The 62,837-nt window shown below is 39.1% G+C and overlaps 1 long non-coding RNA gene across 1 annotated transcript; it reads right to left on the bottom strand.

The window, feature by feature from the left end:
- Positions 1-31,849: 31,849 nt before the first annotated feature.
- Positions 31,850-32,310, bottom strand: LOC121655009. The gene is made up of 3 exons (XR_006013062.1): positions 32,240-32,310; positions 32,033-32,129; positions 31,850-31,926 (listed from the first exon to the last, which is right to left on the bottom strand). It is a non-coding gene; the product is annotated as an uncharacterized LOC121655009 (long non-coding RNA).
- Positions 32,311-62,837: the final 30,527 nt, after the last annotated feature.

Below are 62,837 nucleotides of genomic sequence, written 5' to 3'. Positions count from 1 at the left end.
CCAAGGAACTATAATCCATTACCTCACATGAAATGGCGCTACATGAGAGAAAAATCCTGGTTAAACTTGAGTATTTTCTGTCAGATGTAAGATTTAGAATTCAGAGAAAGGATGTTGGAACACGAACAATTAGCAACAGCTGAACGGCTGCTAGCATATCACATGCTTATTGTGCATATGCTTTTTGCTTTACTAATATCAAGTTAACTGAACACATTCAACAAGAATTTCAAAGAAAAGCTAAATATTTTTAAAATGTAAGGGTTTTCATTTCAATTAATGTTTAAGAGTTTAAGAAAAAGGTGCTACATTAAGCTAGCTAATAGAGCATAACACCTAGCAACAGCTTAACAGCTTCGAGCATGATAAATGCTTGTTTTATATATTATCTTCCCATTATTGTTTATGTAGTAATGTCAGAATAACCAAACACCTTTAATCCATTACCTCACATGAAATGGCACTACCAGAGAGAAAAATCCTGGTTAAACTTGAATGTTTTCTGTCAGATGTAAGCTTTAGAATTCAGAGAAAGGATGTTGGAAGACAAACAGTTAGCAACAGCTGAACGGCTGCTAGCATAACACATGCTTATTATATTCATGCTTTTTGCTTTACTAATATCAAGTTAACGGAACACATTTAATAAGAACTTGTAAGAAACGCCAAATATTTTTAAAATGTAAGGGTTTTAATTGCAATTTATCTTTGAAAGTTCCGAGACAAAGAGCTACATTAAGCTAGCCAATTGAGCATAGCACCTAGCAACAGCTTAACAGCTTCGAGCATGATAAATGCTTGTTTTATATATTACCTTCCCACACTTGTTCATGGTAATGTCAGAATAACCCAACACCTTTAATCTATTAACTCTCATGATATGGCACTATGGAAACAATGAAATCCTCCATAAACCTAAGTGTTTTCTTTCAAATGTGGGCTTTAGAATTCAGAACACGAATATTGGAACACAAACAGTTAGCAACAGCTGAACGGCTGCTAGCATAACACATGCTTATTGTGCATATGCTTTTTGCTTTACTAATATCAAGTTAACTGAACACATTTAACAAGAATTTCAAAGAAAAGCCAAATATTTTTAAAATGTAAGGGTTTTCATTTCAATTAATGTTTAAGAGTTTAAGAAAAAGGTGCTACATTAAGCTAGCTTAACTGAGCATGAAAGCTAGCTACAGCTTAACAGGTGCTAGCATTATATATATTTGTTTTATATATTATCTTTCCACATTTGTATTTGTAGTAATGTCAGAAAAACCAAATACATTTAACCCATTACCTCACATGAAATGGCACTACCCGAGAGAAAAATCCTGGTTAAACTTGAGGATTTTCTGTCAGATGTAAGCTTTAGAATTCAGAGAAAGGATGTTGGGACACGAACAATTAGCAACTGCTGAACGGCTGCTAGCATGACACATGCTTATTATATTCATGCTTTTTGCTTTACTAATATCAAGTTAACTGAACACATTTAATAAGAATTTCAAAGAAAAGCCAAATATTTTTAAAATGTAAGGGTTTTCATTTCAATTAATGTTAAAGAGTTTAAGAAAAAGGTGCTAAATTAAGCTAGCTTAACTGAGCATGAAAGCTAGCTACAGCGCATGCTTGTTTTACATATTATCTTTCCACACTTGTTTATGTAATAATATCAGAATAACCAAGGAACTATAATCCATTACCTCACATGAAATGGCGCTACATGAGAGAAAAATCCTGGTTAAACTTGAGTATTTTCTGTCAGATGTAAGATTTAGAATTCAGAGAAAGGATGTTGGGACACGAACAATTAGCAACTGCTGAACGGCTGCTAGCATATCACATGCTTATTGTGCATATGCTTTTTGCTTTACTAATATCAAGTTAACTGAACACATTCAACAAGAATTTCAAAGAAAAGCTAAATATTTTTAAAATGTAAGGGTTTTCATTTCAATTAATGTTTAAGAGTTTAAGAAAAAGGTGCTACATTAAGCTAGCTAATAGAGCATAACACCTAGCAACAGCTTAACAGCTTCGAGCATGATAAATGCTTGTTTTATATATTATCTTCCCATTATTGTTTATGTAGTAATGTCAGAATAACCAAACACCTTTAATCCATTACCTCACATGAAATGGCACTACCAAAGAGAAAAATCCTGGTTAAACTTGAATGTTTTCTGTCAGATGTAAGCTTTAGAATTCAGAGAAAGGATGTTGGAAGACAAACAGTTAGCAACAGCCGAACGGCTGCTAGCATAACACATGCTTATTATATTCATGCTTTTTACTTTACTAATATCAAGTTAACGGAACACATTTAATAAGAACTTGTAAGAAACCCCAAATATTTTTAACATGTAAGGGTTTTCATTGCAATTTATCTTTGAAAGTTCCGAGACAAAGAGCTACATTAAGCTAGCCAATTGAGCATAGCACCTAGCAACAGCTTAACAGCTTCGAGCATGATAAATGCTTGTTTTATATATTACCTTCCCACACTTGTTCATGGTAATGTCAGAATAACCCAACACCTTTAATCTATTAACTCTCATGATATGGCACTATGGAAACAATGAAATCCTCCATAAACCTAAGTGTTTTCTTTCAAATGTGGGCTTTAGAATTCAGAACACGAATATTGGAACACAAACAGTTAGCAACAGCTGAACGGCTGCTAGCATAACACATGCTTATTGTGCATATGCTTTTTTCTTTACTAATATCAAGTTAACTGAACACATTTAACAAGAATTTCAAAGAAAAGCCAAATATTTTTTAAAATGTAAGGGTTTTCATTTCAATTAATGTTTAAGAGTTTAAGAAAAAGGTGCTACATTAAGCTAGCTTAACTGAGCATGAAAGCTAGCTACAGCTTAACAGGTGCTAGCATTATATATATTTGTTTTATATATTATCTTTCCACATTTGTATTTGTAGTAATGTCAGAAAAACCAAATACATTTAACCCATTACCTCACATGAAATGGCACTACCCGAGAGAAAAATCCTGGTTAAACTTGAGGATTTTCTGTCAGATGTAAGCTTTAGAATTCAGAGAAAGGATGTTGGGACACGAACAATTAGCAACTGCTGAACGGCTGCTAGCATGACACATGCTTATTATATTCATGCTTTTTGCTTTACTAATATCAAGTTAACTGAACACATTTAATAAGAATTTCAAAGAAAAGCCAAATATTTTTAAAATGTAAGGGTTTTCATTTCAATTAATGTTAAAGAGTTTAAGAAAAAGGTGCTAAATTAAGCTAGCTTAACTGAGCATGAAAGCTAGCTACAGCGCATGCTTGTTTTATATTCTACAGAATTCTACAGTCATTTAGCAGACGCTTTTATCCAAAGCGACTTACATTTGAGAGGAAGAACAACACAAGCATGAATTCAAACAAGATGGGACGTCATAATTAAGTGATAGTCAGACCGCTTTTGAGTCCAGTTGGACCCAGGTGCTGTCATGTAGCGCTAGTGCAGTGCATATAATTGTTTTTTTGTTTTTTTTTCTTCTTTTTTTCTTTTTTAATACAGGATCACGATTTCATCACACAATATCAACTAGGTCATAAGTGCATGATTTCATCACATAATATCAACTTGGGCATAAGTGCATGATTTCATCACACAATATCATCTTGGGCATAAGTGCACACAGCTTCTTCAGTACTTGGTTGAGCCAAAAAGCTGGACAAATCTTTCTGACTCATTTAGTTAAGCTAAATGTGGAAATGCTCCTTAAACAACTGAGTCTTTAGCTTGGTCTTAAAAGTGGATACGGACTCTGCGGATCGGACGGAGTTTGGTAGATCGTTCCACCACCGGGGAACAACAGAGGAGAAGAGTCTAGCTACTGATTTTGCGCCACGTTGTGGTGGGAGCACTAGGCGTCTTTCGCTGGTAGAGCGTAAGTTTCGAGAGGGAGTGTAGCTCTGGATTAAGGAGTGAAGGTAGCCCAGAGCCGTTTGGGTTATTGTTTTGTAAGCCAGAAGCAGAGCTTTGAATTTGATGCGTGCTGCAACTGGAAGCCAGTGAAGAGCAATTAGCAGTGGAGTGACATGAGCTCTTTTGGGCTGGTTGAAGACCAGACGTGCTGCTGCGTTCTGAATCATCTGCAGAGGTTTAACTGAGCATGCAGGCAGGCCAGCCAGTAAGGAGTTGCAGTAGTCAATGCGTGAAATGACCAGAGCCTGGACCAGGAGCTGGGTCGTGTGTTCAGTCAGGTAGGGTCTGATCCTTCTGATGTTGTAGAGAGCAAATCGGCAAGACCGGGAAACCGAGGCAACATGATCCATAAAGGTCAGCTGGTTGTCTACCATGACACCAAGATTCCTGGTAGAAGATGTAGGGACTAGTGTGATTGAGTCTAGCTGCACACTTATCTGTGGTGGTAAAGAAGGACTGGCTGGGAAGACAATAAGCTCAGTCTTGGACAGATTTAGCTGAAGGTGGCGGTCCTTCATCCATGCAGAGATATCAGCAAGGCATGCTGATATTCGCATTGAGACGGTTGTGTCATCAGGTGGGAAAGAAAGGAAAAGCTGAGTGTCATCTGCATAGCAGTGGTAGGAGAAACCATGAGAGCTAATGACTGCACCGAGTGAGGAGGTGTATAGGGAAAAGAGAAGAGGGCCGAGCACCGAGCCCTGAGGCACCCCTGTTGTGAGCCCATGTGATCTGGACACGCCCCCTCGCCAAGATACTTTGAATGATCTCCCTGTGAGGTAGGATGTAAACCACGAGAGGACAGATCCTGAGATGCCAAGCTCTAAGAGTTTGGAGAACAGTATATGATGGTTGACAGTGTCAAAGGCAGCCGACAGGTCCAGCAGTATAAGGACTGAGGATTGACCAGTGGATCTGGCAAGCCGTAGGGAATCAGTAACTGACAGGAGAGCAGTTTCAGTAGAGTGACCTTGCCTATATCCAGATTGATATGGATCTAACAGGTTGTTGTCTTGGAGGAACTGTGAGACCTGACTGAAGACGGCACGCTCTAGTAATTTAGACATGAATGGAAGCAGTGAGACCGGCCGGTAGTTTTCAACCTGGGCTGGGTTGAGTGTGGGTTTCTTCAGCAGTGGGGTAACCCGAGCTTGCTTGAAGGCAGAAGGAAAGACACCGGATTTAAGAGAGGAGTTGATAATATGAGTTACTGCAGATTTGACTGTAGGTAAAATGCTCTGCAGGATGTCAGAGGGAACAGGATCAAGAGGACAGGTTGTGGGTTTTGAGCTGACTAGAAGTTTAGAGACTTCGTCCTCATTTAGAGAGCGGAAGGAGCATAGTGAGGCACCAGTAGCTGGTTTGGTAAGGCTGAGTTGGTCAGGCTCAGTGAATTGGTTACTGATGGTGGCAACCTTTTCAGTGAAGTAGGAAGCAAACATTTCTGCAGTCAGCACAGTGGGAGGCTGAGCAGGTGGTGGAGATAGAAGAGAGTTAAACGCCATGAACAGTTGTCGTGAGTTGGGAGCATTGCGGATCTTGTTCTGATAAAAGGCTATCTTGGCCGCCTTTAGGCTGGATGTGAAAGTTACGAGTTTTTGCTGGTACTCAGACAAGTCAGTGTGCTCTTTTGATTTGCGCCACTTTCTTTCAGCCGCCCTGAGTCCGGCTCTGTGATCCCTTAGAGCCTCTGTGAGCCATGGACTGGGAGGGTTTTGTCTGGCTGGTTTTGACACCAGAGGACAGAGTTTGTCCAGAGAGGAGGCGAGAGAGGAGCAGAGTGTTTCTGTAGCCTCATTCACAGACAGTAAGGAGAAGTCTGAGTGGGAAGGGAGGGTAGAGTAAACCTCATCAGACAGCTGTGTAGGTCTGAGGGATCTCAAGTTTCTGCGGTAGGACCCATTTTTGGAGCCGCTTGATTGACATGAGGAAGGAAGACAGAGAATTTAACCAGGAAGTGGTCAGAGAGGTGCAGCGGGGTGACAGACAGGTCGGCTGTGGAGCAGTTTCTGGTCAGCACCAAGTCAAGAGTATTGCCCGCTTTGTGTGTTGGAGGAGTCTGTACCAGTTTGAGATTGAAAGAGTAGATAAGAGCCAGAAAGTATATATATCTTTCCACATATATATTATCTTTCCACACTTGTTTATGTAATAATATCAGAATAACCAAGGAACTATAATCCATTACCTCACATGAAATGGCGCTACATGAGAGAAAAATCCTGGTTAAACTTGAGTATTTTCTGTCAGATGTAAGATTTAGAATTCAGAGAAAGGATGTTGGAACACGAACAATTAGCAACAGCTGAACGGCTGCTAGCATATCACATGCTTATTGTGCATATGCTTTTTGCTTTACTAATATCAAGTTAACTGAACACATTCAACAAGAATTTCAAAGAAAAGCTAAATATTTTTAAAATGTAAGGGTTTTCATTTCAATTAATGTTTAAGAGTTTAAGACAAAGGTGCTACATTAAGCTAGCTAATAGAGCATAACACCTAGCAACAGCTTAACAGCTTCGAGCATGATAAATGCTTGTTTTATATATTATCTTCCCATTATTGTTTATGTAGTAATGTCAGAATAACCAAACACCTTTAATCCATTACCTCACATGAAATGGCACTACCAGAGAGAAAAATCCTGGTTAAACTTGAATGTTTTCTGTCAGATGTAAGCTTTAGAATTCAGAGAAAGGATGTTGGAAGACAAGGAGTGTGTCTCAAACCGCGCACTTACGTGAGTGCACTGGAAGGTAGTGCGTAGTGCGCACTAAGCACTACCTTCTGTAGTGCACACTATCGTGGGTAAGTGCCGACCCAAATGGAGCACTTAAGTTTTGCACTTACCGGTAGTGATGTACCAGAATTTGAGCGCGATTCTTTTGCCTGCCGACAGATCTGCCTGCTTTAATTCAACTTAAAGAATGCATTTTCTACTCGTGATTTTACTGTCTTTTGTTTACCCCTTACTTCCCCCCACCTTTAAACTACGTCGCAGTCAACGGCGACGCAGGATCCTCTTTCTGTTAGCTGAACGTGAGCTGGTACGTATCCTTATTTATTTTTTTATTTACATGACCCTGATGGCAGCGCCGCTTAATTGGCTTAGCTTTGCAGTAAAAGTCCGCCCGACTAAGTTCTTTGCAAGAAGTTGTATAAATAAATCCAAAATAATGACTTATGACCTACACTGTATTAGTGTACCTAAGTTAATAGAAAGCACCATCAGCACACATTCATGTGTGTTCACATGTCTTCCCCATTTCTATTAGCATAAAGTGCAATTCAAAACATTAGTAAAACAGCTTTTAAATATATAAAGAAATCTTCACTGAATTAATGTACTTTACATCATATACATGTTTTCATTGGTGTGTACACTGATACAGTGCACATTTGGCAAAAGGAACTCAGTTATACTTAGATATCATAGTTTTAAAAAAAAAATGCAATGTAGTATGGAAGATGATAAAACAAGGATGCAGCAAATTTGTTATTGAAACATTTTGTTTAAATATTTCTCTCTTGCCTCTCCATCTTCTCCACAGCAGCGTCCTAGCCCCAGGCAGTACTGCGACATAAATGCCTCAGTGCCACTGCTGGCTCGTTACTTTGATGGCCACAGTGACCTACGAGTCGACTTCCGCCTGTCACGACAGTCCTTTAAAGCCCTAATGGCTGTGCTGGGTACTGAATGTGACCATGGTTGGGGGCCAGAAATTGACACCTTGGTGTTTCTGTTCTGGCTGGCCAGCGCCACCTCTTACTGTGTGGTTGCCAGGGCGTTTGACATGCCTCGGGCAACTATTCATCGGGCAGTGCACAGGGTGAGTGCGAAGATTGCTGGCCTCCTCTACCAAGTGGTCCGCCATCCCACTGCAGAGGATCTCCCTCGCTTGGGTGCCTGTTTCGCCCGTCTAGCTGGATCTGCAGCCTTCAACCGAGTGGTGGGAGCCATAGATGGTTGCCATGTCCAGGTGAAGCCCCCTGCAGAGGACTCCGCCTGTTATTTCAACAGAAAGCTGTTCCATTCAGTCCAGCTGCAGGCCATCTGTGACGACACTGGAAAGTTTCTGGATGTCTTTGTGGGATACTGTGGGTCAGTACATGACGCCCGAGTTCTGCAGAACAGCCCCATCTACTACAAGCAGTCCTACCCCCGACCAGGTTACAGCATCAATGGAGATGGTAGCTACCCCTGCTTGTCGCAGCCCATCTGCCTCATGACGCCCTTCAGACAGCCTGTCCGCAACCACCTCCAAGCTCGCTTCAACTGCTACCTGTCAAAGGCGAGGTGTGTTGTAGAGAGGTCCTTTGGGATCCTAAAGACCAGATGGAGGTCCATCTTCTTAAAGGCTCTGGAGGTGGAGGTCAAGTACGTGCCAGAGGTCATTGTCTGCTGCACTGTCCTCCACAACATCTGCATGAGCAACGGGGACCTGCTGGAGCCAGATGCTGATGCTGATGTCAGGAGGGCAGCTGGAGAACAACCAGCAGCAGGACCAGCACCAGCGCCCCCAGGAACCGTCTGTGGGGCTAATGAGAGACAGAGGATGGCAACAACCTGTTACACCCCAGATCACGACTACATTTAAATGTGATCTTGAACTTAAATGCAAACAATAAATAATTTGGCCAATTGGAAAAGAAATTGTGTGCGTGTCTGTATAATAAACAAGTACAATGTAAATTTATTTAATTTTTTTAATATAGTTTCAAATTTATAGAAAAATATTTTTAGCAATGAACATAGCTGAACATATAACATAATGAACATCAAGAATAAACATTAGACACAAACATTTCATTATTTACAAAGCCTCTCTAAAACTGCCATGAGGCGCTCCTCCCTTCTAGCCACCTCCCTGTCCCTCCTCTCTTCCCTCTCCCTCAAATCCCTGTAAAATCTTTCCTCCCTCTCCATCATCTCCCTGTGCCTCCTTTCTTCTCTCTCCATCAGTTCCTGGTGCCTCCTCTCCTCCCGTTCTGCAGCCTCTCTCGCCTCTCTTTCCCTGGCCTCGTCTCTCCGCTGCTGCACTCTCTCCATCTCCTCAAGTGCCTCCATATTTTGTCTGTCGCTGTCTTTTAAGGCAGCCAGTATGTCCTCCACCCTGTCTACCTGCCGTCTTTTTGGGGTCGACAGGGTGGAGGTGGTGCCCGTCTCCACAGGATGGGGTGTGGTCACTGCCACCTCCGGGCTGGATGAGGCAAAGAGGACAGGTGGTGTCACAGACGGCCTGCTCCCTATTGCCTCATCCATGAAGCTGTACCATTTCCAAGAAGCGGAAGTGACCCCACCCCCCTCTGTGCTCACCCCGGTTCGGGGACGCTTAAGGTCCTGTAGGAATAAGACAGCCAAAGAAAACATGCGCTACACAGATGTCTACACACCACTGTGATTTTAGTTTATTTATTTACTTAGACCATTTTACTGTACATGGGCCAAGACAGCATCTAACCTTGTATTTGGAGACCAGGTTCTCCCATCTTTTCTTCAGGGCCTTGGGCTCCACCTTACCCTCAAGGCCTCTTTCTTTTAAGAAGACACTGGTGAACACACATTGGCAGTTCATATAAAACAGAACATTTAAGTTTATATGTACTTTACTTTGCAGACTCTTTTATCTAAAGTACTGTAAAATCTAAATATAACATTAGTTCCATTTGCCAAGAACAGAAAAACAGAGCAAATTACACTATTTTGTGATTGTGTTTTGCCTGTAGTTAATAACTACCTATAAATTATGATCTGCCCACATTTATTTGTAATTATTCAGCACCTAATTTACACAATTATGCAAACATATATACTTACTTGTAAGCTTCAATACTGGCATGCCTCCTCCCTGTGAACAAGGAGGGATTGGCTGCCCGCCAGTGAATGAGCGCCCTGGTGTCCTCATCTGTCCCTGCAACATCCAAAATACCTCAACATTAATAATAATAATAATTAAAAAAAAATCTGGTGGAGCCAAGTAGAAGAAAATTACACACCTCAAACCTTTACACATCAAAAGCAATTATACTACTGCAATTTCCTACAGTTACAGTTAGCTCGTTATCTTGCAGACCTTTGCTGCTACTGCTTAGTCAACGGTACCATCGAAACGGGCCGGTTCTCTGACTGGCGTTGTTTCCAAATTGGTTTTTAGATCAAGGATCATTTTGTTTACGCCACAAACACCACAGTGCTTAATCTGGAGGTGTACACAACGATGAATGAACATACAGAACCCATAACGTTCATCAGTCATAACACGAAACCGGTAAAAAAACAAAAAAAACAAAAAAAAACTGCTAACATTTACGTGTGCTAGCTGTACTGGGTCGGTATAACCACAGCCTCCAACAAATGATCAGATCCATAACTGTGGTCAGAGTTAGAAGAGATAGGAAGCATGCTGCAGTTTAAATTAGAATTTTGATAGAATAACTTCTTACTTACATCTGTACAAAATAGCTTCTGCTTGCTCCGATACCGCTGAGTCGGTGGCAGCCATTATTCAGCTCTGAAAAATTGGTCGAAAGTCCCTCCCCTTCCGCTACATCAGCAAGATGGCGTCCATTTAGTGCGTGTAGTGTCCATCGTTTCGCACTAGATTTTTGGCCGAGTTTAGGGCAGCATCCGGGTACTTTCAGTGCACTGAGTTTTTACTGAAATTTCTGTGTCAGCGCACTAAGCACTTAAATGTAGTGTCCGAAGTATAGAAGTGCGCGATTTGGGACACACCCAAACAGTTAGCAACAGCTGAACGGCTGCTAGCATAACACATGCTTATTATATTCATGCTTTTTGCTTTACTAATATCAAGTTAACGGAACACATTTAATAAGAACTTGTAAGAAACGCCAAATATTTTTAAAATGTAAGGGTTTTCATTGCAATTTATCTTTGAAAGTTCCGAGACAAAGAGCTACATTAAGCTAGCCAATTGAGCATAGCACCTAGCAACAGCTTAACAGCTTCGAGCATGATAAATGCTTGTTTTATATATTACCTTCCCACACTTGTTCATGGTAATGTCAGAATAACCCAACACCTTTAATCTATTAACTCTCATGATATGGCACTATGGAAACAATGAAATCCTCCATAAACCTAAGTGTTTTCTTTCAAATGTGGGCTTTAGAATTCAGAACACGAATATTGGAACACAAACAGTTAGCAACAGCTGAACGGCTGCTAGCATAACACATGCTTATTGTGCATATGCTTTTTGCTTTACTAATATCAAGTTAACTGAACACATTTAACAAGAATTTCAAAGAAAAGCCAAATATTTTTAAAATTTAAGGGTTTTCATTTCAATTAATGTTTAAGAGTTTAAGAAAAAGGTGCTACATTAAGCTAGCTTAACTGAGCATGAAAGCTAGCTACAGCTTAACAGGTGCTAGCATTATATATATTTGTTTTATATATTATCTTTCCACATTTGTATTTGTAGTAATGTCAGAAAAACCAAATACATTTAACCCATTACCTCACATGAAATGGCACTACCCGAGAGAAAAATCCTGGTTAAACTTGAGGATTTTCTGTCAGATGTAAGCTTTAGAATTCAGAGAAAGGATGTTGGGACACGAACAATTAGCAACTGCTGAACGGCTGCTAGCATGACACATGCTTATTATATTCATGCTTTTTGCTTTACTAATATCAAGTTAACTGAACACATTTAATAAGAATTTCAAAGAAAAGCCAAATATTTATAAAATGTAAGGGTTTTCATTTCAATTAATGTTAAAGAGTTTAAGAAAAATGTGCTACATTAAGCTAGCTTAACTGAGCATGAAAGCTAGCTACAGCGCATGCTTGTTTCATATATTATCTTTCCACACTTGTTTATGTAATAATATCAGAATAACCAAGGAACTATAATCCATTACCTCACATGAAATGGCGCTACATGAGAGAAAAATCCTGGTTAAACTTGAGTATTTTCTGTCAGATGTAAGATTTAGAATTCAGAGAAAGGATGTTGGAACACGAACAATTAGCAACAGCTGAACGGCTGCTAGCATATCACATGCTTATTGTGCATATGCTTTTTGCTTTACTAATATCAAGTTAACTGAACACATTCAACAAGAATTTCAAAGAAAAGCTAAATATTTTTAAAATGTAAGGGTTTTCATTTCAATTAATGTTTAAGAGTTTAAGAAAAAGGTGCTACATTAAGCTAGCTAATAGAGCATAACACCTAGCAACAGCTTAACAGCTTCGAGCATGATAAATGCTTGTTTTATATATTATCTTCCCATTATTGTTTATGTAGTGTTGCAAATATTTTATAAGCATTTTGATTCATTTACTCATTTATTATTCATTTACTCATTTAAGCATTCTTATTTATTTATTCATTTACATTTTATCCTTAGATTTTAGTAACACGCATTAGGCTCTGCTGTTAATTAATAGAGCTACATTATTATATTGTGGTTGTTATTCCTTCACAGCTCACAGATAATGCATTCACAAACAGGACACAAACTCATATAGGGTTACTGAGTTCAATACTGAGAAAAGAGCTAAGAACTAGCGGCCTTGACAATGTTCTGGATGGCCAGTAGGGAGTAAATCGTAAATATTGTTACATCTCTTTGCTTATCTATTCACTCCTAGCAGAACGGAATTTCCCAGTAACTCAGAAATCATTAAAAAGTACAGCCTTTGTGTAAAACTGTGGGAACAGGTAGAAGGAGGTCAGCACAGAAAGGCAGACAGATAACAGGGCAGAGCGATGCATCTTCTTTCCTTTCAGCTCTGACGTACCCCAAAAGGAGGACCTGGAGGAATCAAATTCCCGGAAGAAGGAAGGACCACCTTGCAAAATACACATTTACATGAATGCGCACCACATGCACGCACATAGCCACAATGCTTTGTATCACTATAAATGAGGAGGATAATTTAGTTAGGCGGGTCTTTTGGCTGAACCGAAGGGTCCTGACACTTTGTGTATTAGTTGATCAGAAGCTCAGCTGACAAGCCTCCTTCTCGAGAAGATATGTATTGTTTTCTTAGTACTGGCTTAACAAAGAATTGTCAATTCTACTCAATCTCTGGTGTTTTTGCCTTCTTTTAAAAATGTGGATTTTTGAACACTCTTCCTTCTGATGATTGATTTACAGGTGGTGAATAAATCTTTAAAGCCAACAAAGAATATTTTAAAACTTCAGTAGTAATGTCAGAATAACCAAACACCTTTAATCCATTACCTCACATGATATGGCACTACATCGAAACAATAAAATCCTCCTTAAATGCATCTCTTGAATGATACAATACTGGCTGGGGTCCCTGAATGGCCCGGTTGTGGGGGTGGCCACTCCTGGCCTGTCTTGCCCTGGGGGGCCTCCCGGGGAGCGGGGTTGCCTAATGCCACTAGAGCCTCATCATCCAGAGGGAAGTTTGCTTCCCTTTGGACGTACATCCCCGGACCCCTCTTACTTCCCGCTCTCCCTGTCTCACACGCACATACACGTAGGGAGGCGTGGAGCCATGCGGGGTGGAACGGAGGAGACCATTCAGTGGTCTCCTTGGATGCACCCCATGGCGACTCGCCTCTCAGTTTTAATTGCACCAGAGACACTAAAACACAAGAAACACAACACACAAACAACACTTGGGGGGCATGGCAAGAGGTGCATGTCGGGCGGGGCCACTTAGGTGGCCCAGCTCCCGACTCATTGCGGTCACTGCCCCTCAATTTTAATTGCACACAACTCAGACTACATAAACAGTCAGGAGTGGGGAGGGAGAGGGTATTGGGGACCTCTCACACCCCTGTTCCCCCTGTGTGTGGCTGGGGGCGGGCTGGCGGGGGGGCAACGGTCCCGGGGTGGCTGCGCTGGTGGGCTGCTGGCTCTGTGGGGGGGGCTTGGCTTGGGGTTGTGTGTGGCGTGACTGTGTGGTGGTGAGTGCTTGTGGGTGCGGCGCGGGGGAGGGTGTGAGTGTGGGGTTATATGGGGTGGATATTGGAGTAGGTGGGGAGTGGGGGGAGGCGGCCGATAGCACCCAGGTTCCCCGGGGTGTGCGGCTGGGACATCGGGGTGTGTGCTGGCCTACGCCGGGTGGCTGTCTGGGGGGGCCTGGTCCTCCTAGGCATGTTGCGGGCCCTCTGCCTTTGGGGGTGGGGCGGCCGCCTCTGGGCTCCTGGGGCCCTGGGCCCTTCGCTTGGGCTGCCCTGGGTGGCCGGTCCCTGGTGGGGCCGGCGGCTGCTGATCTTGGCCCACTGGGACCTGTGCCCCGGGACCGTGGGGGACTCTTGCTGGGGCTCTCCTCTGCCGCCCTTCATGTGGGGCTGGTGTCGTCTTCATGGTGGGGTGGCTTGGGTTGGTGCTCCGGGTCTGCTGCTGAGGGCCCGGGCCTCTGGCCCTGGTCTGCCTCTGGCCTCCATGGAGGCGTGATCGCATTTGCATGATCTCACTCACCACTCTTCATCACTGATCACTCCTTGTTTCTCATGCTATGCATGCTGACACAGTCACTGAGTTGTCCAGTGGGTTTTAATACTAAGCGATAATTATTTTTTTAAATTTTTTTATTTTTCCTGTGAGTTAGTATCTGGTCGCTGTTATGTCTTTTTGATTTGGTTATTATTTAAAAACTCTTAATGACTAGCAGCCCTGTTTTTTCTGTGTGTGTGTTTCTGCTTTTGTAAAAGTTGTAGGAAATTTTCTGGTGTGTTCATGTACAGGTGTAACAGTTTGTTGTCTGGTGATGGTGTGGATTGAAGGGTCGTTGCCTTCTGTCTGTGATCTTTTTGTCTCCTTTCTTCTTTCCCTTTTGCTCTTTTTGCTATTTTCCATCTTTTTCTGTCCCCTCCGGTCAGGTCCAGCAAGATTACATAGATTCCGTGATTCAAAGTAAATAAATAAATAAATTAATCACATTATCAAGAGGAGCCTTACCCATAGGCCTCCCCTTGGCAGAGCAAATTTGTTCAGCACGATACAGCAACCAGATTATCATTTTGCTTGCTATGATGCTGGACAGGACAAGTTAATAAAAAAAAAAAAAAAAAAAGAAAAAGAAAAAAGAGTGATGCAATACTTTAAAAAGGAGGGAAGACAACAAGCAAGCTTTAATTTTTCACATGACTTATGAAGCCATACTGAGACCCTGGGTGCATCTCAATCAGCACACTTCCAAACTTGGAAAACTATGTTTAAATGCATAGTGCGCTGACACTGAAATTTGAGCAAAAACTCAATGAAATGATGGCTCACTAAACCGACACCATTTTGCAGAGGTAGTGAAATGGGAGGGACTTTCAACTAGTTTTCCAGAGCTGAATAATGGCGGCCAATGACTCAGCAGTACTGGTGCAGATGGAGGCTATTTTGTACAGATGTTAGTATGATGTTATTCAGTCATAAATTTAATGTATATGGCATCTCTATCTCTTCTGTCTCTTCTATCACTGATGATAGTTTTTGAGGTGATCATTTGTTAGAGGGACTGCGGTTATACCGACACAGTAGAGTTAGCACACGTAAATGTTAGCAAGTTATTAGATGGTTTTTGTGGATGTAGATAGGTTATACATGTTACAAATGATGAATGCTAAAGGTTCTGTATGTCAAGTCATCGTTTTTGAACCTGCAGATTAAGCAATGTGGTGTCTGTAGTGTAAACTAAATGGTCCTTGATCTGAAAACTGATTTGGAAACAACTCCAGTTGTTAGAGAACTGATCTGTTTTGATGGTTGCGGACTAGGCAAGGCATGGCAAATTTATTTGTATAGCACGTTTCATGTACAAGACAATTCAAAGTGCTGTACATAAAGCATTACAGCAGGGTGCGGAAAGCAATATAAGTGCATTAAAAAAACAAAGATTAAAAGAAATAAAATTAATGAAATTAAAACAGAAGGAAGATGCTAAAATAAAATAGATAAAATGCAAGAAATAAAGTTCCAGTGTGGGGAAAGACAATATTAAAACATGATTCTAGCTTAAAAGAACCAGATGTAGATTTTGACTTCTAAGTAAAAACTACTTAAATGCAGCAGAGAACAGGTGGGTCTTTAACCTGGATTTAAATAAACTGAGGGTTTCTGCTGATCTTACGCTTTCTGGGAGTTTGTTCCAGACATGTGGAGCATAGAAGTTCAATGCAGCTTCTCCATGTCTGGTTCTGACTCTGGGAACTTTTAAGAAACTGGATCCAGGTGACCTGAGGGTTCTGGTAGGGTCGTACGGGGTTATTTTGGTCCTTAACCATTCAGAGCTTTATAGACCAGCAGCATAACTTTAAAGTCTATCCTCTGACTAAGCAGTAGCTACATTGGTTTACAAGATAATGTAACATGTTTAACATGTAAAGACTTGATGTGTGTAATTTTGCTCTACTTGGCTCCGCAGGTTTAGTCTTTTTTTTTTTTATTTATGTTGAGGTATTTTCAATGTTGCAGGGACAGACGAAGACACCTCTTATTTACTGGCAGGCAGCCAATCCCTCGTTATTTACTGGGAAGAGGCATGTCAGTATTGAAGCTTACAAGTAAGTATAAATGTATGCATAATTGTTTACATTAGGTGCTAAATAATTTCAAATGAATGTGGGCAGATTATAATTTATAGGCAGTTATTAACTACAGGCTGAATGCAATCACAAAATAGTGTAAGATACTCTAAACTGTATTTTTTTCTGTTCTTGGCTAATGGAACTAATGTTATATTGTGTATTGTGTATGACTGTGTAGAGGTGGTACACGCATACAAATACCTGGGAGTGCAGCTAGATGATAAAATGGACTGGACTGCCAACACAGATGCTCTGTACAGGAAAGGACAGAGCCGCCTGTACTTCCTCAGAAGGCGGGCGTCCTTCAACATCTGTAAGAAGCTGCTACAGATCTGTAAGCAGTAGTGTGCTGGGGGGCAGCCTCAAGAAGAAGGATGCAGCCACCTGGACAAACTGGTGAGGAAGGCAGGCTCTGTTGATGGCACAGAGCTGAACAGCCTGACATCTGTGGCAGAGAGACAGATGCTGAACAGGCTCCTGTCCATCATAAACAATCCTGATCATCCACTGTAGAGCACCATCTCCAGACAGAGGAGCAGCTTCAGTGACAGACTGTTGTCACCGTCCTGCTCCACGGACAGACTGAGGAGATTGTTCCTCCCCCAAGCCATATGGCTCTTCAACACCTCTCAGGGAGAGTGAACACAATACAGAGCTCCGGACTCACTAACCACTAAAGAACCATTGGGTTGTGGTTCTTTCATCTCTTCCATGGCTTTGACCTCCTGTACTTTTAGACTCAAGCATGAAACCAGCACACATATACAAAGAATGCTCCTGAGTACATTTTCTAAATCTTGATACTTAAAACATAATGATTGGTAAATAATATAAAGAATGACATATGAAAACATAATGATCATGAATTATATAAATGATTTTTCTTCTTGGTTTCAGATCTTTTCTCTCAAAGTGAGAAACACTTAAAGAAGCATCCACAGGATAGAATGGAGGTTTTTAATTAATAAAATAATTGAAATGAGCGTTTCAAAACTTGTTTAAAGATGTTTTCACTTCTCTAAAGTCTAGATATTTTTCTTATTGCAGAAAATCTTAGTAAGTGTGATTCTTTTACTGGCAGATTATTTCTCTGGATTATAATCTGAATCTTCTCAAGGCAAGTTTTCTTAAATTAATATTTTGCTGAGTCACGTGACGCAAGAGGTGAAGATGGCAGCTTAGCCGTGGGGCTCCGCAGCTCAGACAGCTTAATCTTTTAAATGGGAGCGAGAAATATTTTCTTTCATAAAAACTGATCATTTAAAAAGTCGGACAACTTGGCACACAGACCCGAAATGCCCAGCCAACAACAAAAATTAAACCTACGTCGCCAAGACGGTGCTAGGAAAGACGCCTCGGCTAAAGCTAGCGACATAGCACAGAAGGACAATGATGGCCCATCACGGCCCCAGACTTCGGACACCGGCAGCGCCACAACAGAACAAATGGCTAAGGATATTTCTAAAATTTATGCTCTGCTTAAAGAAACGTCGGAGGTGCAGGAGAGTAAGCTCAACTCAATACAGGCCGCGACCAGAGCTGTGGAAGCTAAGTTATCCGACTTGGCCGCCCGTTTGGGTAATGCCGAATCCCGCATTGACTTTCTCGAGGACGCTAGCAGAGCATTGGAGGCTAATCCAACAGCAACCCGGAACGAGGTGGAGAGCTTGCAACAGAAGGTGGATGATTTGGAGAACAGATGGATGAGACCGGCCGAGTCTTACTGGTCCTGGCGGAGATTTAAGGTCAAAGGGTCATAATAGCTAACGTATATGCCCCGAATGTGGCTGACCCCACATTTTTTGGGCAGTTGGAGCACAATCTTAGTAAGATGGGGGATTGTCCCATTCTGATGGGGGGGGGGGGGGGGGGGGGGGGGGGGGTTTCAATCAAGTAATGGACAATATTCTTGACCGCAATATCCCCTCTCAACGACCACCCAGGTTTGCTTCTGCTTTGCAGGATATGTGTGAAGCCCTAGGCCTCATGGACATTTGGCGAATGCTTAACCCGTCCTCTAGAGATTATACTTTCTATTCTGCTCCTCATAACATCTTGTCTAGAATAGATTATTTTCTTATCTCTAAGTCTGCCATTCCTCTTGTGTACTCTAGCTCCATCGGTAACATTCTCCTTTCTGACCATGTGCCTGTATTTTTGCACGTGGCTACTCCCTGTAGTTTTCCAAAATTTTCTAGATGGAGGTTCAATTCAAGTCTACTTTCCAGTCCTGTTTTTATTTCCTCTCTGAAGGCTGAAATCACTCTTTACTTGGAAACAAACTGGGAGTCGGCTCCCTCTCTTGGTGTGGCTTGGGAGGCCTTCAAGGCATTCATCAGAGGTCATGTTATCCAATAAGCCTCCTTTAAGAAAAGGTCTGATATTGCAAAAAAGCTTGATTTAGAGAGGAAGATTGCGATTGCAGAGACTACATATAAACAGGACATAACCCCTGCTAACCTATCCTCTTTGGTGAAACTCAAGTATGAATTCAACTCTATTTTGACACAGAAAGTTGAGTTTTCCCTATTTCGTCTCAGACACAAACAGTTTGAAGAGGGGGATAAAGCTGGAAAGATGCTGGCCAGATACGTCAAAATCAAAGGAGCTCAGAGTACAATTCCAGCCATTAGAACGCAGCATGGCTCCTTAGTGTCTGAGCCCAACAGCATCAGCGACGCATTTAGGGACTTCTATGTTAATCTCTACTCATCTGAAACAAAGGCAAATGATTTTGAGATCCGTAAGTTTTTGTCCTCTCTCTCTCTGCCTTCCCTGTCCAGGGAACAAGTAGACTTACTGGACGCCCCAATTACCAAGGAGGAAATTGCAAAGGTAATTAAAGGCCTCCCATCCGGTAAGGCACCAGGCCCTGATGGGTTCACTGCCGAATTTTTTAAAGCCTCTGTTGAGGAGCTCTCCCCCTTATTACTTCAGTTGTATGTTGAGTCCCTGGACCGGGGCTGCCTCCCTCCCACCCTAGCAGAGGCCCTGATTTCACTCATCCTGAAGAGTGATAAAGATCCTCTAGAGTGCAAGAATTATAGGCCGATTAGTCTGATTAACTATGATTGCAAAATTTTATCAAAAATTCTGGCAATAAGACTGGACAAAGTTATGACCACTCTAATACACCCCGATCAGGTGGGCTTTATTCGGACCCGTTGCCCTGCAGATAATATTCGACGTTTGATTGCTATTATGTGGGCCCTTCAAAATGATGCCTCCTTAAAAGATGCCTCTCCAGCGGCTGCCCTCTCCCTGGACGCTGAAAAGGCGTTCGACAGGGTTGAGTGGCATTTTCTGTTCTCTTCTCTGGAGGCCTTCGGTTTTGGTACAAAATTAATTTCCTGGGTCAGGCTCCTTTACAATAATCCCAGAACCTCTGTTACCACAAATTGTGTTATTTCACAACCCTTTAGGCTCTTTAGAGGGACTAGACAGGGCTGCCCCTTGAGCCCTCTGCTTTTTGCTTTAGTTTTGGAACCTCTCGCAGCTGCTATTCGCAAAGACCCTGATTTCCCTGGCCTGTGTGCAAATGGCAGCTCTCATAAGTTGATGTTATATGCCGATGATGCTCTGGTGCTGATTACACAACCACAACGTTCCATCCCTGCACTTCTTAGAATCATTGACCAGTTTTCTCATCTATCTGGTTACAAGGTTAACTGGTCAAAATCCGAGGCCCTCTCACTGACACCTTATTGTCCCAGGACGTTGTTCCTGCCTGGCGACTTCAGCTGGCCCCAGTCAGGAATCAAATATCTTGGTATTAAATTTCCCCATACATTGTCAGATTTAATTCGGGTTAATTTTGACCCATTAAGAGATAGATTTAAAATGGATATAGATCGGTGGTCTCCTTTATTTTTGTCTCTTTGGGGAAAGGTCAATGTAATTAAGATGATTTGTGCTCCCAGATTCAATTATTTACTGCAAGCTCTTCCATTAAGGATACCTGTGGGTTATTTTCGCCAATTTGATAGATTGTGCAATACCTTCTTGTGGAACGGCAAACGTCCCAGACAAAAGATTACAGAGACCGGTAGATTCGGGGGGGTTGGGGGTCCCGAATCTAACTCTTTACCACTATGCTGTCTGTCTCAGACACATTATTCACTGGGCACTGCCTCCTGAAAGGGCTCCCCCTTGGTATAGTCTTGAGAGTTGACTGTGCACCCCTCTTTCCCCAGTACACCTTATTACTACTAAACTTCCTTCCAATACTCAGACACACCCTGTTGTCACTTTTTTTACAGTTTGTCTGGAAAAGAACTGCTACTATATTGGGTTTTCATTCACACCTTCATACTTTGGCCTCAATCTGGCTTAATCCTAGTCTGCGTATTGACAATTCCCCTTTTTGGGGTCCTTGGGTGAGCAGGGGTGTTTTGTTGTTGGGGGATCTGTATGAAGGGGGAACCCTTAAATCCTTCAAGGACCTTAGTGTCCAGTACCTGCTACCTCAGCACCAATTTTGGATATTTACAGCTCCGACATCTGCTGTGTCATGCCTTTGGCTCACCAACCACCCCTCCCAGTGTTGGAGACTGGTTTTCTCATGCGGTAGAGGTCTTTGGCAAAGGCTATAAGGCCTCAACGTATTATTCGTTGCACCTTAAGAGCTCCGATAAGGGGCCTTCTTTCCTTAAACTGGTGTGGGAGAAAGATCTCAACGTGCATTTTACAGATTCAGAGTGGGCCAGAATTCTAAAAATTGTAGAAAAATATCAAGGGAACTTGGAACAAGACTTATCCAATTCAAAATTTTAAATAGACTCTATTGGACACCTTATAAATTATACAGGGTAAAACTTGCTCAGTCCGCAGCTTGCTGGAGATGTGGAAGGGATGAGGGCACGTTCACTCACATGTTTTGGACTTGCCCCAAAGTTCAGAACTTCTGGTTGGAAATCCATCGGTATGTCACACAGATTGTTAAACACAATATACCCCTTTCTCAGCGGCTTTTTATTTTAGGTGACCCATCATCTCTTGATAATCTTCCCTCAAACGATGCCGAATGGGTCCAGACTGCACTAATGTTGAGTCGTAAACTCATTGTTTCTCAGTGGAAGTCCCAGTTAGCTCCCCCTATTTCTTTATGGCACAATCATCTTGGTAAATTAGCTGCACTGGAACGCCTTTCATACAAGCTGCTAGATAAATTGGATGATTTCCATCTTAAGTGGGATGCATATCTCTCCAGCTTAAATGAGACTACTTAGTATTTTATGATTCCTTCCCTATTCATTTCTGGTGATGGTAAGACTGTATTATCAGTATTCTTTTTTAGAGTGCTTAATTCGCTCACTGGGTGACTCGTGCTCTATTCTATTAATTGTTTTTCTGTTTGTTTTTGTTTTTTGTTTTTCCTTTCCTTCCCCCCCCTTTTTTTTATATACCTTTTGTATTAGTGTTTTTCCCTTACCTTATATATATTTTGTATCTTTGGCTGTGCTGCTTTGTATTATGTTGAAAAAGTCAATAAAAATTCTAATAAAAAAAAAAAAAAAAAAAAAAAGAATATTTTGCTGTCAACTGTCATGGAGTTTTTCTTTATGCCGCCTCGTCTCAGACCTCTAGCAAACAGTACTACGGCTTTCAATACGACAAATAAAGCTTTTACAAAAAAGGGTCACTGTGACAGATGAAGCAAACAGATCTGAGATAACCGGGATAATTTGGACAAGAAAAAAGATCACACTGGATTTTCTTGCAGAGAGCTCAAACAGATGGGCAGCGAGTTAGCTTGTAGTCATGATAAACAATCAGCTTTCTGGTTCCATTTGGCGTTTGCTTTGCTCAACTCCGCTGCTAAAATGGTTGACATTTGGGTTTATAAACAAGACGAATCTAATCCTGATGAGTTTTCTGCACTTAAGACACATGAGGTTGTAAATCAGAAAGTGTGTTCGCTTCCTGAATAAGAATTAAAGAAACATGTTTATATTCCTGGTTATCCTTGTTATGCTATTTATCCGTGATTGAAGCAGAAGATTTAATCTTATCAATGTCATGTTCTGACAAATGAAGCCCTGTCCCTTTTCAGACCAACATACAGTATAAATGTATCTATGTACAACTAGAACATTAAATCCTTTGGTTTTATGTGTTTTTTCATCACAAACATCATAAAATCTGCAGTCCTATTTGGCCTTATTCACTAACCTGACAGAAAAAATGAAACCACATTGAAAGCACTCATTATGATCAAAACTGAATAGATGTTGAATTTTCAACCACAACTGACAGTTTTTCAACACAGTTTCACCAACATCTAAACCAGTGGTTCCCAGCCTATTTTCCTTGGGGACCCCCTTTCATGCAAATACTAAACTGCTATGGACTCCCTGCCCCACCCCGTGCTGAAACCATGCTTGGCTGTGTGCTTTCAAAAGTGAGAATCTCCCCATAAATACTGTATTTTAAATTAAATTAACATATAGCCTTTCTTTTTTTTTTCTTAAAATAGGGCCCATGTGTAGTCATTAATCACAATAGCTCAATGGCACAATGGGTCCAGGACCCTGGCTTGGGAACCACTGATCTAAACCATCACTTTTGGTTTATTTAATGTTGAGACAATGTTGGTGTTATAAATAAAAGACTAGTTAAGGAAAATCAACAGATTGTATTGAATCTTGACATTGATCAAATCCCCCATCCTGAGCATGCAAGGGGTGACAGTGGAAAGGAAAAATCTCCCTTTTAACAAGAAGGAAAAACCTCCGGTATAGCCAGGACGGGGAAGGCAGCCATCTGCCTTCACCGGTTGGGGTAAATAGAGCAGGAAAGGAAGACCTGTCATATGTTTAAACATGGAAGATGAGAAGCATTAGTTTTTCTGCATCACTTCGAGACAAAATTTTACTAATTTTACAATATTACATAGGTGGAAGAAGGACGTTCTAGACAGCCAGCCAAAGGACAAGTACTGGTTAAAAATAACTCCAAAGTTTCTCACTGTAGTACTGGAAGCTAAATTATTGCCATCCAGATTAATTACATAGCTAGACAATCCTGAGCTTTTCAGGTCCAAAAACAACAACCTCAGTCTTGTCTGAATTTAAAAGAAGACAATTCAGTAATTCAGGTCTTTATGGCTTAATGACATCTTTGTAATCTAACAAACTGGTTGGTTTCATCAGGCTTCATGGATAAGTAAATATGAGTATCATCTGCATAGCAATGAAAATTTATACCATGCTGTCTAATGATATTGCCCAGCTTCGGTCCTTTTTTTTTTTTTTTTTCCAGTTTTTTAACCAGGAAAGTCCCAATTAGATTTAAGCCTCTTTTGCAAGGGAGCCCTGGCAAAGAGGCAGCAAAAAGTATCAATTACAACAATTAACAATTAAAATTACTTACAAATTAAGAAAAACAAATACAAGTTAAGGAATCTGTCTCAAGTGCTCTCAGTCTGGATTTAAATACGTTCTGTTAATTTCCAGTCCTTTTGCATCATACTTCGTGTGGAAGGGGCAGATAAGACAAAGGCCCCTTTTCCCAGTTCAGTACAGGCAAATGGTACAGAGAGCAACAAACGATTATTTGATAGAAACCCTACAAATCAACATTACTCTGTGAGATTAAGTTACAAATATAGAAGGGCAGTAGTCTAAGAATGGCTTTGTAGATAAAAGTGTACCAGTGTACCAACCTCCTGGTGGACAAAGAAGGCCAACCCACTCAAGAATACAGTTCACAATGATGGGTCAGGGCTCTACAATTTGTGATAAATCTCAAAGAAGCATGATAGACAGCGCCAAACTTTCTTAGACATTGAGCTGAAGCATTCATATTCAACAGATCTCCATAATCTAAAATGGATAAAAAAGTTGCAGTGACAACACGCTTTTTCACCTCAAAAGAAAATCAAAATTTATTTCAAAAGAAAAAACCCAATTTCAGTTTGAGTTTTTTCACAAGATTATCAATGTGGGGTTTGAAAGTGAGAGTGTCATCAAGCAGGATACCAAGATACGAACTACCTCAATTTCATTTCCCTCAAGAGTGGACACTGTGGGGATAATTTGAGGAACCTTCTTAGAATTTGAGAACAGCATTAATTTAGTTTTGTCAGCATTAAAAATTAGTTTTAACTGCAAAAGTGTGTGATGGACCACACCAAAAGCTTTTTGCTGGATCACGTGACCAGTTCATTTCAAATAGAGATGGCGAAGTCTGAGTAGATGCAGGAGGAGACAGAGAAATCTTTTTACAAATAATTAAAGAAAAAAGTATAATCATCAGCCTTGACAGCAAACAACAGCGAAATGCAAGATTTTTACAAAGATTTAGAAATCTCTATCCTTCTCAAAGTGGAGTCTCGCAGGACGAGATCTTACAAGAATAACGGCTAATGCGCTAAACACCATTCAGTGGAAACACCTGCAAATTGCAATTGCACCTTATCGAAATGTTAGAAATATCGCTTTTATTTTGTGAAATACTGTAAAGGAAATGCAGCTAAAGTCTCTAGAGGTTGCAATGAAACCATTAGGATGCTGTGTTTGTAGCCAGCGATTGAGCTGATGACATCACACTGTGTGTGCAGTGGTACCAGGTACAGTATAATATAAACTGCTTCCAGAAAAACACAGATAAACTCTCTGGGTAAATAATATGGAAAAAACTCACTCATAACAGTTTGATGTCTCTTGTGCAGATCTTCTACTTTACAGAGACATGTCCAGGATACACCAATGGTAGTTAAACAGCACTGCAATTTCTCCTCACTTTAGCTTGCCGCCGACTGTCTTGTTGCGACCAGCACGTGGAGTCTTAAAAAAGTGTGCAGACACATTAATCAGAGATGTGTTCATGTGCACTATATCAGTGAAGCATGTAATATTGCATTCCCTTTTTTTTTTGTTTTTTTAGACTTTGTTAGCACCTCAAGCTCGTCCATTTTGTTAGCTAGCAATCTCACGTTACCCATCAGGACAACTGGAAGAAACGGTTTGAATCTCCTGGGTTTTTCTCTTTGCCTTGCTCCTGTCCTCTTCAAATCCATTGGGATTTGGTGTGTTATTTCACTAATTATCTTTATTTTGAAAAGCTTTATCAGGTGGTCAACAACTCTTCAATTGTCATTGAAACTCCTCGTAACAAGTCTTGAACAAGTCCAAAGTACACAGAAAAATCTCTTGAGCAGCACAGACTCTGAACCAGTGTGAACAAAATTTTTGTTGAAAAATTAACTTGATGGTGATTTATCTATATTTATGAGTTACAAAAATGCAAACATGGGATTCTGTTCTCAAAATGTACCATTAAAAAGGACAGCAAATGATCAATAATCCATTTCAGTCTGTATGCAAACTTCAATAACGTAAAAGAATATTTCATTCACTTTAAAAAACATTTAAAATAATCGTTTTATCAGAAACATGGATCAATACAGATAAAGGAATGGATTTTGAAGGATTTGAACTTAACTGTGTAAACAGAGAAAAAAACAATTGTGGAGAAGTGGCTGTGTATGTAGATAACAACTTAAATTTTAAAGTAGTAGAAAATACAACTGTGATTGAAAACTCAGTAGAATTATAACAATTGAAATCTGTAAAGAAAAAAGCAAAAATGTAATAATCAGCTGTATATACTGAGCACCAGGCTCTGTTATTGAAGCATTCAATGACTGGATGGGGAAAAAAAAAATAAAAATAAAACATAATAATCTGTAGTGACTTAAATATTGATATGCTCAATCCAAATAATCGAAAAAAATGACCAATGAATCTATCAGTACAATTTACAGCATGAGTCTATACCCAGAAATCACCAGACCTAGTAGAATCACTTCCCATTGTGCTGTTTTAATCAATATCATATTCAGCAATGAATGAGAGGGCTATAAATCAATGACATCAGTGATCACCTACCAAGTTTACACAGTCTATAACAGCAACCACCAGAGAAATAAGCCAGAAGAAAAACTAAAATAGGACAGAGGAAACTATGAATACACTAAAGAACTATTTACTGGCAATAAATTAGGAACAGGTATATAATGAAAGTGATATTGATAGTGTGTGTGGAACTTTTTTACAGAAAACAAAAATACAAAGATCAACCATGGCTCACGAAGAGATTACGAAATGCCTGTAAAAAGAAAAATACACTGTATGGAGAATTCATAAAACAAAGGACTGAAGAGGTAGAATATAAATAAATAAATGAATAAATAAATAGATAGATAGATAGATAGATAGATAAGTTAACCAATATTATAAGGATAATATAGGAAAGAAAACTATGGTAAAATATTTTATAACAATATGTTTTATAACAGTCAATATGGATTTAGAGCAAACAGTTCATCACTGGCATTAACAGAAACGATTGAAGAGATCACAAACGACATAGATAAACAATGCATTCAGTAGGAATATTCATAGATCTTAAAGAAGCTTTCTACACAATCATAACACATTGATGAGTACATTTAGATGGTACGAGATCAGGGGGTTAGTTTTGCACTGGGTGAGAAGTTATTTAAGCAACAGAAAACAATTTGTGAAGTTGGGGGAATATTCATTGTTGTGCTTGGACATTGCTTGTGCACAGCAAAAACAGATGTGTCAAAAATGACACATGTTGTGCAGAATTTTAACACATGTGCTGGGTGTGATCAGGGACAACACATCTTGTGTTAATTTCAACACAACAGATGTGTTGACCATTTTAACACAGAAATTGTGTCATGAAATTTTACACAAAAAATGTGTAATTTTAACACATAATGCACAATCAATGTGTGAGCCATTTTACACACACGATGTGTTAGTAAACACTCAAATGTGTAATTTTATGTGTAACTGCAAACTAGTCAGCAACAGACTATACTGTAAATGTGTTGATATATAAATAATACATTAAAGTGCTAAACATTATCCTGCATTTGTAACTGGATAATGTGACAAGATTAATCATTTACACTTAATAATAAAAAGTGTCTTAGTGTCAGTGCTCTGAGTAAAATACAGTGGCCAGTACACTCAAACATTATTTATGACAAATAAATATTTTTATTGTCAGAGTTCATTCAAGTAATTTCCACATTCAATACATATTGAACACTGAAAAAGCTTACACAGGCAACTGCATATCAATATACAGTACAATATAAAATAAACTTTTGGATTGTGTTATATATAACAGCTTTAACAGGTAATCAGAACATTCTAACAGCTAAAGACTTCTGAAATTCATTCTGAAAAGCTATACAATCTTGTATCTTGGGCTCAAGTATAGCTCATCTGTACTGAAACCCAACATTATGTCCAAAGGCCTGAAATCTGAAGCATCAGTCAAGCTGATCATTTCATACTCCTTACTTTTTTGTACTGCGTATGCATAAAAATGGTCATCAAAGTACTTCACTGTAAGAATTCTTACAAACAGAAGAAAAGCAACATTTCCATCCTGTGGTAAAATATGAATGATTTCACCAAACAAAGGTTCTCCTCGCTTGTCTGCTTTTAGAGGCAGTACAGAGCCAGTTTTGTACGTTTGTCCCAGTCTGCTAATACTGTGAGCAACATAGACAGTGTTGTTCAAAGTAAAGTCATCGCCATAGATTGATCTAAGATTGTCCAACATTTTTTGTGCTTTATTCAAAGACTTAACAGTGACCATGCATGTATTTGTAACACTCACTTTCTCAGAGAAAGGGTCACCTAACTTGAAGCTATACATTTGCTGAACTTGATGTTTATAGCTCAGTGTTTTAGAAATATTTTTGAAGTTTCCAACCACATGAGCATGTCTTTTTAACGGATTGTGCTTTGCCTCAAATCTCATGCACCAAAGCTGAGAAATGGGTCCAAACGTCACAAGCATCCTCGGATAATGGACCATAAAATGGTGTTTAGGAGTCAGATTTTGGTCACAGAGTTCCTTGAATAAAGTGTGGTGGTCTATAACTAGTTGTTTCAGATATACAGCGAGCCCATGTGTGACGACAGGAGCAAAGACAATGCTGCATATTTCTTTCAGAAAAGTAAATAAATGCCAATGCTGACTTCTCCTGTCAACAAGATCACCAATTAAAAAGGGTAACACCTGGAGCAGGCACCACATTTGAGAGGCGGTCTGTTTCACTGCATTAGAAGATTTCAGATTAAGAATAACACTAGGTTTGTTTTTCTCATTTCCATACCCATAGTTAAAACTGGAAATTCTTTCATTCAACAGTTCTAGGGTAAAACATTTGTCTTCATTAATGAAATGACGTAACACTAGTCTCACCTCTAAAGGGGCGACACCCTCGAGGATATCATGCATAATGTCAACGCATGTGTTTTCTGTAACATGAAAATACTTCAGTTTATTCAAACAAGAATCTTCCTTAATTCCAGTTGAGCTTGGATCATTGCGTCTGACATGCTCCTGATAGTTTTCCCTTGTACGTTTCTCAAATTTGTCCTCATCATAAACAAACTGAGCAACAGTTTTGTCAGCCATGCAAAAGTGACAAACCCTGTTTGCTGAAAAGCTCTCAACATAACCACATAGGGAATGGATAGCCAAGTTGTCTGCAGTTAAAACACAGACTGTTCCATACAGTTGATGTTTCTCTCCTTGAAATTCTACTTCTACACCTGAAGCCTCAAGGATTTTGAGGTCATCTAACAGTGCCTCAAAAATCTTTCCAAATCCGTAAACCTCTCTGTCAATAGTATTAAACAACAGACACAAGTGAATATTGTTAAGACAAGAGTTATATTCTTGTGGCAGATTCCTAAGGGAAAAATAAACAGCTCCCATTTTATGAACTTTTGTTTTAGAGCCCAAAGGGTTTGTTGTTTCCAAATTGTCAAAATACAGTTGTATTTGAAGAGCCTGACTATATTTTTCAAACAAAGGATGAGATAAAAACTGAGAGCCATCAGAATAGCTGGACAATTTCCCCTTAGACTGATTTGTATTCTGCGAGTAAACTTTTTGCATTTGGTTGTTACTGAATAAAAATTTTATTGTTTCAATTATTGTTTGTGTTGTCCATTTTTTCTTAGGGTATCTGCCCTATGACCCAGAAAAATTTCTTTAGGCTTCACAAGACCAAATTTGTCTTCAAAGTATTTGGTCATTTTGAAAGGTGTGTTGACGTCTTTGAACATGTGTTTAGCTTTTTCAAAGTCACTCATCACAGACTGGACTGGCTCACTGTCAAGTGGTACCTGAAGATAATCCAAAAGTGTTGCTGTTGAGTGTTGGAGACTGTCTACAGTCCTCTCTAGGACCTCTTGTGTACAGGCAATACTCAGTGAGACATCATTCAAAGTTGCGTTTGATGAACTGTACAGTTGTGCCAAAAAAGAGGCAACACAGTCACTAGGATTTGTGGGTTTACATGAGACCACATGTGCCATTTCCTCAAAATTTGTTGTGTCAGTGTCAGCTGTCTCTGACAAAACTGGGTTATCAAATGACACATTATTGTCTACTGATGTTGTTACAGACTGGTGGTCTCTACGAAGGTGTTTAGAAAAAGAATTTAAGGTATGGTATGTCCTTGGGCAACCATCTTGGCTGCAGATTATAGTCCAGTCCTGTCCATCTGAAAATGTATGTATCTCTCGCAGGTGCCAAATGACTTTCTTTATTTCTGTAGATACTTCTTTTTTGCACTTTGGACAGATATACATTGTTGTGTGGTTTACAGTGTGTTGAGTTTTGAGATGAGTTCCAGTACCTTAGCTCTCCTGTTAGTTGAAATGGACACTTCGTAAATATATTCAAAAAAGGTGAACACCGAGCTGAGCTGTGGTGGATACGCCAAGTTGCAAACCCAGTACAGCTTGAAGAGTTTGTCCAGAGCACATGTAAGGCCATCATCGACAGGGATCGTCACTCTGTCATTCCTTCCAAGAATGATGTATTGTCTTGTTGCACTTTTCAGGCTGCCAATACAGATCAGCTGTGGTTGTGTTCTTCCATCCAACTCAGTATTGCTGGAGAGGGATGCGATGCTTGTTCCACTCTTAGAAGAAGAGGAGAAGAAGCAGAAGACAAAATCATTTCAGAAGTCTGAAGGCACACTTGGCAAGATTTTCAAGTTAATTAATCATCATCGTATGTCTGTAGATGGTAAAATGATAAATTACATTAGAACATTTTTTCCGAGACAGCAGGGGGTGGTAAAAACCATCAAGTTACCAAGATTCCCTTTAAAGAGCACCACTTATTAAAAGGTTGTTTAGGTCTTTATATGTGCTGTATAACATTAATTAAAAGATAAACCACACATACCGGCACGAAATCAAGAAGGTATGAAATTGCAGATTTGACACTGCAACGAGATCCTGGCAGTGGTGGCAAGAGATGCGTTAGTGCCACAAGAATTGTGTAGCACTTCTCGTCTGAAAATTGATTTAGAATAGGTTAAAGCAGCGAAATAATTTTAATGTGGGATTAGAAGGTGCATTACATACTGTACATCATCTGTATGTTAGAAACACAAGTAAAGTAATAAAAATTGAAGAGAACAAAGAAGATACATACCGTCAGTTTGGTCTTCCAACCCCTCCAGAAGAGCTGCAACATTGCACTTTTCATTGGTAGCAACTGCTCTCAGCTTTGGAATGATGCTGGCTTCCCATCGTCTGATGAACAGATCTGCCTTTCCATTTGTCATTTTGCTGAACTCAGCATCAAGCTAATGTAAAAAGAAGACACCTTCAAATATATTCAAAGTTTGCTTATAATACAAAACATTCTTTAATTTCTATTAAAATAGTTATTATATTGAGTCCTTGGTTCTCAATCTGTGGCACACCTACAGTACTACTGATGTTATGCAAGCTGTCCAGTGGTATACAAAGAATCTCAGTATTCAAGGATTAAAGTTCAGGATAGGTTAAAGGATTCAACAATGAACAATAGTGTTCCAAATTAGTATGGAAATTGTAATTAAGTGTCATAAAGATTAGATTTTTTTGTTTTCAATTAAACTCATGGATGGGATTGTGTCTCAGGACTTAGTGGACCACTCAATCTTAGACTCTTGTGATATTTTGTTTACTAGTTATGGCCCAATTAAATTTAATTATTAAGATACAGGAATGATGACTGAGGTGCAATGGGGGACCTACCAGACTTGGCATATCCAAAAAGCGTGGGTATTCACTGAAGATCTCAGTCATTGTGGGACTTTCCTTTGATATCCACAATCTACGTCTGGTGTATGTCTTCTCCATTGCTGATTTGATTGAAGATATATTGTCTGAAGAAGGCCTGAGCCGTTTCATGAGGGTAATCCACTCAGTCAAGCTGCTTTCAGGCTGGTCGAGTTCTGATTCTGGTCCATCATCGCACGCTTTGTGTAACGTCGCTGCTCTGATTCCAAATGTCGGCGCATGTTGCGTAGTCTCATCTCCAAAAATCCAGAGTGTGATGACGGATCATAAAAATGTTCCTAAGATTATAAAAACAAAATAATCTTAAAGCAATATGTCAACATACTGGCAGAAAAATCAAGAAAAAAGTGTGAGAAAGAGGAAAAATCATTAAATGCAATTTACAAATCCATCTCCTTTTCCATCAATCTGGACTCTCATTGTTGGGAAAGTGGTGACAATACTCTTTGCCAGGGAAAGCTTTTCAGCACTTGATGGGTAACTGAGAGGGACAAAAAAAAACAAAGACAAAAAAAAAAACATTTTACCCAAACAGGCAGAAAATGTAACTGTAAGCCAAAGTATATGAGTATGTGTAAGGCATACACTTACAAGCCATGCTTCTCCACCAGGTTACTGACGCATACTTTCACAAGGAGCCTCCTTGACGCTGTTGTTAGTGTGTCCGTTTTCTTCTCCTCTTCAAGTATTTGTGGTGCTTTGACTTGAATAAGAGACTGCAGGCTTCCTTGTTCGTCATTTCTTGTTGGCAGTTGAACATGCTGCTTGTGACAGAGAGAGAGACATTGTGGATCTCTTACCAAGCCTTTTCCCTATATTAATTGTAGCGCCTTTCATTTAATTTAATATACACTGTGTTCCAAATTATTATGCAAATGTTGTTTGCATTTTCCCTACACAACCAGGAGCCATTGTTCCTGGAATCTACAATAAACAATTAATAACATACAACCCAGCAAATTCAGTATTTTCACACTAAAATTTAATTCTATGTACCATGCCAATTATTGCTTTGTTTCTGGAAGTCTCAGTGTGTGCTTAGAACGGAGATACAAACACCCCTTAACAGTAAACATGCTTCTTGTACAATTTAAAGATCATAAAGATAAATAGACTGGGAGGTCATACTCCCAAGCAATGCTCAGATTCTTACACACACACGCGCACACATACACACACAAAATGCAGATATATAAATAGAAATACTGTCAATTGTTATACAAAAAGCTTGTCAAATACCTGGAATTGATGTACTTCATGATGTACTGCATTCATACGGGGCAGAGGAGCAGGCTGCATTAAAAGTGAAACACACCATGAATCTCTAACCAAAATTTGTTCTGGTATTCATAACAGCATTCCTCAAATGTATATGCCATGACATTTTGCCCCCCCTCTTATTTAACTTAATGTAAAAGAAATAAAATGACATGCTAAAAGGCACACATGTTAACAGAGGATTAACAGACTGACATTAGAACACTGACACAAATAAAACTATGCTACAAAAAGAAAATACCTGGAATTGATGTGCCTCTCTGGCCTTTGTTTGGGGTAGCACCTCTGTTATGAATATCTGAAATCTGTCAAAGTTTGCTATATCTCTATCTTCTTTATCAACATCAATGTAATCTTGGAATTCTGAATTATATTTCATAATTCTTTCAAATGCAAATGCAGGTTCTGCAGATGTTGTGACATTTATCAACTGTTCCAAACTAGTAACCGAATAAATTTTTTTTGAACACTCTTTTCCATTTTTTAAAACGCTAGCAAGAACTTTGACAGGCTCAGATTCAAGAATTTTATCCTGGAGAGAAAAAGCAGAGGGTGGGACATACGGTGAGTTTACAGTTGTTGCAAGTGAAAGTGCATGTTAAATATAAACTTAATATATAAACAAATGTAAGTGTGCAGATGTCATGTTATTTTAAGTCCATGTCATAATCAATTGTTGTGACAGACCACACAAAAGCTTATCAAAAATGCTTACTCACTATACATAATCCACTTCCCACACCAGACAAACTGTTGCCAAAATGTGACAGTAGTGAAGTAGTTGTACTTAGTTACTTTACATCTGTGGTAAAGACTTCCACAAATGAGTGAAATCAGTCTTTAATGCATTTTCACCAATCAGAAATAGGTTTCACAGATCATAAACTATGTTTTCCAGATTGTGTGCTCTGTAGAATAATCTAGGGCAGGTTTGACGGCATTGATTATCAATGAAACGGAGGGTTACCAGAGAAATACAGTCACTTGCGTTCTGATTTAAACACAAACACAGGTCGGCAGCATGAAGCAAACTGGCAATAAATCGTATACTGCAAAATTAACAATTGACAACAATCTGTATCCCGAAGACGACAAGGGACAACATGTTTCGGTCAGCAGCAATGTAATGAGCACGGCATAACACACACAAACAGTGAAATGCAAAATATTGGGTTAGACGCTAATATAGCAACAAGCTAGCGCATTTTCCCATAATGAGACGGTGCACTTGAACACCAAGTCAAAATTATCAAATACAGCTCGGATCGCTATCGCTATTAACTCATCGCATTGTGATATTTATATCAACAAGTTAAAACAACTTAAATATTGTTTAGCCTTAGCAGAGCTCATCAATGGCAACTTACCATGCTGCCAGCATGAAGCAAACTGATGAAAGGAATGGAGTGTCACGTTTGCATGGACTCCATAGGGGATGCTAATTCACGCAATCCACGAGAAAGAAACAACACAACTTCCAAACACACACGACAAGTACTCCAATGGAAAGTGGAACGACAATAATACATAAGAGAGAGATAATTTCCTATTTCTACTACTATGTGGCCGTCTTCATTGAACCGGAAACCCAAAGCCAACTAAGTCCGAGACAAGCATTTCTTCTTCAAAATTAAAATAATACATAATGAGTGATGTGAATGGATAATATGGCTTAGAATATATATAAAGTAACTGGACTCTAGCTGTCACTGCTCCATAAATTGTATTCATACATTAGTCAGCCATTTGGCTAAATGGCATTCAGCTAGCGCGAGTCATTTACAACTTCAACAACAGTTAGCATTAGCAAACCTTTACAACTCATTGTAGCATAAAAAAAATATATGACAAAAATATAATACAAGAGAAAGTGAAGTATTACTCACTGCCACGGTTCAGAGCTAACCTTGTTTCTTTCTGTCAAGTGCTACATTGAAACCAACAGCAACTGAGCTAGCTAGCTCTAACCAAGAGCGAAACCGATTTGAATCATAACAAAATTACTCTTAATTCAATATTTTATTTATTTATTTTATTTTCTGACAAGGTTGTTATGTAATAAACGTAAATATCACCAATACAACAAAGAAAAGAATAACTTACTGGCGGCTCCAAGGTGGCCAACATCTTCTTCCTCCTCCTCCGATGTGCAGGCAGGGAGTGGTCCTATGTCAAAAACCTTTCCCTCCAAAAATTTAAAACTGTGTACATTTTTACACATCATGTGCTAAAATCTACACAACATGTGTTAAAAATGAAAAGTAACACAACCAGATGTGCGTGTTTTTTTTCTTTTGACACATCTGTGTTTGCAGTAAACAACGTCAGTGGTCAACATAAGCTACCGTTAGACTTTTATATTAAATTATACTAATATATTCAGGTTAATATATTCTTGTGTTCATTAGATTTCATAATTGCCTTGAGGGGTTATAGCTATAGCTACAGCTAAAATTAAAAATGTACTTTTTTTTCAAAAACGTTGAACGTTGAACGATTTTTCCCTCTTCTCAGATAATAACACAGAGACTGTGTAAACGTTGCACTGCCTAAAATGACACATAGTGTGCTAAAATCTACACAACATGTGTTAAAGGACTGTTGACACAGTTATGTGTGTTGTTTTTTGACACATCTCTATTTGCAGTGTGGTGTCCCCCAGAGGTCAGCATTAGATCCATAACAGTTTTATTCTTTATATAAATGACATATGCAAAGTTTCAGAAATTTTTAAATTAGTATTATTTACAGATGACACTAGTATTTTTTGTTCTGGGGGAGGGAGTTACACAAACTACTACTGAGGAGGATCACTACTAAAATGTGCAAACTGAAAATGGTTTAACAGAAACTAGTTATCATTAAACTTAAGTAAAACCAGATTTATGTTATTCTGCAATTGTAATAAGAATACACAAGGACAGATACATATAGATGGGGTGGACACTGAAAGAGTATATCAAAACAAGTTTCTCGGGGTAATAATAGATAATAAAATAAACTGGAAGTCTCATATTGAACATGTGTAAAGCAAACTGTCAAAAATGATCCCCGTTTCTAAGCAAATTAAAACACAATATTTTCACTATTAATGTTGCTATGAGGTAGACATATTCACACTTTGGAAAATAAAGAAGCAAACACTTTATACTTCTACATGATGGAGCCCATTAGATCAAATCTTCATAACAAATCATCTTTTCTACAAAAACAAAACAAGCTTCATGACAAGCATCCAGCTAACGCTAGCACATTAGCATCTACAAAGCACTGCAGTTTAATCAGGTATCAGAACAGATGGTTTCATTTGGTATCAAAATTGCCACTTTGAACCGTCTGTACCAAAACCTCTAATTACCTCCACCAAGGCAGAATCAAGGCAGAATTTTGTTTTCAAAGGGGTATGTTTGTCTGTTGGCAACTTGACTCAAACAGTAATGGCCAAATTTTGATGGAATTTTTAATAAAATGTCCAGAATGGAACAAGGAACAACTGATTAAAAATTTGGGGGTGATCCAGATCACTGCCTGGATCCAGAAATTTTTTGTTGAACTATCGAAATTATCAAATTATTGAGTGTGTAAATGCTGGCAACACGATCATATTAATCATCATATCTGAATCATCATATTTAATCACACACCACTGTCTAATCATGTCTATTTTCCCACTTGATTTCACCTGTGTTCTGTTCCTCCTCAGTTTTACCGAAAGGACAAGCTGAACATCAAATTCGAACCTCTGTGTGTTGTAACATGAACTCTCAAGGATATGTTTAGTTGAGCAGGTACAGCTGACATCTCTGTAGATGACCTTCCCTGGTGCTTCAGTGATCATTTAATGATCATCATAGAAAAAAAACGCTTCAAGTAGTTTGGGCATCTTCTGCACAGCTTTGTTCACAGCCTCCTCCTCAATATAGCACAACTGTATGGAGGTCTGGACATTCAACAGACTGTCATACAATTGCTTGGCATTTGGAATGTCTTTACCTTTCCACTGACCAGTTTGTCAGTTGTTCTTTTTAAAGCCCCAACAACTCCATCTGGAGCACCTTTCCTGTGACCTGCTTCAAAGAAGCTTCATATGCCCATCTTGAAGCCCTTCTTAAACAGCTCTGTGCTAAACAGATATAGAAGTTACCCTTCAGACGATATTGGGTGCAAGGTCCATCGCTAAAGAAATGTTTTCACATGATCCAGCATTGGGGGACACATGTGTCCATATGACAGATGGACTTTTATCCATGCTGAGATAGTCGTGAAGCAGAAATGTTTGTCCATTTTATCCACTAGAAGGACTCCTGTATGCAGAGTTGACTGCTGCTAAGAGGATTTAAAATACACAGCCTGAATCTCTGCTGACAGTTTGCAAGCATAATTTTCCGAAAAATCAATGTTAATAAAACACTCATGGAATGTCATGCTTTTCTTAAGCTCACGGAAGTGATTGTACTGTTTTTTAATGTTGAATTGATTGCTCGTGAAAACTCTCAGCTGATTCTGGAACATATCAATCATATTTCCTAGAGAACTCTCCCTCTCCTTCTTCACATTCACTCGAACTGGTTGTAATTTTTCCTTTCTCTCAGTTCAGTTGTCCACTGAATGAATCTTACCGGCGCCTCAGCATCAAAGTCATGGTTGAGCTGATAGATATTACTTTTGCATTTTGCACATTCGTTGTACATGCATTTTTTGCTTGCGGGGTCACAGCATACTGAGTTGGCGATAACTTCCAAATCAGTAGTTTCAAGAAGTTGAATCTATGAAGCTTCTGTGCAAGGAAAAATAGGTTTTGATGCACCTTACAGAGACAAGTTTCTTGTCAGAAATAGACTGGTGGACAACCCGAAAAGGACGCATGACACAGAAAAGTGTGTACGACAGCTGATTTGATGGATTTTCAAGAAGGAATTTTCTAAATAGATTTTTAAAGGTATCATTTAGAAACCTTTCCTGTATTTGTACTTTCCCTATTGTTATGTTTTTTTTTCCTGCAGTCAAGCAGCTAAGGTCATCTCTTAATTAAAAATTCCTGTACCTTCTTTTGGAGCTTGCTTTGAGTTGAATAATATTTTCTCCTCTGACTATACAGTCCACTTTGGTTTGTCTTACCAGATTGCTTAACCAGATACTACATGAATGAATGAATGAAATGAATGAAAAATACTTTATTAATCCCAAAGGGAAATTCAATATTGTAGTAGTTTTTTTTTTTTTTTTTTTTTTTTTTTTTTTTTTTAAAACAATCACATTAATTAATTAAGGGCTTTGTTCTTCAGCCTGATAGCTGCTGGAAGGAAGGATCTTCTGTATCTCTCTGTCTTGCATCGGACTTGAACAAGCCTCCCACTGAACACACTCTGTTGTTTCGTCACGGCGTTGTGTAGAGGGTGTGAAGGATCTTCCATTATCTTCGTCAGCTTGTACAGAATTCTTTTTTTGATGATCAACTCCAGCGGCTCCAGAGTTACTCCAAGCACAGAACCAGCTTTCTTGATCAGTTTGTTAATTCTTTTCAAGTCTCTGGTTCTGATGCCGCTGCCCCAGCAGATTGCTGCAAAGCTGATTGCACTTTCAACAACAGACCTGTAGAACATTTGCAACATTTTGGTGCAGACGTTAAAAGATCTCAGCTTCCTTAAGAAGTAGAGTCTGCTCTGACCTTTCTTGTAAATGTACTCAGTGTTGCTTTTCCACTCAAGTCTGTTGTCCAGCTGAACTCCAAGGTACTTGTATTCCTCCACCACCTCCACCTCCTCTCCCATGATGGAAACACTTCTATGTGTGTTCTTGTTCCTCCTGAAGTCAACAATCATCTCCTTTGTTTTCTTGGTATTCAAGATGAGATGATTGTCACCGCACCATTTCACAAACTGACCGACCAGTTCTCTGTACTCTGCTTCTTGTCCATCACTGATACACCCAACAACTGCTGAGTCATCAGAGTATTTCTGCAGATGACAGAACTCAGAGTTGTACTGGAAGTCTGAGGTGTACAGCGTGAATAGAAATGGTGAAAGTACAGTCCCTTGTGGTGTTCCAGTGCAGCTGACCACCATCTCAGACACACAACCTTTCAGTCTCACAAACTGTGGTCTGTTTGTGAGGTAGTCGTAAATCCAGGTGGTTGTGGAGGGATCCACCTGGAATTTCTGCAGCTTCTCACACAGCAGAGCAGGCTGAATCGTATTAAAAGCACTTGAGAAATCAAAGAACATGACCCTCAAAGTGCTGCCTGACTGGTCCAGATGAGAGTGGGCTCTCTGAAGCAGGTATATGATGGCATCTTCAACCCCAAGCCCATTACGGTATGCAAACTGTAATGGGTCCTGAAAGATGTTCACCTGCTTGCTGAGGTGAGCCAGTAAGAGTCTCTCCAGGACTTTCATGACGTGAGATGTCAGGGCGACTGGTCTGTAGTCTTTTGGTTCAGCTGGTTGTGGTTTTTTAGGCACTGGAACAAGGCAGGATGTTTTCCACAGCACCGGGATTCTTCTCTGGCTCAGGCTGGTGTTGAACAGGTGCTGGAGAATCAGACATAGCTGTTTTGAGCAGGTCTTGAGAACTCTGGGACTGACACCATCTGGACCTGCAGCCTTGTTCTGGTTCAGTTTCACCAGTTGTTGCATGACTTGGTTACAGGAGACAGACAGAGTGGAGGTGGAGGCAGAGGAGGTTTCAGGAAGTCCTGATGTGGAGGGAGATGAGGTTGTGTCCAGGTCCTTGACTGAGCTGCAGGGTGACAGAGTGGAGGTGTGACAGGAAAGCTGTGGGCTCATGGAGGGTGTGTGGCTAGTTGGGGTTGAAGCAGGAGGTGAGCTAAACCTATTGAAGAACATGTTCAGTTCATTCGCTCTGTCCAGACCTCCATCAGTCTGATCCTCCTTTATCCCGAAGCCAGTGATCTTCTTCATTCCTGACCACACATCCCTCACATTGTTTTTCTGAAGCTTACTTTCCAACTTCTTCCTGTAGTCCTCCTTGCACTTCTTCATTTGTGTTTTAAGTTGTTTTTGTGTGGACTTCAATAACTCCCTGTCTCCATCCCTAAAAGCTTTCTTTTTGATGTTCAGCAGCTTTTTCAGGTCACTGGTGATCCAGGGTTTGTTATTGGGGAAGCACCTCACTGTTCTTGTTGGAACGGTGCTGTCCACACAGAAGTTAATATAATCTGTCACACACTCAGTCAAGGCATTGATGTCATCTCCATGAGGTTCACATAGGACGTTCCAGTCTGTAGCCTCGAAGCATCCTCTCAGAGCATCTTCAGCTTCATTAGACCAGGTTCTAATAGCCTTTCTAATGACTGGTTGTTGCTGAACGATGGGCTTGTAGGAGGAGGAGAGAAGAACTAGGTTATGGTCTGATCTTCCTAAAGGTGGCAGGGCAAAGGAGCTGTATGCATTTTTAATATTTGCAAAAAATAAGTCCAACGTTTTGTTTTCTCTGGTGGAGCAGCTGACAAACTGTTGGAAAGTTGGTAGAGTTGCAGAGAGGGAGATGTTGTTAAAATCTCCAGAGATCGCCACAAATGCGTTTGGATGTTGTGTTTGAAGCCTGGCCACTACAGAGTTAATGACATCACAGGCTGCGTCTGGAGCGGTACCAGGTAATATATATACCGCTACCAGAATAACGCATGTGAACTCTCTGGGTAAATAATACGGGCGGAGACTCACAGCTAGCAGTTCAATGTCTCTATTGCAGATCTTCTCTTTAACAGTGACATGTTCAGGATGACACCAGCGCTGGTTTACCAGCACCGCAATTCCACCTCCCTTCAGCTTCCCGCTGAGTTGTTTATTGCGGTCTGCACGGACCGTCCTGAAGCCGTGTACAGACGCATTACAGTCTGGGATGTGTTCATGCAGCCATGTCTCGGTGAAGCACATAATACTGCACTCTCTGTATTCTTTAAGAGACCTGGTTAGCACCTGAAGTTCATCAATTTTGTTAACTAGCGATCTCACGTTTCCCATAACAACCGTTGGAAGAAACGGTTTGAATCGCCACCGTTTTTCTCTCTCATCTCTCATATACATGGCATGTATAAAAGCAAAATTTATGAGTTTTCATCATATAATTGTTTAAAAATTGAACAATAGATTCACTACATTTTCATGATAACAGATTTGACACATGATTAATCTACAGTGGGTGCATTCTTAACATTTTGAACAAATTAGTGAGAGAAAAAGTAAAACATACCATTGTTCCTTTTAAAAGATATCTGCAACAGGAAATGACATTACTGGGTGCAGGTCACATTTTTATTTGAATGCTATATAGTTTTTGTAATGTGATTTTAAAACAGAGATAATGGAGTTGGCCAGATCCCAAGAAGGGATAGAAAATATAATAATGCCCGAGGCCATAACAGTAATACAGAAAATAAGTACTTGGGCAAATAATTTTATAGCTCTTGATTGAATAAGCACAAAAAAACAAAACAAAAAAACAACAAACAAACAAAAAAAAAACAACAACAACAACAAAAAACTGTTGATTATACCAAATTATTTCATGTTAATTCAAGTTGAATATGTGACTCATGAGCTGAAGACAGCTGGTGGGGTAGGAATATTGAAATGAATACATAAATTGTGCCTAAAATACACAACAAACATTATAATTAGTGAATATTCAACATAATATTACTAAAAGCTGATCCTAAAAAATAATTTTTTGGGGGAAATAACTAAAGATTTTTCTCAGAGACATAGAATATACCCTTAATTTGGAAATGACTCATTTACAGTTAAATCTACTGTATCATTCTGAACAGTGAAGCGTAATCCATTGTTGTTAAGAATTTATAAATAGGAAGACACAGGCTGCTGCCACCAAAGCAGCCACTAACAGCTATAACATCATCAGATCATCATCGCATTGACACTATCATCTTTCCACACAAACAGAAAATGAGAACAAAACCACCTACCTAACTGAACAAGCCAATCACAGATTTTAAATGATCTGTTAACTTCCATTTTTTGATGTACAGAAATGTAAATGTCAGAATTTTTATTGTGGTGGTGGTAAATTTTCATTAGGCCAGAGAAAATGCAAGAGCTTTTTCTTCTTACTCTTCTTCTCAAAACTCAAGCTGATATTTGGGGGCCTGAACATGCTCAAAAACTAATCAAATTTGCGACAGCACCAACTATTTTTGGCGCCCTGCAAGTGCACCTTATCAATCTTTATAAAATTTGGTACAGATATTTTACATGTCAGGGCAAACAAACTCTTGGAGCAATGGCTAAACCCAACAGAAAGTCAGCCATTTTGGGTTAAAATCGCCATTTTGGCATTTTACTGACAACATTGTTCATAATGTTCAGAAGTATTAAAAGTTATCAAGTACTATCACAAAGGACTTGGCGTAAAACTGGACCGGGGCCTCAAAGTTTGAGATGCCATGACATCAATATAAAATCCACAAACTTCACCTGATCACGATCAAACTTACAGTGATTGATCAGGGTCTGGTCCTGTACAGAGTCATATGACCACTTCTGGTTTACGCCTAAGCCCCGGCAACTTACAACACGAAGTGCTTTATGTGAGGTCCATCTCTTCAGGAATTAAGCCCAAACACTTGAAAGTACTTCACAACATATCAAACCTTTTAATGACACCTCAGTAAAAATCTCAAGTTCCTTTGCCAAATGTGACCATAGCGAATAATGGTCCGACACCATGAAACAAGAAGTGCTTGTAACCAAGGATGTCCCCAAGTGGTGGCCAGGGGTGGCCAGTGCCACCATGAACAAAAAGCTGGCCAACCCAATGGCCACCCCTGAAAATATTGTATTTTTTATATTTATTTATTTATTACTATTAACACTGCAAAGCACACTTTGTTTATATTTGAATGTCAAAATATTTCAAAAGCTAATAAAAAAAGATAAATAAAAAGTATTTTAATCAGGCACACAGAGGGCACCTCACATCTAGGGTCCTACTGAAAGGGCCTTAGAGCGAGGCCACCGAAGCGGGAATATCAAAGAGCAATGTTGCCACTGGTAATAGAAAGGACACAATCAGTTCTACAACAGGCTCGTCAGTAAGTATATGATAAAACCACAAGTACTTCAGTTTCATGGTTTTCTGCCAACTGTTGGTGGGGTTTAAATAATAATAATGATGGCTAGCGCTAACATCTGGATGTAGATGACCTGGAATGAATGGCAATATAGTTCCCGTTACATGCGCTAATGCTACGAAGCTGACGTTAGCCAATGTTCGTAAAATCAAGCAATTCATAAGTTAACGTTTGTACAGGTTACCTAGCTAATAGCATTATTAACCTTATCTACATTAGATGGAGAACATTTCTAACAACCTTGTGAACTTGTCTTTAATTAAAAGTTAACATTAGCTGGCTGAATGCCACTGCCCAGGCAGCTAACATTATACAGAAGTTGCTATAATAGCGTCATGATTTAATTAGTCACTGAGTGCTAACGTTGTGTCATTTTGCAGACAATGAAGAGAAAGTCTTCCAAAGATATTGCCTCCTTCTTCTCTAAGAGACAGACAGTTACAGGATAGCAGCACAGGGCAAATGCTAGGCAGCCAGAGAAAGAATCAGAGACAAAGAATGACATTGTGGCTACACCTGAAGGCAACTTAAGCCAACCGCAAATGTTTCCCTGACTTCTATGGACGTCAGTTGTACTAGATTTATTTCTCAGAACAATATCACAGAGTTGATCGACTCCTAGACCTTTTCTTGGAATTGTGCTTCTTCCATTACTGTTATTTGTCTATTACTCCAGCTTTAGCTTGTAATGTTGAGAGTGTAGTGCTGTGTTGACAAGAATATCTCCTCAGGGGATGAATAATAGTAATAGTTAAAAATGATATCCTGATGTTGTAATCTGGGGGCTGTAGTAACACTGAGAGACTAAATCATCTTATAGAAACAGCAGGCTCTGTTTATTTGCATATGATGATCAATATCTTTTACAGTAGAGGGCTCAGAACAGCTGGATCCCGACCAGCCCAGGCCTCCAGGTAGTGGACCTGCTCATGGACCAGCAGGTGAGGATGATGTTTTCCTGATGGTAGAATTGATGTTTAGAAGATCAGTTCTGAAAGAAGGCCCTGTCATTATATTTTTATAATAATAACTGCTATTCTCTGTCATTCTAGACATTTCCCAGTCATGAGCAGATGGACCAAAACAGCCATATCTAAAGGTTTACCTTTGGACTGTGTACAACGACAGGAGACGGAGCTTCAACTACAAGTGGTTCTCCATTTATAAGTGGTTGGAGTATAACAGCCCAGGCCTGAAATCAGTTATAGAGAAATATACTAGATAAGTTGTAATATTGCTCTAAATAACCCTTTAGAATTTTTTTTTATCAATTTGCCCTGCTCACCACATTGACTGGCATTGGAAGAAATTTGGTACATAGTTAGAACATGCCAGGACATACAAAAAAGCCTCTTGGATCTGTAGGCTAATTTACACAGTAAGAAAGCCATTTTGAAAAAACCTTTATCTTTTTCTTTGCCCTGCATATTTACGAACTCCTTCAAAAGTTTTTATTGTATTGATCCCAAAATTGGTCTGACCACTCTAGAGGCATATTATAAATATAATAAATATATTTATTATATAAATTATAATAATTATAATAATAATAATAACATTATAATAAATTATATTATAAATGTCCATAGTAATATTCATCCATTCATTCAAGTTTGGGCTTTCATGTGAAAGCCACTTTCTCAAGCAAAACATGAATGCTAAACAAAATGCTTTTTTAGCTGCAATCAATAAAGTGTTCATCAGATATTTGTCTTTTTTTGTCCATTTTAATGGTAAAATTCCAAAATGCATACTCTTTATGTCAAAAACTGTCAAGTCCTCGAAAATATCTCCATTTCTGTGAACTAGTGTATTTCCAAAGATTTGACCACATCGTTGTCCATTCCTCCTCGGTTATATTTATCTCTCCTTCGTGCTCCCACTTTTTCTTAATATATGTGGATGAGTATGTTTTAAGGTTTGATAGTCCTTTGCATATTAATGAAATTACTCTAACCAGTGCTTCTGAATTATATGCTTTAATAAATAATTGTACAAAATGCATCTTGGGCTCGGTTATCTCTTTTATTTTTTTATGAATGTAATGCTGAACTTGAAGGTATCTGTAGAAATCTTGCTTTGCTAGACAGTATTTCTCTTTGAGTCAAAACTTAACATGGTTGCTCCTTTCATTATTTGACATATAGATCTTATTCCTTTGAAATTCCAATGTTTAAATCTTGCGTCTAATTAATTTGGTGTGAAATCAGAATCATATGTGAGCCATTTTAGAGATGCAATATCCTCTTCTAGTTTAAATTCTTTAATAACAGTCCTCCACATTTTAAGTGTCCAGTTCACCCAGGGATTATCAATATTCTTTATGTAGCTTTATATCTTTTTATCAGCTAAAACTGCCTGTATTGGGATATCGCAGATCTTTTCTTCAATGTTTTTCCACTGTGCTTCATAAGATGGGTTACACCAGCATATAATAGTTCTCATCTGTGCTGCAAGGTAGTAGTCCCTAAAAGAAGGTACGCCCCATCCTCCTTTGTCTTTACTTAACTGTAAAGTTTTAAGTCTTATCCTTGGTTTTCTTCCTTGCCATATGTATCTCGTAATAAGTTTTCCCATTCTTTGAATTGTTTCTGATTAATTTCTATTGGTAAAGTCTGAAATAAATATAACAATCTTGGTAATATGTTAATTTTAAGAGATTCTATTCTTGAACTAAAGCTTAAAAAAGGTATTAAATTCCATCTTATTAAATAATTTTTTATTTTTGTAACAACGGGAAAATTATTGCATTCTAACGGTCTAGTGGGGTCTATTGGGATATTAATACCCAGATACTTCAAAGAATCAGTATGCCATATTCCGGCATTCTTACTTTTAAGTTCTTCTGGGGGGTGGTAGTTGTACAATAAAAATTGGGTCTTTTCTATGTTAACCTTGTAACCAGATAGACCCAAGGTTTCTAAAGCTGGTTTTGATAGACGAGCCTATAGCACCAAGATGGTTTTTGATCAGGGGGAACTTTTTTATTGAGATACTGCTGATATATGAACTGTACTTTGAGAACAATAAGTCAACAATGGAGCACATGCATCCTTATGGACATTTTATCCATTTGGTAACATTTTATTCTCTCAATCTGGTTATCATCTTAGCTTTGTTAAGGCCCATTTATGCTCAACGTACAAGACAGATACGCAGGTGGACGGACAGTTTCATCCATCTGCGTCAGAATAGCTGACATGCAACCAGGAAGAAACAAACCAGAGAAGAAGAAGAGAATTGGGAAGGGAACAAAAAGCAGAAAAATAATGAAGATGAACACAACTGTAGAAATTGCACAAGCTTCTTTGAAAGACTATATATATATATATATATATATATATATATATATATATATGCATATATATGCAAATGTTTAAGGTGTGTTGGGCAGTTGGAAACAACTTTATAGTGACACATTACTGCTGCCAAATGATGTCTGAAACTGATGTCGGCTAGCAGGAGTGAACTCTGAACTTAGCACTGCCCACTAGTGGAGGAATTGACTTGAAGTGTAACTATACCCCCTACTTTTTGCATAACTCCACCCACTGCCAAATGTGAAAAATGTCAGAAACTGCAAGGGTTGGGGTGGGAGATGTGGTTTAATCAGGCAGCGGAGAGTGGGTGGATTGGGATACACAGGCAGAAATGATTGACAGACAGCAGCTACCTGGCAAGATGCAAAGCAAGATTCACAAAGCAACTACGCCACAGAGCGGCCTTTAACTTTTCCCCTCCTGATTCTCCTCAGCTACACATGAACAAGGTGGTCCTGAACCATATCAGTCTGAGGTGTTAGAGCCTGCAGGAGCTGTTGATGGCCTGTCAACAGCTCCAGCAGGCTCTGGAAAGCCTTGCGGCACGTTGTGGCAGCTGCAGGAAGTGCCACACTAAGTTGCCCGTTGCCATATGAGCTGCTGTCTGTCACCAGATGAGGATCAGCAGGTAAAGAATAAAGTCTGGTGTTACTTTTAGACCCCTCAAAATCACAAATATGTCCCATTGCAGGAATATTTAATCAGAAACTCTGTGAAAGAATAGAAGTCTGAAACTAGCAAATCTACACCATATAAGTTTACGTCCCTTCATATGCGTTGGTGGGCGTGGTTTTCTATGCCTGCAAGGGGAGGACCCATCTGTTTGCATCTGGAGGGAGGGGCTGTGGGGTTTTTAAAATTTTTTTCATGACATCGATACGGCTCTGTCACGAAAACCATAACCTCGTTTTACCCTGTAGAGGGCGCTATGACCCTTTTTACCCACAAAATCCCATTTTTAAAATGATTAAAAAAATATATCAACTGTATATGTGGTTTTCATTACAATTAGGTAATAATATGTTGTTTACAGCAAAAACAAAAAAAAAAAACAAAAAACAAACAAAAAAAAAACCCCTTTTTTGGGTGGACTAACCCCTTTCACATCCATGGCAACGCAAAGCATGCATGCAAGTATGAATGCGGTGACGTATGACAAGACACAGTCTTCACTTATTCCTCACCAGTAACACATAAATTGACATTTACACATCCTAACAAACCTGAAAAGTAGTCCCGTTACTATGACTCCAAAAGTATTCCAATTAGATCTTGCTGTTGCAGAAATAAAGTAATTTCATTATGGGGATGCAAATTTCAAGCAGACCAAAAATATAGGCCAATGGCTCACATGAGCAGATCTAAACAGATGTCCAACACCTCAAAGCAAATTTAGAAAAACAGCTGATGCTGTTAGTTTTCTGAAAGAGAGAATGTGCAGTTTTTCCTCTTCCTTACATCCACATCTGTCTTTCTCTCACTTTTACTCTTCAGTGCTTATGTGCATATAAAGTCAAATCTTTCCTGTCTTTCTCTCTCCTGTCCAGGCTTATGCATCACTCTCTCTTTCAGCAAACCCAATATCCTCTGAAGCCCCGGGGTTTTAGAGTGTAAAGGCAGTGCAGAGGCAGGAAGAGAGAGACTGCATTATCCACATCAAAGAGCCCGAGTTATCAGCCATAATCAATGCTTCCCCATTATGCACTCGCTCACTTGCTCTCTAATCAGATCAATACGCTTTATTGGCTCGAATGGAAGTATTATATTCATATTGGCAAAAAGGGACAATTTATCAACAAGGTGGCAGCGCCCAAAAAATAATGAAACTCTTAACATCCTTCCAAACTATCCACTCTTGTCCTTACATTTGTATTTAAGCTGCAAAGCATCAAATACACTTTAATTCAGAGGGAATAGAGGGAAATTTTAGTAATTATGGATTTACTACACTTCGCAAACATCTATAACTTTGCTAACAGCAAAGTAAAGGGAAGAAATGAAACTGAAGTTGAAACCCCTATCTGTTATTCCACCTTGATTTCATGCTGCAACTCCTTTCTATTAATGAAAAGGTTCTCCTTGGATTATCTTTAGTATGCCTTCTTTAACATCACAAGAACATGGCAGAGTGGGAGGTGGAAGGCAGTTGGATTTATCTGAACAAGCAGAATAATGTAAAATTTACATTGCTGTATAATATAATGACAAAAGGTAATTTTTCCACTTAACTTCAGCTTGCTATCATCACCTGAGCAATGTTACAATAACCACATATATTACAGCAGTCTCCATTACCTGCTCAACTGAACTGGTTCAGTGTTGAGCAATGAATAAAATAAATAAATAAATAAATAATATAAAAATTAATACATAAATAAAAGTAAACAAAAATAAACTTAATGGTTAAATCACTGGAATAAAAATAAATAAAATGAAATAAAACTAGAAGTTGTCATAAAAAGAACAAACAAAAGAAAAAAAAATGTGAATATAAAAATGCATGTTGAAGTTCAACCCTTTTAATCCTAGTCAACAGTCAGATATTACTTTTCCAGGACAGCCTCAGTTGTCAGATTATGAGGCCAAAAATATGTAAAATCAGTGTATCAATAGGTATAGCAGCATAAAGGCTAACCAGAACAAGAAAACAGAATTTATTACTAACAAAACTTTGTAGAAATAACACACAGACCAACAGTGACCAAGCCTTTTCTCATCTGCACATCATTCTCTAAAGTCTTGGCTTTCCGGAGAAAAATATTGGCATTAAAATAAACACACAACAGAAACTATTTACATATTTACACTTTTTCCTCATTTCCAGTTATTTATACCGGCTATCCTCACAAAACAAACTGCAGCTCAGCTCCTTTTGGCACCATCGTGCATCAAAAACATCTTCTTGGCTTTATTCCAGCCATAGAGAAGCATTATTTTTCTTCTTTTGAGACACACATAGAACTTTCTGCTTACTGGTTGATCTTGATTGGACATTATCGTCAATTTAAGCTCTTTGATTGGTGGAAAGTTTGACAGGAAGTGGGTTCATCGTAAGTTCTGAGGTCTCTTAGCAACATAGTATTGATAATGATCTTTTTTTTTATTAAAATATTTTAACTAATGGTGTTATGATTGATCACTCATTGTGGATTTACCATAGTCTCTCTGAATAAACATTACATTTTGTGGCTGTATTGTAAACCTACTTGTTTATATAATGGACTGACTGGTCCATAAAACTCAGCAGCTAACACTTGGCCGGCCCACTCAAATCTTTAAGCACCTCCCTTTTTCACTGTGGTCCTTATGGCTGAGAAATTCATTCATTCAAATTGTCAGCACAGGACAGGAATCCCCAGCTCTGGATCGCTTGTGCCAGTGCAGGTTTTTAATGTTTCCCTGCTGAAACACACCTGGTTCAGTGAAATGAAAGGCGTAAATGTGTATAGGTGTTTATGGACAATATACAGAAATAGAACACTTTTTAAGATATTTTTAATTATCATTATTTGGCCTACAAATTAGTCCAGATGTTTCTGATGCAGCTGTTTCTCTCTTTACCAAAGAATCCACCAATTCTTGACCTGACAGAATCATTATCTTAAAAAAATAAAATAAAATAAAATAATATAAATAAATAATTGATTAAATCTTTAGTTAAACCTGGTTGAGATAACATCTCCAGAACAGAAAAACAGCAGCAGACAAAGAGACCCTGTTTACACTTTGCTCAGGAACAGTTTTCATCCGCTCCATCATTTCCCATGTTTGCTCTTTGCTTTCTTTCTCCATCAAATGCAAAGTAGCATGAATGCTGCTCTAATAGTCATCACTGTGCTGGAGTATAGATATTTATTTTTATTATCAAATTACACTTTTTAAAAGTATTTAAGGTGTCAACCCTCACTGACTCCTGGTAACTCATTGCATTTTAGTGGTTTTAAGGAGGTGCATGGTTGATATGTACATTTAAGGGAGTGCAAAGATTGGTGGTGTTCATGATTGTATATGGGTCAGTCTGGGCCAAAATGCCAGGGCCATTTTCTTCCCCTGTCCACCCCTGCTTAAAGGGTAAGCTATCCATCCCGATTTACCCCACAGAGTTACACACCACAGTTCCTGAGAAACTGCTAATGATAAAAGCAATAGTGTTTATGGACACTAGAGATCTAGCTGTGTTTTAAGGGTTAATAAGTTGATGATATAAAACTAAATCACCCCTTCTGAGTCTTTGTCTGCACACTTCCAGGCCTGTAGACCCCAGGCCGACTCAAACAGCTCACAGTGATGCAAATGTAACTCCACTGAGAGATTTCCTGCTAGTTCTAGTTATACCAAGGCTGCTTGCAGAGCAGACGCTGCCGGAACAAAAGTTTATAACAACTTTAAAGGTGTTAAGACATATTCAACAACAAAAATCTGCTGATTTTTCTGTTTTTTCTTCAGTAGAATTACCACAAAATGGGTGTGTCAGGAAGACTTTTCTATCCAGCTTCCATCTGATCAGTCTGGATAGTTTAACTTTTCCACAAGTCACGGCAATCATCACTTTCTGTGCCTCACGCTCTTCCTCTTCCTCTGTCTCTCCACCCTGCCAGGAAAGTGTTGACAGCTCTCATCTTTCATCCATTTGATGTAATTATGCTCCTCAATGCACATTGGAAGCTCTCCGTTCACATTTTATGGTGGGATGAAAGGCCTCATGGAGCGGCTCTCACACAGTTCTCAGCTTCCCTTGCTGGAACAGAAACCTCAGGTACAATCAAGTTTCTGGGATCATGCCAAGCAGACAGGAGGAACTTTTCATGATATAGTTACTGATCATTTTTAATAGATGTTTTGACTACAAATCACAAAGCATTAACTTCTTGAGTTCTTTTTTTCTGAATGGAAGAAAAGCTTATTTTATTAGTCTTCAGTTTCTCTCTATGCAAAAGATTTTTTTAACAATTCTTTGATGCGTGAGTGTGTGTGAGGGGGCTTTCATTGTGAGCATTTACGATTATTTAGAGGCGTATCTGCAATTTGACCCAAAACATGGTCCAACTCAATGAGGAGCTAATAAATAGTAAAAAAAAAAAAAAAAAAAAAAAAAAACACTTTAAAATGACACTACTGAACTTCGTCAGATTTTTTCAGTGAGTCTTCTCCTGACGACAGCTAATCCACCTTCATCCTGTCTCTTCTCTGAGATCTCTCCAGCCAGTAAAAGTCAGACTGAGAAAGGGAGAATTAGGACTAATTCTCCCTTTCTCTATTTCGTTTTCTCTCTCCTCTGATAATGTCTTCTCACATTTCTTTGATGAACCAGTCATGGTGACGTTCAAAACAGCCAGAGCCATCACTCAGCTTAAAAGTGGGGAACTCTTTAGTTTTCAGTCTGCACAGACTTAGCATTAGTATCAGAGAGGTAGGAAGCTAAATCACCATTACCTAAGGAAAATGGTTATAGTATAGATGGTCCTGAACATCATAAGATGTTTCTGTGAGAAAGGGACCAGGAAAAAGCTGCCATGTTATTATGGTTAACAGGAATGCATAAAGGGGAGCAATATATTGGAATTTTAGCCATGTGCTACCATCCCCTTGGTATAAAACTTCTTTGGTTTTACTGTCAGACTTTAAACATATATGCTGCCACCTCCTGTACCACAATGTGTAGAGTAACTCCAGTAACATCTAACAAAACAACCTATTATTCTGCATCAGCCTAATTAATGCACAGCAAATTAATGTAATCCTAATCCTTTTTGTCAGATCAAACTGTACTGTAACAATTTTGGTTGTGTTGTAAGAGTTTGATGGTGTGATGTGTGAAAAAGATTTAATGCAGTGAATCATGCAAAAAACATCTTTGTTGTCCCTCCCTTTGTCAAGCAAGTCAGCAGGTGTTGCAACTGTTACCATAACAAATGCAGATGATGGATGTGAGTGAATGGGTGAAGAGGAGGAGAGGATGAAGCCCTCACCTCAAAATCTTGCTGCAATCAAGTAAGCGACGGACCAGACATACACACACAAAAGAACATGGATTACTACACAGTCTCTGGCTTTGGATGAGATATTTCAACAATACCCACAATTCATCAACATGCCAGACCTGTTCAGGAAACTGTTGCTTTTCTTATCAACTGTTCCTCCTTTTATCCATTTATTAAGAAGTGTGTTTGCATGAAAACATGTATGCCAGTGATCCACTGAGCCAAAACAAAACATTGAATCTGATTTAATACAAGATGCAGATGTTTGATGCAGACTTCAGTAAAATGTCTCGTGGGAATGCTGACATATTTCTCTGCAAATGGGAGACGGAGATTTCTAAGGATCTATCAGATCCATCACCCACGAAACAACAGGGAGGGTTTGTTTAGTTACACTAAGGAACATTAAGTTCCTTAAATATTTATGCAAACAAGTTAAATTAGGATTGAATTAGGATTATCCTGCTTTTGGAAAGGGAAAAATATATAATTTACAATCTAATATTTTCCATGTAGATATGCTTTGCTTCAAAACACTTAGGGGCTGAGTTATGACGAGGGCAAAACTGCTGCGCTATTTAACATTTGCTGCGCAGTTTTGCTCTGGTTATGTTTCTACGATTAGCGCCTGATCTATTAAGACTGCTCCTGTTATCATTTGCGGAGCAAACAGCAGTATTTAAATGAGGATTTAGCGGCGCTGTTTGCTCTGTCATGTAAGGTTCTGGAGAGCAAGGAAACCGCAAACGCAAAATTAACTTTTATCCGATAGAAGTTGAGACAAATAAAGGAGACAAATAAAAATATTGCGGAAGTCGAGGAAAAAAATCTAAATGTCACCAGAAATGCTGCAATATAGTTTCATATTCAAGTTCAATTTATTTATAAGGCACACTAACAACAACCTTTAGGAACCAAGGTATTGTACATATAAAAACATGCAAGGAACAAATAAGAAATAATAAAGGTTTAAAAGCTATAAAGAAATAATAATAATAATAATAATAAAAGACAGGCATGATAAAGTCTTTAAACTTATCCAGCAATTCTAATATTGCAACGCTGGATCGTCTCCACAATCCTCTTCTCTGGCATTCTAAATATATTAATATAATAGAAAAAAATGCATTATCTTAGTCGCCTTTCATGGTGTCTGTGCCTCCTCCTTAAAATTATTACTGCAGCCATTGCGCGTATACTGTTGTGCCAATTAGCACCTGCTTTTCAGGAACGCTATTTTTAGAGCAAACATAAACACCGCAAACTATTTGCGGGCTACATGAATCCCACTGCTGCGCAAACCAGATTTATTTGCATAGTCTCCTCCCACTAATGTGCACTTTCTGGCCGGAACGCCCATAATGCATATGCAGTAGCTTCAGAAACGCAAAGTGGAGAGCGGCGCAGTTTTGCCAGGATAACTGACGCAGTTCTATGTTTGCGGCTTTGATAGATAAGCTTGGGCCGATTTTAGCGGAGCAAAGCCGTCTGCACCTGTTTTAGTACACGCAAAGCGTTAATAGATCAGGGCCTTAGTGTGCTCACACGCCTTCTTCCACCTCTGGCATGAGGACGAGGGGGAGAATGGAAATGCTGCAACCATTTCTTACCTCATGGACTTAGTGTGTTCATATTGTGTCTATTTATAGTTTTTTGCTAAACATTGATCATTCTTTTGATTTTGTGTAATGGTGTTTTCCTAATCTGATTTCATATTGTGCTTGTTGTGTGTTCAGCTGTGAAAATTTCCAGCAACTGTATGTTGAGTCTAACAGAAGTATTGATGGGGAAATGCAGGACCATTGTGATGGTGCACAGTTTGCTACTCATCTTCTGTACAGTAGGTATCCAGATGCCTTGCAGATACAACTTTATTTTGGTGATGTAGAAACTACAATTCCTTTAACTTCCAAAACCAAAATACACAAAATGGGAGCTGTGTATTTTTCTCTGAGGAATTTGCCAGAACAGTGCAACTCATCTCTGGCAAATATTCATTTATGTCCCCTATTTAACGCTATAGACAGAGAGACTTACGGGTTCAGCAAAATATTGCAGCCATTGTTAGACGACATTGAATGTCTTGAAAGTTAAGGTATCACAGTTGACATCAAAGGACAAGCCCACTTGCTCTATGGTGCCATTTGCCTTCTGACCGCAGACAACCTTGCATGCCATTCATTTAGAGCAGGGATCTCCAAATCCCGCCTTCGTGAGCTACTGTCCTGCAGGTTTTGGATTCTACCCTGATGCAACACACCTGACTCAAATCACTGGGTCATTAACAGGCTTGTGCAGAGGTATGTTGTAGTAGGAGACATCTAAAACCTGCAGGACAGTAGCTCAGGGGGACTGGAGTTGGAGACCCTTGATTTAGAGTTTTCAGCTAATTCCTTCTGTCACTTTTGTTTAGTTAACAAAGAAACTGCACAAGAGGTCTTTGATGAAGATTATATTAAAATGCTTTCTATTTAGTGTATAGAGTGTATTTCTATAATTCTATAGTAGGTAGGCAGGTGTGTCCCAACTCAGGGTCTGCACACTTCAAAGTGCAGATTCATGGACTATATACGTCATTGTGGCCAAGCACTGTCCCAATTCGAAGGAGCCTCCAAATTTTTTTTCTGAAACTGTGGTGTTAAAATATTGTACTATTTGATATTTGTGGATTTTTAAAGGGTCAATAACGTGTCTAATGGCCAGAAAACAACAGATAACTGAGGTAAATTTAAAAATGAGACTGAACGATAAGACATACGCGGTTAAACAAGATTAAAATAAGAGACAACAATAGCTGAAATTCTTTCCACAGCTACTTTCTGTCATCAGCTACATGCTTTAGTCAGCTACTTTGTTAGAGAAGGTCCTGCCAAAAACAATACTTTGAGGTGAAAATGTGACGGTGTGAACCATGAACTACTAGTTTCCTCCATCTCAGCTGATCCGCAACAAAAGAGAAAAGTCGATCAGCTGATCACTGACAGTTGCCGTAATTCACGGAGCAACATAAGTGGAGACGAGCAGAGATCCTCTAGCTCGGGTGCTCATTTGCCACCGTCTTGTGCGCAATGAATTCTGGGAGGAAAGTGGCCGCGAAGGATGCATTACCAGCATCCTTCGTTTGTGGCCAAACGAAGTGCGGATTTGAAGGGTGGATTCAGAGGCTTTTTCAAATTCTCAGAATTGGCACGGTGCTTTGCACACTACAATGATGTAAGTAGCTGACTACACCACACTTCAAAGTGTGCAGACCCTGAATAGGGACACACCTGCTGTTTAAGTCTGCTGTTTTGTGCTGAATGTTTGTACTAAACTTTCTACCAACAAAATTTGAGTGTTTCAGTGCTTGAAAACATGATTCCATGTTGAGTTTTAAAATGACATAAGTAACTGAACATATAAGATTTCAATTATCTTTTAAAAGCTTGTTTGTGGAAAAGGCTTTACATCTTGTGTCTGTCACAGAAGCGAGCTGGAAGGCGGTGAGTGTGGTGATTATAGTCTATTGCAGCAAGCAAGGTCTGTGTACTAAGGAGGCTGTACATAAAACGCTTCCCAGCATTCATCAGGACATGATTTTCGAAACTCTACAAATCACATATTGTCCTTGTGCAGAAGGGGGAAAAAAACTTATATAAAGGTGGTATCTTACCATTTTATGCAAATGATTACAATTCAGCTCTTCAGATGTGCTTATTCCAAGTATGAAATTGTTATCTACAACAGACCAAGCAGACTAAATCATATTATTTGGTCTGCCTATAGTATAACATATTGCAAATCATCTATGTATGTCAGACTTAGAGGCACACTAAAAAAATCAAATCAAACTTTGTTTATAGAGCGCTTTTCATACATAAAGCAACACAGTGCTTTACATAATAAAAACAAATTATGCATATTATTAATGCTTTCACACACGAGTTTATAACAGGAAATTAAAAAACACCTCATAGTAGTCTCTTTCACACACAATCACACACACACACATACAAACAAAGTGCATGTACACTCCCCCCATCCGTCCATACCCCATTCTGTACAAACATGAACTCCCATCCCTAGTTACTGTCTCTTAACTTAATGTAAATATGAAAATATCAGTAGAATGAAAACATTTAGCTTGTGCTGTGAGGAAACCATATCTTGGGGATCCAGTCACATCATAGACTGTACCATCGCAGGATACACCCAGATCAGGGCAGGCTGGGGTCCACACCACAGCCACAAGGCTGCAGTGCAGGACCCCCGCCACCCAGACAAGAGCAGTCTCCATGGCAACAACCCTGCAGACAGAGCAAGCAGAGCCACCGGTGTGGAGGATCCTCTAGGAGGAAAACACTGGAGTTAAAAAGTAAAAACAAGATTAAATTAACTTAAAAAGAATAAGAACTAATAAGAGCAACAAGAATAAAAATACAGATTAAGGAGTTCAGGAAAATAATAAAAAAATAAAGCAAAATAAAATAAAGGAGTTCATAAAAACTGTGTACATGGGTAAAAGAAAACAATAAAAATGGAGAGCCACAAATAGGTGGAATTTAAAATAAATAGAAACATATATAATTAGATAAGTGAAAATCTAAACAAAATCAAATAAAATTCAGCTATGAGCTCAAGTAAAAAGAAAGATCTTGAGCCTGTTTTTAAAAACAGCTACAGTCTCTTCAGCCCTGACGTTCTCTGGCAGGCTGGTCCACAATCCAGGCCCGTAGTGGTGGAACAAGGCCTCACCAGCAGTTTTGGTTCTGACTTTGGGAACTACTAGGAAGCCAGTACCAGAGGATCTCAGCATCCACAAGGGTTCATAATTTAAAGGCAGGTCCGATAAATAAGAAGGCACAAGACCATTAAGACATTTATAAACAGCTAAAAGAACCTATGTCTTGTGTCCATTCCATGATCACGGCCTGTTCTCTAACTGTCCCAGCCTGTTAAAAAATGTATTACAAGCTCCCATTATGTGTCCAAGATATTCCCCATGTGAAGACAACACAGTGACTACTCAGCAAATTAAAAGTAGCATCTGTCTTAGCTTTTCCCCCCAGATGCTTTGCAGCATGCCAGATGTTGAGCGAATGCTCAGAGCTTTGTTACACATCCAGATCATGGCAAATACAAACAGTGCAACCTTTACAGTGACAATGCTTCACAGCACAGGTGAGGTAAACAAACTGATAGCAGCTTCCCTTACTGAGCAATGCAGTTATCTGTGTGTGGGCGTCAGTGACCACTTCCTTGATGGGTATTTTTGCAGGAGGGCATCCATGGTTCTCATGAAGCATTCTTTCTCCATTAGGAATGACTTTCTGCCAGTTTCCTGTTTGTCAACAGTCACAATATGTGTCTCTCGATTCTTGTTCAATAGTAGTATATGTGCAATACTGTGCGGAGTGGCCTATACACAAAAAACAGTACAGCAGTTAATGTGTGAACTACACCCATCACACAGTATTCCATTGTCTCTCTCACAGTACCTCGGGAGTTCATTCTGCCATCTCCTTATTGGTGAAGAAATGATTTAATTAGGGTCCGAGCCATACTGATTATGGAAGGACCCTAATGTTGTTCAAGTGTTTATTCTTCTCCTTCTCCTTCTAAGAACTTTGAGGCCAAATATGACCCCCTAAACACCCATGAAAAGTTGTGAAATTTGGCACACACATCAAGCCCGGCGAAAATTTCAATATTCTAGGGTCCGCATAGACTTCAATGCAAAATTGGCTCAACAGCTCCACTTAGACACCAAAAAAATCCCCAAATGAATGGGGTCCCGAACGTCTACTTCTGCATAGGAAGACGAAACACGGCACACACGTGTAACATGCCGTGTCGAGCAAAAAAGTCAATTGAACACTTGTTGCCATGGCAACGGGGCGCCAGCCATCTTGGCATGTACGTCCATTTTTTTCCCATTTTATTCACTTTACACACATTGTATTTGAACGAACTAGTCTGAGGGGATTTGTGCGAGTGACTCCAAACTTGGTGGGAAGCTTCCTGACAAGTTGGGGACCAAACGCTCCTCAAATCTTTCTAATAGGAAAAAGCGTGTTACCGTGGCAACCCATGGAATAAAGCCTTCTCGCCATGAAACACGGTTTGCTCATATCTCCATAGAAATACATGGGATCTGCACCAAAGTTGACAGTATTCATACTTGTTGGGTCCCAAACACATTACAACACCTGTTGCCATGGCAACATAGCATGTTAGCTAGCATGTTAGCATGCTAGCAAAAAATGCTAGCTAGGTATATCAACATTTCAGATTCTCAGCTGGACTTTTTACCATGTTACATACCATGTTAGTGGTGAGCTACTCCAGACATGATGCAACTTTGCAGCACAGCCAGTTTTGTTTCTATTCATTTTCTATTCCCGCTTTATCCAGTGCAGGGTTGCAGGGGACTGGAGCTTATCCCAGAAGCTACTAGGTGAGAAGAAGGTTACACCAAGGACAGGTCACCAGTCCATCGTAGAGCTAACACAGAGAAAGAAGCCTTTATGTTTTACACCGATTCCAGGAAAGAATTTAGTGACCAATTAACCTAACATCTGGAGTACCTGGAGAGAGCCCACACATACACAGTGAGAACATGCCCATTCAAACCCCATTCCGTTCTTTTTCTCGTTCTTTCTCTCTCCAGTGAGTAAACACCAGACCGATCTTGACTGTTGTCTTGTCTCCCCTGTCTTTCTTTTTCCAGCATCTTCGATAGTGTCTTTGTTACATATAAAAATAAAAAAAACAAAAAACCTTGTTACAAAACATTGTTCTGCTGGACGATTATGCATATTAGCTTTATTTTAGTTTAGTAGTAGGTGTGTGCTAATGATGCTATCCCCTGTGCTGGTGTGTGTGTGTGTGTGTCCAATTGTCTGCCAACCAGATCATTTGAAATGGGAGAAAAAATAAAAATTACAGATATCCAGTCATTTTTTAGTGCTCTGAAACGCAAAATAAGTAGAAAGACCCCAGTAAAATCAAAGCATTAACTATCTCAATATATGAAAAAAGAACACTTAATTTTAGATGATTTGGACTAAAATTAAGTGAATTAATCTGCCAAACAGCAAGATATTTACACTTGGTAAGATTTCTAGACATAAGAAAAACATTATTGACTTTAGACAGCAAGTAATATCTCAAAACAAGTTATTAAACACTCATTTCAAGTCCTTAAGTAAAAAACCCTCAAAATTAGTTTGTTAATGCTTCTTTTAGTGTTTTTATCCTTCTCTCTTTGAGAGAAAAGTTCTTGAAACAAGAGCAACTAAACAAAAGGATTCTTCTTAATTCAAGAATTGCTGTTAATGCTTGTTTCGTCTTGAAATCAGACAAAACATTTACACTAAATTAAATCAAACCAATAAGTCAAGCAGGCAGTACAGTTCAAATAACCTTTATTTAAATTGCTGATACAAGGAATTGCTTGCCTACATGACTGTAAAAAGTCAATAGGTGGAGGTTATAAAGCATTTACGTTCTAAATTACACAGTGTGGCATCATTACGGAATTAAACTTGTTACAGAACCCACAGTCATGGTATAATTACTTTGTGTTCCTCTCATAACTAGTGAACTTAATTCACTAGTTAAGATGATCAACACTTAAAGCTACTGAAACTCACTTTTGAAAGCACTGCATTCAAGTAACAGAGAATGTGTTGGTTACAGAAGACGGCCCTTTGTGTCAGATGGACCAAAAAACAAAAAATAAATTAGATGTCTATAAAACAGTACCTTATAAGTCAGGACCAAACTGTCAACACAGACATGAACATCATACAACCCTAGCCTAAACAGCTTTACTTCTCAATAGAACCCTTACACTCAGCGAGGGCTCCTTTATATGAGGCAAATCTTTTAACTCTTCAGTCTGAATGAGAGACAGAAGGGTGGCCAAACACTTTGGATGGGTGAGGTGCAGAGTGTAGTCGTATGCCATCAGATACAGCAAACCTTGACCAAGGGCTTGTTTGGCAAATGTGGTGAAAGTGGTGGCCTCAGCACAACAGAATCCATCCAAGAGCAAAACCGGGCGGAGGAGACATGTCATCTGGAGGAACACGGATGGAGCTTCAGTTGGCTAAAAACAAGTACAAAAAAATCCTTTAGGATCGAACACTAAAGCTGATAAAACATCTGTGTGTCCACCGCCCACAGAATACATGTGGTACATCTTACCTTAATAACATTTTCTGTTTCTTTAGGTTGAAACATACCTAACAGAAAACAACAAAAATGCATTTCAATTTAATCACGAAAGGAATAACTTTTGCCTCAACCACTGTTAAGACAGAGTTTGTACATACGTTGGGAAAGGACAGATACTCCCTTTGTAATGGTTAAATCATGCACTTATTTTCAATTCGTATTGGTAACTTTTTATGATTTTGTTGAATATTTGTGATTTTTTTATGTCATTTAACATGTACAGCAACTATAAAATTAAGTAAAATGATTTAAAAACAATGTCTTTAGTTGTTTTTTGTATTGCTGCTGTAAGAAGAACTTTCTGACACTTGTTTAGGAAGGTGCTATACAAATTTTTGTTGTTATTGTAAAAATTTCGATATCAACCTCAACATGTAATTTGTGTTACTTTCAGAAAAAGAGGTGCATAAAAAGGACCAAATAGCAATTAAACTATTGTCAAAATACAAGCAAAAGATCTGCAGACATACAACTGATAACAAAATAATAACACAATCTTGCCTGAAGGACATGAAGCAATCCCTCGCTGGTGTGTCCCAGCTTCCTGGGTGGCACGGCTGTTGAGGGCTATGTTGTATTCCACTGTAACAGAATAAACCAGATATTAGTTTGTTAAATTTGATCAAGAACTTGAGGTAACAAAAAAGTCTGTCACCATGACTACTACTATCATTGCGGCTTTATTTCATCAGCGTTCACAACATACACAGTGTAATTATACTAATGTGGAAATGACAACACAATGTATTACAAACAGCTCAATGACTGACCCAGGGGAGTTTCCTGGACCTGGGAACATTGGGGGCTGAGCCCACACCCTCACAAAGGAATCTCGGTGAACCAGTGCAGTAGAAACGGCTTTTTCTTTAGGCTTTCTTGAGCATTGTGTCACCTTGTTTAAAGCCAAATACTATAATATGTGCTTCAATATGTATTTATTTTCAATCTTAAATGTGACAATGTAAACATTTAAATTTAGTATTAAACTTTTACTTTTCCAGACATCTGCTGTTTACCTCCACAACCTGCTCTTTAGTACACATCTTCTGCAACACAAGGATGAACGTGAACTGTTTTCAGTCACTTGCAATTTTCAGAATAAAGATCATGCTTCAGTATTTACTGTACCTCTCTATCATTTCATCTGTCTCTTCCTTCTTTCCCTACAGGCTTCATCACTTGTTTTCCTTCCATCATTTCCCTTCTTTCCTTCTTTCACTTGCTGTTTTCCATCTTTACTATTACTACTTTCTCAGTAGTATAGCCTAGTTTAAACTAGTGGTATACTCACAACACACACATACAAGAACCACCAACCTCATTAATACATAAAGTAAACACCCACAAAAAGGTGAGACCATGAAAGACTGGTTTTGTATTCCAAATATAAATGTATTGTGAGCAACATAAAATGTAAAACACTATTTAAAACTCTTTAACTACTGACCAGCCAGTGACCTGAAGGTGAACAAAAACATCAGTAAATAACATTATAATAAAGCTGTTCTTTTTCTATTTATATTTGAACTAAAGCAGCATCTAGAAACCAAACCTCCAACACTAATGGGAAAGCCGTTCTCATCTACTACAACACAAACGCATGCACACCTGTTTCGTGTGTTGGCCCAGAGTCTTGCTGCTCATTTGCAGCGACCACAACTGAAGAGTTGTCCCTCTTCTTTAAATAAAAAACCATCCGATGTTCATTTTTGACCACTGACGATGACCACTCGAAATAACACCAGAGTTCAGATTAGGGATAAAACGCTGGGCTGCCAGCCAATAAAACACGGAGGATTCTCTGCTTCCATAAAATTCCTCTGTGATTGGTCATATTGTTGTACCTGTGTTGCATTCACAGAAGCCAGGAAATTACAAAACTACCATCTTCCTTAATGTCATAAGGCGGCTGAGAGAATGTAAACTTATTCCTTCTGGAGTGAAAAAACATTCGGTGGTTGATGTGAAATGTTCGGGGCTAGAGCTGGGAATGCCCAGGCCAGGCGACGCCCCTGGACTGACCTCCATCCAGGTTCATGGGTAGCCTCAACAACTTCTTCCAAACACCATAAAATGTCACCATTGAGTAGAAATCTTCGCATCTCTTCTTTACTTCAGTTATGAAGTTGCTGATGACCTTTTCTAGGATCCGCTGCAGCTCAAGTGTTAAAACATGCAACTTGCTTTATGGGAAGGCCAAAATGAAAAACAGGATCACTTCAAATTGTGAAGCTCCTTAAAGGTCCCATATTATGCAAAATTCACTTTTTAATGGTTTT

This window comes from Melanotaenia boesemani, chromosome 15 (assembly GCF_017639745.1).
Source record: "Melanotaenia boesemani isolate fMelBoe1 chromosome 15, fMelBoe1.pri, whole genome shotgun sequence".
Classification (NCBI taxonomy): domain Eukaryota; kingdom Metazoa; phylum Chordata; class Actinopteri; order Atheriniformes; family Melanotaeniidae; genus Melanotaenia; species Melanotaenia boesemani.
The sequence above is the reverse complement of the archived record's forward strand: the minus strand, read 5'-3'. Positions and strand labels throughout refer to the sequence as shown.